We start from the raw sequence: 72,089 nt of genomic DNA, 5'->3' as shown, positions 1-72,089 counted from the left end.
CGACAGGATAAATGATGCAATGGAGCTAGACGCTTCCAGCCTATACGGAAAATGATTTAAAATAAGTTGATATAAGAGAAGAAAGAGCGCATCAAAGCCAGTGTACAAACACATGACTACTGATGCACTAGAATCCAGATAGCACCACAATTTCTGGTCAATCGTTGTAGTAAATTGAAATCACATTTACATTACTGATGTAGAAACGGAAGTGCGTTCAGTATAAAGAATAGTGTTTATCATTGCTATAGAATTAATGTGGAAAATGAAGGTGTTCGCCATTTTCACCTTTAATTGAGTGACTGCAGTGTTTGCCGTCCACTTAACCAAAAACTGTTTCCCGTGTCATTGCTATTGCCTAATTCGAATAACTGATACTGTATTGCCTAATTCGAATAACTGATACTGTGTTGCCTAATTCAAATAACTGATACTATATTGCCTAATTCAAAGAACGGTTACTGTGTTACCTTTAACCAAAACTCAGTTGCTTTATTCAACACTTCTTTACTGTGCATTGTATGGATTGCAGATGCATTCAGCATGAGTCAGTAGCCTACAAGTTTGAAGGGCACGAGGAAACAAAATTAAATATATGTCCAGCACATACCCTATGTTGTGCCCCTATGATTGGGCACTTAACACTGGCTTATACGGTAGAAATTGTTAAGATCCAAGAACTATATAAACATTTAAGACACTTTGACAACTAAAGACACAACTATTCGAGACGTAGTTTTAGGCACTTTTTATTTTGACAGCTTCCATCGCAAACATTAAAACTCAATGGTAACCCGTTAGTAAACACATGCTTTCGCATATCCTCAAAAATATATTGAAAAATATTTTGTTATTAAAGTATTAGGTGCAACATATATTGTGTCATAAAATACAATGGATCCAGCAAAATGATTTGTGTTCTTGATATGTGGATACCATGACAGCCGGAAGAGAAACATAATTTTCTCACCTTAAAAACCACTTCATTCAATGTTGTCACATTGTCAAGAAATGTTCAGTGTGACTTGTTTTAGTTAATGTTGTTTTGTATGCCTCCATAGCAACCAAACATCTTTGACATCAGGGAGATAGAAACGTGCTTAATTAATTTTAAAATCAATAATGGCAATCTAAATCAAACATTAGAAATATATTTAATATATTTTACATCTTGTACTTTTGTTGTCTGTATGGAGAAAAAATAATGTCTGCTAAGGGGGACAAATCATACTTTGGCTGAGAAGAGACTGGGGTGTGTGTCTTGGATTTATTTTCAGATCAGAAATAATTTTTCTCTGTTACCTCAAGATAGTTAATTCTTTTCAACTAACTTGAGACATTATGTTCTTTTTTAGACGAGGAAACCTCTATGTACTTCGAATTTTCTTTAAATGCAGTTTTCATCCTGATTAAAATAAACATGAGCTTAAAATTTAAACAGTTTTTGACATTTCGAATTAAAATGAAAGCAAAGTTAACTTTTTGAAAACTTTAATTGCAGTCTGTCAATCCTATCGTTCACTATTCTTCTGTAAATGTATGCAACCATGACCTATTAGCCTACACATATTTATAAAAAAGTATTGAGACTTTAGACAGAATACAATGCAATGCTCAGGGATCAGGTCAGTCAGTCCCATATTCCTAAAATTCCTTCTATTTTCAGTCTGACTTTCTCTAACCACTATGTGCATGGCCCGCTTTGTTGAATATGTCTGTGTATCATAGCGCGACATAGACGACACTAGAGCTATCCGAATCTGCTATTCAGTGTTGACACCCACTTTTCATGTACACCTGGCGCAACAAAAAAATACATACAGGTAAGTCTGCTCTCTCACTACTCTTCTCCACGTGTATCTAATCATTTCAAAATGCGAGAAGTACACACAGACACATTTGTGACATACACAGATAGATATCTACGATAGGCGTTGGACTGTGGTCTATCGGTTTCTGGTGTCTTCGGAGAAAGCAGATAATAACCAAGTTTGTAATGGATAAACTTAATATCGAGATCCAGTCATTTGTCCGTGCTCGCTCCTTTCTTCTATTTGTACTTTATTATGACAAAAGTGGTAAATATAGAAGTATATTTTCATACATTTGCACACACACACACACACACACACACACATGCACACTGCTCTGTGGGCTTTCACAATAGTTACGAACGAGTGACCTACACAAAGGAGGTTGTCGTTCTTTTTTGGAGAACGGTCACTCTATTGTCCAATTCTTCTCCGACTTGAAGGATTGTTTAGTTGTTATCTTGGACATTTTTATTCTTAAGACAAAAATCATGAGTGAACCTGACAATAATAGGAGAATTCCATGTGCTTTTTATTCGTTCTTTTCTCTTTCTTTTCTTCCGTCATTTGTTTAAAAAATATTTCTGTTTGGAACTGTTCTTAACATCCCTTTGTCATAGAAATTCATCAATATTTCTCACTGAGAGATCTTTTACGTTCTGGTTCACAAAAGTAATGGTCGGCTACTTCTCACCCTCCCCACCCTCTCAAATATTTCTAATGTAAAATGAGCAGCCCCCAAGTATGGAAAAACTGAATCGAAGGATAACGTTATTAAGATTCCCAAAAATTCAGCCATATGCCAAAAATCATATCATTTCAGAGAATATTAGATTCCGGTTCCGGTATTGATACAACAGTTCTATAGTATCTCCAAGACAGCATTGAATTATTCATTGTCTGGAGCACTAAACTGATTTGCGAAATTTAGAACGCACCAACTTTAGTGCTATGCCCTTGAGATAAGAATAGTCGTAAATTTAACCCAATATTTTACGCTCCAGCCTAGTATTTATTTTTTAAATCCCTTGGATTTTGTTTCTTCCTTTTAATCCAGTGGACTCATTTCACCGTTGGAAGGCCTTTGTGTCCATTACATAACAGCGTAAACGTAGGCATGCTTATTCTGTAGTAAGTGCGGTAACTTTGAATGGTAACAGAAACTAATAAGCAGTTACGTGTGTTACGTATTAGACTTTATGTTGCCGACAAAAGTACTGCATATTAAATTAAGAAACAGGTATGCATGACGTGGAAATCGGTTGCGTATAGCAATTGGTGCATAGCATCTATTTATTTATTGCATTGCTGGTAGTAAAATATGTATCGGTTGTCAAGTGCAGGCTATGCTCACGGGGATACGACAGAAACTTGATATTACAATGAGTCAAAATCGTGATAATATTACGTCTCAAGTGAACACCGCTGTTTTAAAATCATTCCAAATCATTGGCCTCGCCGACAGCTGTGTAAAAAATGGTTGTAACTAAAGACGTTACAGTTCTAGGCGTCAATGAATTCGTGGAGTTTGTGTTCACAAATACCATTGTTACTCAAATAATTGTCGTATTAAAACGGAGACATTTTTTTCTTTTCAAACAGCTATCACGCGTATGTATTTTATAACCTGAGAAATGTTACGAGGCAGAAAATGCCAAATGCCGTGCGACTGATAGCTTTATCTTCCTGCATCTCATCCCCATTTTCTCAGGACCATCTGCCTTTCAGATGCATTGTCACAGAAAAGCGGAGATACCAGCATACACTTCTATAAGTATATTGCTAATTTTGACCCTAAAAATATCGTTAACTTGCGTTTTAAAAAGAAGTGCAAGTGTAAGACCACAATTTCTACTCAATTATACAGTTTAGTCGGATTTCCATTTTTTGAAAACTACCCAAGAGCACCTGCCTATGGTAAGATTATAGTTTGGCAAAGTCAACCGGGTGCTGATTCACTGATACCACACTTACATGTAGATCAATCCTGACGTGATGGGCTTCACAGGTGTATTATAATGAAGATGAATGTGTGAAAATGACTGTGTCAAAGTGATTGTGTGAAAGTTGGTGCAACTCTGAGGAGATGCTTGGAATGTTCTTTGAGATGTAAGCTAATGATTACTTTCTTGTGAAAAGTACTGTTGTGATGTTATCCCAGGTCGCAAAAAGATTATCTTTCCATTCATAGACTTTTTAAATATAGTCCCTATATACTTTATTACCAATGGAATTGTCTTTTGCTACGTCTTGCTCAGTTATTCTAATCGATGAATATTGACTCAAACTACAAACACAGACGAGTGTGTTTTTTGTGTGTGTTTTTTTTATTTTTTGACTGAGACCTATTGTTATTGGACACAGAGTTCATTTTAAGAGCACATGTAACATTGGCGGTTGGGGTGGGGTGGGATCGTAGTTCGACAAATATTCACGAAATTAATAGCACTTTTATATCTTTTCGTTTGCGATTCAAGAATGTGAAAGAAGCTGTCTTCAGTGTTTTGGGACCTTGCAAGTCTGCCATCCTCGTGTGGCTGGAGGGAAGAAAGGTTGGGGTAGGGGTAGTTTAATAAGAAGGCTGCTTGGTATATGAACCAAGCAACTCCTTTTATAAGTAATCACGCCTCAGAAGTTCATTTTTTTTATAACTTTAACAGCTATTTAGAGCACGTCAAGGAACATGTGCAATTCTAGTCTTGCGATGCCATAATATTTTAATTTTGGGAATGTTGTTAACATTTTAGTACATGAAGTTATACATGAGAGATGGTACATTTAGTGGCGGAACAACCAGGGAAATATCGATCCAAGGGAAGGTACTCTCAAGCTTTCTCACATGCCAACGTTGGCAGGGACAAGCTGTAACCCATATGGACAGAGTGTGAGTGATATGTCAAGGCGAGCACCTTAGGCTACTCGCCACCTGGCGTCTCTTTTTACCATTGGGGTTAGGTCAGTGTGCAAATGGGGCTATAATTTTATGTCCAAAGAGTGGCGGAAGACCCCATATTTTTAGGCCGATCGGACATTTACGCGTATAGTGAAGATGAACCATCCAAAGCCCCGGTTCGTTCCGGTTTTCCTTTCTGAGTTAAAAGCTATTATCTTTATATTATACGAATCTATGGGCTTAAACTAAGTAATAGAAACGAGTGAAAACAAACACGTTTTGTAAAATTCAAAACATAATTTGGTTACCTAAAATACAAAATTAAAAATTAAAAATTAAGTTACAGTTTCGTGAATTAAATCTTAAATAGTCTCAAAAGCTCCATCACAGTTCATGAAGCATCGATCATTCCAAAGGAGTTCCTGTAGTTTGAAGCGCAAACGTGTGTGCTGATGTGCCAATAGTCTTGATGTATCACAATTATATAATACAAAATGTTTTTAAATGAATTCACAGTAATTCCACAAAAGCTACTAAATATTAAAGTCTGAGCAGTTTGTAATTTCAATTACTAATTGAAATAAATAAATTAAATTGTCTCAACTGAACTGACAACATCTATTTGTTTCCTCTAAGACTGATGTTTACACTAGGGATAAATAATTTTCAGCAAATCATTCATTGTAAAAAATAAAAAACCTAAGGGGCTATTTCAGAAGCAGGATGTATGTCGACCAAACATTTCAAAATCACTCTTTGTCAACAATGTCAAATACTTTAGCAGCTTGCCACTATGGCATTATGTCAGACTGTTTTTCAAAAATACCCATGATGCGAACTCATGTTATCAACATGTTTATATCTACCCAGGAACTATGAGACGTGTTTGATAAACTGACCACATCTTAAAATATTAACTTACAACTATTAAAAACTTAGTATTTAATATGTTATTTACTACAAGACTCTTACAATCTATAATAATTAAAACTGTCATAGGTGAAGTAATGTAAGACCTCACCACTGCTGATGGCTGTTTGGTTCTCGTAATCTGGAAGATGGTCGACCATGGCGTTATTGCACTGAGCGAGTAATTAAAAACATATAATACTGGCTTTAATCACAGAGATATGAGCAGAGATATATAATAGAACAAGAGTCCTCGTATGTAAAATGTAGCAATTTAATAAATTACATAAACAAAATGAAACTGATCATGAGATTTGAGTGATTCACTTTGTTTTAAAAAACAGAGCTACATAATGTATGCAAAATTCAATTAGTCTTTTGTTATTCCAATAGAATAAATTTCATCATATTATCGAGTGACTCATCGAATTCAAATTGCCGGCATGTCAACATCGCCTGGTTGATTCCAATCATTCCAAATCACTGCTGAAAATAGGTTAGTATTACTGTATTTCATTTGTTACTCTCGCTTTTCCCCTACAACCTCTTCGGGTCATCAGACCGGATTGGTTGTAAACTATGCCTTTCCGCAGTGTAGTAAAGATGTGGTTATATTTGTTCTTTAAAGAAATTATAATATCAAACCTAAATACGTGTCAGAGCTTACTTTTCCTGTGATAAAAAAATCTTTCCACTCTTCACCTTAGATATTGTCTTATCGCAATCGACAGAACTAAGCTAATATAGTCAGACTGCTGCCTGAGACACACTCCCTGCCATCATAAATTAATGTCTTGCTAGCGGCTAATCGCCTCCTACTGGAATATGACACAATTAGACCTCTTAGATAACCATTACACCATGTTGTTCCTTTAAAATACTATTTAAACTGTCAGTTCACACACGTTCCTAATACTACCACCATCGATTCTTGGTTTGAAAAGAATTCACAACCTAATTACACAAACGAATTAATGAACTTCACTCCTTTTACAAACTACGTTACTTTGCTAATTATCGATTCATTCACATGTATTTCCATACATAAAAAATCAATTCTCAGCATATGTGATACAAATCATTTAAATCAAACCATTTAATTCTCACAGCTAATACCAAAATAAATTATGAAAAAAAATACGAAAAAGATTCATATTGCAAACAAAACCACTAAATCCGATCGCATTTATACCAAAGAGATATTTTATAACATTCTTACAATACATGTTTCATATCACATCAGATCACATTCTTTCAAAATCAGACTGCGTCAATCTTTGCAAAATACTTTCTCTCTCTCTCTCTCTCTCACACACACACACACACACACACACACGATCGAAACCAATATAATCTAACAGGTTAGAAAGTTATAATGCATTCCATGCTGGAAAGAACCCATGGAGCTATTAACGGTAACTATCGGCTAGTTCTTATGCAACAGAAACCAAACCCGCTCGGCCGTGCACCTCCCCCCAACCCCCACAAAAAATGCGAAATGGACGGAAAAGGGTCCAAGATAAGGACTCGAAATATATGGGTATAAACTAGATAGGAAAACGGATTTTAAAACTTAGCTACATGCAAAGAACCCAAAAGAATTCTATTCAGAAATGAAAACCGTTTATATCAAATTATGATTATAAATTGACAACTATATATTAAAAAGAGGTGTAAGTGCTTATCCCTGGGTTCCACATTGCATGTTTAAATACATGATTTTGTGAAGACATTGTTTTTCATGCTAGCGAAAACTCTTTCGTTCCAAGCGAGAATCGAACCCATGCCGCAAGTATGGCAACGTTGCCTAGCTCTCACCAAGCTCTCGCCTAGCTAAATTTACAAGGAGTTTGGACCCGGAGGAGTTAGACTACCATCTTTTGTGCCTATTGATTTTAGGTACCTCTGCGAGGTATAAAGAATAGGGAAAAATGAAATATATATGGTCCAAACAAAACGTTCAGAACAGAGAATGTAATTTATCTCATCACATGTAAGATCTGTAACCTTCAGTATGTAGGAGAAACTGAAAGGCTACACAAAAGGATCAACCTTCATAGATCTGATTGGATGACAAAGAAGCTGTACAGAAGCCCGGTAACAGAACACTTCTCCTCTACTGGCCACACTTTCAATCATATGACACTTATTACAATTGCCCACAACCCCAAATAGAGTCCCCAAACCAGGAAAGAAAAGAAATCTTGTTATATGCTCATTTTTTTCCCCCCGTTAACTTTCCATTGTCCGAATCGTTCAATATTCCCCGATACTGAACGCGCGCGACAATACACAGATAGCATTCACGTGAATGATGGAACTACTTTCTATTGTAAACAAACAATGACGCAGACACCAGCACTTTTGATTTGTAAACAAATCATATACACTCGCGTAAGAGACTCTTTACGTTTAAATTTGTTTCTGAATGAACTAAAACATGTTTCGTGGACTGCAAAAAAAACCCAGCTGTCTTGACATTTTGCGTTGATACAATGTTACGGATTTAGGCTAGCTACCTTATATAAATGACGGATTAGGTCCTTACAAATAGCAAGGCATATAACTGTTTTCTTTAGCTGGTGATAAGAATGGCAAAATAAAATATACTTACAGTTTTACATCCTGAATTTCCTCAAAATGTTTTTTCTTAATTCTGCATATCCGAATTACACGAGCCATGTCACAGGTTTTCAATGTGGATTACACATTTCGAAAGTGTGCTGTAATTTCGATGATAAGTGCAATTGCATCCTCCTCATTGCACTCAAAATGAAATACACATTAAATTCTATAGCGTCTTTTTGAAAATTGCAATTGAAATACTTCATATTTTTCCCACGTTATGATTTCAAAGATTCAATGACAGAAACAGAAACACATTTGCAGACGTAAACAAGCTTCTCCCGCGCCACTTCAATCCGATGTATTTCATGTATAATTTGCACAGTTGAATCCAGTCCAAAATCACAAACTTTCGTCGAATTGAAACAAAATACCAAGCTATATTCACTTGAGATTAAATGGAAAAGTCGTTGCAATGCGCATTCATTCACAATATGACTGCAAATTTAAATTTTAACTAGACACGCCATTTTCTTTCGAAAGTTCTGTGGACAGCGCGACTAAGTTCAAATTTATCTGGGCGGAGCTATGTGTGCATTCATAATGAAGTCATTTTTTAAATGTCAAATCTGCGCTTGTGTATTTAGTTTGGAATACGGCATTCATTCATTTACGTTGTTTCTTGTAGTGTATTTTGTTTATGTAATTAAACCGTAGGTAGAATTTTAAAAAATGAGCATATGATAAAAAGGTTTCTGCATTTGTATGGGAAAATACGAACTCGTTTTGTCGGAAGGATATACTGCACTCACAAGTTCATTTAGTATCCATCCGAAAACTCGTTCATATTTTCCCATACAAATGCAGTAACCTATAATTACTGAATACGACGCCTTAGTTAGAACATTGAAACCAAGCGGTTTTAACCAAGAAGACTAGAAAAGACCACCATGCACAAACAAAATTATATTTTGCTCCCCGGCATATTTTCTTTTAAATAATTCCATAAATTTGCTTAATAGCCTATGGCTACTATAACAATAAAATATCCGGAATATTATCTGCGCTCACATAAATTTACCTAAAATAACAGATGTCGTTCTGGCTCATCAATTTTTAGGTCGATATAAATATTTTCCAGTGTCATCAACAAGCTGCAATAAAATAGTTGACACATGATAAAGTTAAAAAGTTGGATTCCTGTAGAATCAGCCATGTTAAGTTTCGCAAACAAAGTCGTTTTTCTGTTGTATTTGTTTGTCTTGTCCATGTTTTGTGTTTGCCTTTGAAAAAGACTTATTAAAGATTCGAAATCGCGCAGGATAGCTAGATAACTAGTTGTCGGTTTATTGCATTTATCTTAATCAATTCCTGAAATACGTGATCCCTTTATAGATCCAGTGCACTTGAAAGGATTGTTACTCGCCATTTGATTTGTGTTCTCTCTCTCTCTCTCTCTCTCTCTCTCTCTCTCTCTCTCTGTATATATATATATATATATATATATATATATATATATATATATATATATATATATATATATATATATAATTGTGCTGCCAATTTTAGCGTGACGATGGCGAAATTAGTGTCGGCGACATAAAAGTTAACATTTTGTATCAAAGTTGTTTTTTCATTTGTTACTGCATTCAATTACAGTGTTGCCCATCCAGTTTTGTCAGTATAACCACAAAGACTTGGCATAACTACTTAGCTTGAGTTATTTTATCATTTATTGTTCTGTAGGCAGTGCACTTGTCTCTGTACACTTAAATTATTCTGTATATCCTTTAGCTCTCTCTCTCTCTCTCTCTCTCTCTCTCTCTCTCTCTCTTCACCACATAGTGCATGATAAATGCAACCTATCTGTATACCACCAGTACATCACACCGATTGATTTATAATGTATTTGGACTTCGAAGAGAATCCATTCAATATCTCAGTGATGAGGTCGATGAATCGATTTCTGAAAACGACATGTACTTTCGATTTGACTTTCTTTAGCAAATTTTGCATTGTGCGCTTTTATAAATCATGTGGTCGTGTAATCGAGACTGCACATAACGTGTTTAACTATTTCATCACACATTGGGTGTGTGTGGGTGTGTGACAGAGAGACACAGAGGTGTCAGGCACAAATGCCTTACCCTTTAAACAGCACATTTTCTAAATTTGCACTTATATTATCTAGCAGGAATAGTTATCAACTGCCCGTCACTCTTTATGAGGCCTACCCAACAATGTTTTCCTGAATTTCTTTTTTGTCATTAAGTATATATATCCATCATTCCGTTGGTCAGTCGCTCCAGATTTTTATAAGCAATAAAACCACTAGGCATTATTTTATTTATACATAATTTGGACGACAAAATGCATTGGAATTTTCGATCATAATGTCGGTCACTTTATTTTCGGAAAATGTGTGTACATATTCTTTTTCTTCCTTAAAGCTCTATCAGCAGTGGTCGCGTTTTCTCCCATTGGTCTGTTTACTGTGGCATGATATATCCGGATCTGCACCTATTTAAATATGACATTCCTTTTTTTTTCATATCCAGATTGCCACGAACACTGATTTAGGTAAGAGCTCTCTCTCTTTCTCTCTCTCTCTCTCTTTCTCTCGCTCTCTCAAGCATGGTATTATATTTTCATCTCTTGCTTACTTATATAACGATATTTGGCATGTTGTTTCTGTGTTTTCAGGCATATAGTTGATGTGCTACATCGTTTAGTTTTTAAAGATATGGAATAACGAGCATACCCCTAGCGCTTATCATGATAGTTTGGGTTTATCTGTTGGTGGTAATACAACTAGAACCCTTCCTAGTATGTGTGCAACACTATAACTACACACACACACACACACACACACACACAATGAATCGCCAGATTATGATTTGATAGTCTGTGCATAATTGAATATCGGTTTTAGGATATTGCTATTTAAGTGAATGAAATTAAAGTCAATACACCGTCGGGATGTTTCGGTCACTCTGTCATTATGTCTTCGCTTTATGATTGAACATGTAAAATTTCAAACGTATATTCTTCACACACAGACACACACACACACACACACAAATCTTGTACAAAACCGATAGCTTTGATGATCCCACCTTATTAAAATCAGATCTCCATTGCTCTACGTGAAGATCTGACAGCGACCGCTTAAGGAGGCAGGGGCAAGTTTTTATGCAAAGACCGGCTTTGTATAAACAAAATCATAAAATAGAAAATATACAAGTGAGGTCGAAAAGCTCCATATTTTTGGATACCTATATATTTAAAAACCTTTCCATAAAATATAATACCAAACGTAAATACGTGTCAGGTCTTTTTTTTTCCTGAAATAGCAAATTATTTCCACTCTTCACCTCAGATATTGTCTTATCGCAATCGACTGAATTAAGACCGCTCCAGTGGCCTAGTGGTTAGAGCGTCCGCCTCGGATGAGGGAGTTCGTAGGTTCGATCCCCGGCCGAGTCATACCAAAGACTGGTCGGCCTGGTGTCAGGATAATGTGACTGGGTGGGACATCATGCTACATGTCTGCGGCATGATGCCCCAGTGCTAGACATCACTATAAACTGCCACATTGCAGACATCGTAGCGATATGACTGAAAAATTGTTAAAGCTACGTTAAAAAAATCAAAATCACAAATCACATCACAGAATTAAGCTAATATGGTCAGATCGCTGCCATCATAAATTAATGTCTTGCTAGCGGCTAATCGCCTCCTACTGGAATATGGCATAATTAGACCTCTTAGATAACCATTACACCATGTTGTTTCTATAAAATATTAGTTGCATTGTCAGTCTGCACAGGTTCCGAATGCTACCACCATCGATTCTTGGTTGAAAGGAATTCACAACCTAATTATATAAACGAATTAATGAACTTCACTCCTTTTACAAACTACGTTACATTGCTAATTATCGATTCATTCACATACATTTCCATACATAAAAAAATCAATTCTCAGCATACATGATACAAATCAATTAAGGCACACAATTTACTTCTCACAGTTAACACCAGAAGAAATTATGAAATCACAACGAAAGAAGATTTTTATTACAAACAAAACCACTAAATCCGAACGCATTTATACCAAAGAGATATTTTATAACATTCTTACAATACATGAATTACATCGCATCATATCACATTCTTTCAAAATCAGACTGCATTTACGTCAATCCTTGCAAGATCTCTCTACCTCTCTCTTACACACAATCAATCGGTCGAAACCAATGTAATCTTACAGGTTAGAAACTTATATTGCATTCCATGCTGGAAAGAACCGATGCCGCTGTTAACGGCAACCGTTGGCTAGTTTTTATGCGACAGAAACCAAACCCGCTCGGCCGTGCACCTCCCACGCCAGACCCCCACAATTATTTTTAAAAAAAGACAAGAAAACCCCAAGATAAGGACTCTAAATGTATGGTAACAAACTCGCTAGAAAAACGATTTTAACACTCAGCTATATGCAAAGAACCCAAAGGAATTCTATTTAGAAATGAATAGCATATATATCAAATTGTGATTATAAGTTGACAACTGTATACTAAATGGAGAGGTAAGTTCTTATCCCTGGGTTCCACGTTGCATGTTTAGATACATGATTATGTGAAGACATTGTTTTTCATGCTAGCTAAAACTATTTCGTTCCAAGCGAGAATCGATCGAACCCATTCCGCAAGTACTGCAACGTTGCCTAGCTCTCCTAACTCTCACCAAGCTGAATTTACCAGGAGATTGGACCCGTGTGGGAGTTAGACTACCATATTTTGTGCCTATTGATTTTAAGTACCTCTTTCTTGCGAGGTATCAAGCATAGTTATAGAAACTCAAAGCACATATATCATGTTTATTACGGCAAACTTGACATACAGTAAGTCTTATATTAATATATAATAAATTGTGTTACTAATTTTAAGGTGACGACGGTTAAATTAAAGGCGGCGACATAAACGTTAATACTTTGTATTAAACTTGTTTTTCCATTTTTTGCTGCATTCATTTTAAATACTGCCGTAAAATTACTTCATGCTTAAACGAATGATATGTAAATATTTCCTGTTTTGTCAGAATAACCACAAAGACTTGGCATCATGACTCAGCTTGGGTTATTTTATCATTTATTGTACTGTAGGCGGTGCACTTGTCTTTATACACTTAAATTATTCTGTATATCCCATTGCTCTCTCTCTCTCTCTCTCTCTCTCTCTCACACACACACACACACACACACACAAAATTCACTACAGAATGCTTGATAATTGCAGCCTATCTGTATATCAGTACATCGTACCGATTTATCTCTAATATATTTGAACTTTGGACAGAATCCATTCAGTATTTCAGTGATGAGGTCGATCAGTCGATTTCTGAAAACGAATTGTACTTTCGATGTGACTTTCTGTAAGCAAATTTTGCATTGTGCGCTTTTATAAACCATGTGGTAGTGTAATCTAGAAGAGACTGCACATAACGTGTTTAACTATTTCATCACACATTGGGTGGGTGGGTGACAGAGACGGACAAGACAGAGACACAGACGTGTCAGGCACAAATAGCTTGCTCTTTAAACAGCACATTTGCTAAATTTCCACTTACATTGTCTAGGTGGCATATTTATCAACTGCCCGTCACTCTCTCTAATAAGCCTGCCCAACAATGTTTTCCTGAATGTCTTTTTGTCATTATATATATATATATATATATATATATATATATATATATATATATATATATATATACCCATTATTCCGTTTGTCGGTACCTCGAGATTGTTATGCTCATTAACGACGAGGCATTATTTTATGTACAGCGCATTTAGACCTTGGACAGAATGCATTGGAATTTCCGATTATCAGGTCGGTCACTCTATTTTCAGAAAATTGTATATATATATATATATATATATATATATATATATATATATATATATATGTATGTATATATATATATATATATATTCCCTATGTCTTCCTTTGAGCATTATAAGCAGTGTGCGTTTTCTCCCTTTGATCTATTTACTTTGGCATGATATATACGACTCTGCACCTGTTTAAATATGATATTCCGGGTGTTTGATACCCAGATTGCCACGAACACTGATACAGGTAAGAGCTCTCTCTCTCTCTCTCTCTCTCTCTCTCTCTCATGGTAGGACATTTTCACCCCTTCCATACTCATATAACGATATTTGATATTTTTTGGTGTTTTAGGCATATAGTTGAAGTGATACTTTGTTTTGTTTCGAAGGATATTGAGTAACGAACCTAGACATAGGGCACATCACGGTAGTCAGTATGGGTGTATGTGTTGGAAGTAATACAACTGGAACCCTTCCTGGCACGTGTCCAACGCCATTTTATATATATATATATATATATATATATATATATATATATATATATATATATATATATATATATATATATATATACTCTGAATCGACAGAATATGATTTGATAGGCTGTGCACAATTGAATATCGGTTTCAGGACTCGTTAGAGAAAGTTGATCCTAACTGATGCATCAGATGAGGTACTATGGTGGTGAGTTCGTCCCTAGTTACTAGCACTCAATATGACCGCGATGACAGTCTTGTAAATACTGTTATCTCTATTCCTACCAAGTGGATGGACATATCAGCCTTGTGTTTTCACCAATATAGATTTCTTATGATATATATTTGGCCTTAGTGAATGTGGTATCATTTGTACATCCTATACAGCTGTCATGACAAGTATCTTCAAAATCTCGTTGTCACTACTCCCAAAGAATGGATCATCATTCTGAGAATGGTACCAAATTGACATCGTGTATATTACAGAAGTTAAATTTGAAAATCTTGTTATCGCTAAAGAATATTTGAGATGGTTTCAGCATTCGGCAGTTAAAAGGAAACAACTAGTCTTATCCTGAATTCCTTGCAAACAGTTTTACGAGCTCAACGTCAATCTGTTACAAGGTCTCTTGTTTTGACTTTGCGTTCATTGAAGCGTGGACCAAGAAAGCATTGTGCAAGCTTAAGTATGACGCCTTATTTGAAGAATGTTTTTTTCGGCTCATGTTTCAGTCAATCCATGTCTGCTAATTCTTAATTAACCTAGATATTTTAGATACTATTATTTTAACTTTAAAAAAAAAAAAGATTCTTGGTAAAATAAACCAGAGGGTGCACATAACTATGATATATGCATTATTTGTTTCTCCCTTACGTTTTCACTATTATATAGTTATCAATTAATTTCTTGTTCTTAATGACCAGTCCTGCTTTGGATATTTTTAGCAATATATATATATATATATATATATATATATATATATATATATATATATATATATATATATATATATATGTGTGTGTGTGTGTGTGTGTGTGTGTGTGTGTGCTTATTTCAAATTTTTTATTCTTTTGTCTCTGATATAAAAATTAAAGCTTTTATTTCCCTTCTTTCTATGTTTCTAGTCATTCGAGCCGCTTTCTAAAACTTACTGTTTTAATATTATCGGTCTTTTGACATTCATCCAGATTTTATTGTACGACTAAGGACGAGACGGCATTGAGCTCGACTAGCCTTATTCTGATATCGACTCATTTGATGTCTGAAAATAAAATGCGTTCAAATACAATTCTGTCCTTTTTATTTGCTGATTATTGCCTTCACCGATGACTCTTTGACTGATGCAAACACAACGATGACGACAACTACTACTACATGTACTACTAAAATGACTACTTATAGGATACTTCGAGACTGTCAAAACATTTTGGTTTGAAAGGGGCAAGAACATGTGTGAAAACCTAGGCATGCAATCAAGTAACAACTACATGGACGACGACGGCGATGATAATGAGTAGAAAGAAGAATATTAGAAACGAAAATACTTTAAGAATAGAAACGTTTAGATTAATTATCTTTTTCTTTTCATTTCAGTCCTTTAAAAATGGTCTTACTTGAACATATCACCTGAGTTGTCACTTTACAGTGTGTCCATTAGAATCCATTCACAAAATGGGTATGTAAAGATTACACACACACACACACACACATATCAATCTACCTCTCTATCTCTCTTATTATATATATATATATATATATATATATATATATATATATATATATATATATATATATATATATATATATATATAGCGGTTGATCGATTATTGAATGGTAATGAATAGTTGGGCTTCGTTTCGCAGTTATACAAGATGCCTTTTCATGTAGTTTTTCTTTATTTTATTTTTAAATTGTGCCTTCAAGGAAAGTTTATTCTGTCTGGTTCCATTTCCAATTTAAATAAAAGCTGTATGGACTTTAAGCATACGCAGTACAGCTTACTTTCCTCCTAAAAGTGGAATCTGTCCTTATGGATGGAAAAGCTCTCCGTATGGATGGAAAAGCTGTCCTTATGGATGGAAGATGGAAAAGCTGTCCGTAGGGATGGAAAAGCTGTCCGTATGGATGGAAAAGCTGTCCGTATGGATAGAAGATGGAAAAGCTGTCTGCATGGATGGAAAAGCTGTCCGTAGGGATGGAAAAGCTGGGTTAAAATATCAGCTGAAGATTTGCTGTAATTCGTAGAGAAATGTTGAACGTGTTTCGGGAAGGAAGTCAAAGTCTGTGAACACAAATAAAACGAAGAGGTGTAAACTATAATGGACAAATGGAAATGTGGACATGTAGTCTGACTATGCATTTAGTTTCTGACGCTATTATGCATTCGAGAAAGACCCCCATTTACTTAATCGGTGTGAATTTTGTCTTTGTACGATATATATATATATATATATATATATATATATATATATATATATATATATATATATATATAGAGAGAGAGAGAGAGAGAGAGAGAGAGAGAGAGAGAGAGAAGCGAAGAACTGTGGTTGACGATACTTCCTAATTTCGGTAAGCACACAGCTTCAACGAATCTGAATGATCTTCGCCCTTTTAATTGCTTTTATTGCTCATCATCGATTGAATTTTGTTTGTATTGACTTAATTATCAATTAATGGATGTTGGTACGATGATTGTACCGACTATATCTCAACGTGGACCAGGTTACTATGAAACTGGTAGTCTTTTTTATTATTAGCTGTTTACAAATTACGGCTATTGATTTTTTATGTACCGGAAACTTGTTGGTTGGAATGAGGATGTTTACTGGATTTGTCGCAACAAAACCAAGTAGGAGTCTAACCTGTGCCTTAAGTAATTACACTTGCCATCTTACTTTCTTGTGTCCACACAACCATGTGGGGACCCTGGGGTGGAAGGGGGAGTGATGTTGAATGGTCTTAGGCACTCGATTTTATTGATCGCTGCCATATCACTTATTTCCGCGTGGGTTCGAGTCTAAGGCTCGACCAATATTGATATGTGAAAAAGCCTGTCAGTAGCTTCTCGTGGTTAAGTGGTTCTTTCTGGGGTTTTCTTGTGTTTATCCTCCGCCAGATATACTGGCCGCCATGTGTAACCTATTATGTTCTGACAAATGTTGTTAAGTCTACAAACGACAACAATCTACAGACCATTGTCTAAATAATGATGGAATTAGGTCAGATAAAATTGTTTGATGTGTACGGAAACCAACTCATAATTCAAAACTGACACATCTCCACTGGATTTCTATTTAAAAATGATAGATGTAAACATGGAACTAATTTCACAACTCGGGTGTATGAACAAATTAGAGAATAATTGAATGCTTACACTTTGCATAGTCGAGTGAAATAAACCGCTGATGCATGAGATGTTAGTGATATTAAACATTAAAGGTGGCAAGGATTTGATTCCTGGTTTGAATATATTAAATCACTCTAACCTGCAGGAATAATTTTGTGTCATTCTGCGTAAGTCTCTTTCATAAAATCATATATCCATGCTAGATGAGGTAGAATCCAGGGATTAACTAATGACTGTGTGTTCTAATACGTGAAAAGGAGCATGGAAAGGAAATAAACTCACGCGGAACTCCACTAATATTATACCAAAAATAAGCGCATAATTGTGTGCAAAATAAAAGTATGATTTAAGACGTTTGCTTTTCCGTTCTAACACTTAATTGTGTCTCTTAATAGGGGCATAGTATGACTACGTGTATATACATGTGCCCCGTTCGAAGTTTCTGATTTTTTTTTATCAGTTAGTTATACTATCAACTATACTTACGTGGTATGATGTTATATTTATTTCTTAAGCAAATTATATTGATGAAACAATATTATGACGTTAAAATTCCATATGACGAATCGTCAACGAATAATCAGTCTTCCAAAACAAACATGCATGTAGGCTTAATGCTATAATTATGGTCTCACTGCATCTGCATTATGCTTTGCTCTTCATCGTTGTAGGTTGTTCAAAGACCATTAGCATGCCAGAAGCTCTTGTTAAGCTTCAGTTTACTCGGCATGATTTTGTGTCTTTCTTAGACTATTTACAGATCGCATGCCGTGATTTGGTTTTGGTTCTTATGATGTTCATTGTAATGTCAAATGGAAATAAGGGAGCGAATTTTGAGAGTAAACGAGTTTTGGTGTACTGAGTTGAAGATTGTTGTAATGTCAAAATGACATAAGGGAGCGAATTTTGAGAGTAAATGAGTTTTGGTGTACTGAGTTGAAGTTCGTTGCAATGTCAAATTGACATAAGGGAGTGAATTTTGAGAGTAAACGAGTTTTGGTGTACTGAGTTGAAGTTCGTTGTAATGTCAAATTGACATAAGGGAGCGAAGTTTGAGAGTAAACTAGAGTTGAAGTTCGTTGTAATGTCAAATTGACATAAGGGAGCGAAGTTTGAGAGTAAACTAGAGTTGAAGTTCGTTGTAATGTCAAATTGACATAAGGGAGCGAAGTTTGAGAGTAAACGAGTTTGGGTGTACTAAGATGAAGTTCATTGTAATAAAAGAAGAAAAACTTCAGGTCCAGAACTGTAATTCAATCTAAAGAAAATTTTATTTAAAATAAAGATCTTATAATCACACAGGTCTACAGTAACTGGTTGTTATCCGCAATTGCAGGGTGTTCTGTTTCAGGATTGAAACAAGCATAGAAATAATGAAGGATAAAATAGGGTTACTAAAATTTTCAATCGATGTAGCGCGGTGATCTAAGTATAGGGGTGGCTGTTATGGGAGCTTTTGGTCGGTTTGATTGCCCGTACTGTATCATTTAACAGCATGTGTGGAGTAACTGCACCGTTTGCATTTATGTAACATTATTTCGTTCTTTCATTTGCCATTATGCAACCATTTACTAATTGAAAAGTTAAAAATGAAACGTAGTCTAGATACAGAACTGAACGAAACCTCACAGCCAATCGCAGCTTGTTTTACGTACTGGTTTGCTTTCAACAGAACATTGATAAACCCGCAAAGTTATTTTAGTACATCTAGGGATTCACGGTTAAGTTATGGTTTCAGGGTCTTCAAATTGCAAATCTTAACACCCCTTAGTGCTTGGAGTAGATCATGACTATTTTCCTGACAAAAGTCAAGTCAATTTTATTTATTTTATTCAGAATTGCATTTGACAAATGGCATTTTCTTTTTTTTTTATATTAAAAGTATCTTGTCTGACTCAACCCCCCACCCCCCGTACTTCACATCCTTCTCAATATGACGTAATCTTGTGTTTGTAAATGTGAGCGATTGTATCTCCGTGGATATGCACCATAGAAAAGTCTACATGTCAGTTATTAAATGAAAGGGAGGTAATCCAAACAAGCATATACTTGTAGCTACTGTGTTAGTTACCTTCGTAGCTTTAATTTTATCTCTATGTCGTTCGATGCTTAGTTTTTTACACTCATTGATACATAGGTTATAAATAATGTCCATGGATCAAAGGTTTTAAAGAAATTACAATTAATGGATAGATCTGTTCAACACATCACAACGAAAAGATACAAACCCATTTGTTATCTTCTATCAATAAAAGCGCATTATTTGTCATTGAATTTCACTGCTGTAATCTACCTCAACTCTGCTGTACATTCGTTAGTTTCTATCCATCTGAAGTTACCGTTTCATTGTCAAATGAACACTTAATGATATACAAAAAGGGGAAACGTAATACTATGTGCACAAGTCTTATGTTTTAAGGTACCGTTATTGCTAACTTGCCTCAAATATCTACCAACAGGGAAGCAAAGATGCCAACATAGACGATTATAGTGAATAATTAAAGATTGTACGAAATAAAACGTACACTTTTTAATTAACCATAAAAATGAATAATAACAATAATGTTAAACGTATTATCCAACTCTCTCTCTCTCTCTCTCTCTCTCTGTGTTTGTGTGTGTGTGTGCTCGAATAGACATATAACTATACAATGTCAATACAGAGCTTATAAACACGTAGTAATAAATAGCTGGAAAGATGTAGACTAAATAAATGTTCATTTTAATCTTTGTCAAAAACATAAATGAAGACCATTTTCTCTTCTGAAATTACATTAAGAATGATTTCTTTTCAGATGATAAGGATTCTGACTCCGACATTGAGGAGTTTTCCTCCATGGAACAACCTCCTCTGATAAAGCAACTTAAGACCATTCTAGCGGAGTACCCGGATGATGGGCAGATCATAAAAGTACCTATTTCTTGATCGACTGACAATGCATACACGCACTCAAGTACACATATAGAGTTTAGCCAGCTCAACACATTTGCACACATTTCTCCTATTGCTCCTTTTGTCTAAAAAGGGAAGGTTTAGTTTGCTCATGTTAAAAACATCCAGTCTGCGTCTGTATTTTTCTCAGTACGATGTTAATTGTTATCTATCTTGTGTTTTTAAACGTGGGCCATGATTTCCTTTTGGACATGTATTGTAGGAAATTAGGAGTTAGAAGTAGGAATAAATATTTGTAATCAGTGGAAAACTGTCCATATCAGTGCTTATACACTGAATATTGTGCTTGGATAACTATGTACACTGGGATCAATGTAGAAGTTAAATAAGCAATCCGTTTGCATTTGATCTGATGCTCCGGCGTGTCTAATAAATGTGCTTAGTTATACCTTAAAATGGTTTTCACAGAACAAAAGAACTAACAGCAGGAAAACAAAATACTTTCTATGAAGTCTTTAAAGTGCCTTTTTGATATTGAAGAAAATAATGTTTGCCCCCATTATTTTCTACTTTATACTCTCATAAAGGGTCAAAATTTCGTTGTTATAGCTGTTTTATTCCAGACTGTATTCTCTGCATGATGAGTAATGTTTACAATGGCTGTTTTAGGATATTAAAAGCTTTGAAAAACTGAGGTATGCAGTCACTGATTACACTTTTTGAAATTTTCTCATATAACGTCTAACAAGAAAGAGCTGCATCAATGTACAGTATACAGTGGACTGGATTAAATATAAATCAGTCACATAAAAAACTAAATTAAAAATAAAATGTGCAGAATTCATAACCTGTATCTTTGTAGTGTAGGAGACTGAATATTGTTAAGAATCACTGTCATTCTCTTTCCCCATCTCCATCTCCCTGTTGTGAACTGGGAAATGATGTTCAGACTCGGTATACCTTCCTACATGTCATAGGAGGTGACTAATGGAAGTACACCATGCGTGGAGTCCCAGGACGATAATGCTTCAGAGAAAGTCTTGGATTTCGGAAAGTGTGCGAGCCTCAGTTATATTTAGAAAGTACAAAACACCTTGTATTTGAATTTCAAGAATTTATCCATTTTTGCATTTATCAAATACGCATATATGACCAAAGGGATTTTAGTGTGGGAAAAAGTAAAATATACAGAAGTTCCATTATCAGGTTTCTAACTAGTAATATGTGGGGGTGGGGGGTGAATATGGAAATTTCAGAGACAGATGTGAGGGAAGCAATGATAAATCTGGGTAGCTAGATGAGCATCATGACATATCTGGATAACTGGGTCATATTCCTGCTGTTTCAGCACCACTTATTTATGGTATGATCAGGGGAAGGGAGCTGTCATTCATCTGGTAATGGTTAGCCAATCATATTCTGTATGTGGGGAAAGGGTGTGGGATTACAATATGTGTCTACAGAAAGATGCAAGATATAGGGTGGGGTAAAAAGCAGAAGGCAGAGGGGCACAAAGAGAAAAGAAAAGCAGAAACAGGGCAGAGGAAGAAAACGTGACACATTAATTAACTGATATCACTGTATGACAAAGTAAAAAGTTGCTGATAGGACATTGACACTTGAAAATACAAATTTCCTGATGGAACAAAACATTTTAAAATAGAAACTTTCTGGTAGAGCAAGAAACAGCATAGAAACCCGCTGGTAGGACAATATTTTAACATAGAATATTGCTAATGCAACAATAACACTTAAAAATAAAAACTGCTGATAGGACAATATTTTAACATAGAATATTGCTAATGCAACAATAACACTTAAAAATAAAAACTGCTGATAGGACAATATTTTAACATAGAATATTGCTAATGCAACAATAACACTTAAAAATAAAAACTGCTGATAGGACAATATTTTAACATAGAATATTGCTAATGCAACAATAACACTTAAAAATAAAAACTGCTGATAGGACAATATTTTAACATAGAATATTGCTAATGCAAAAATAACACTTAAAAATAAAAACTTGCCGATATGGAAATCACAGTTTGAAATAAAGATGTATGCAGGGCACTAACCTACTAATTAGTAAGCTGTCAAAATGGAAAGATCATGATCTTATGCTATAGAGCAGAGGTGGGCAAACTTTCCAGTGCAAGTGCCATACACAAATTTACACCTTTTCGCGGGCCACATAGTTCATTAAGTAAAATAATTAATATTTGAAATGGCAAAGACAAAAGGTTTTTCTAAATAACATAAAATTGTTAATATGTTGTTAATATTTGAAAACTTAAACTTGAAAAGAAGCACATTTATTTGATAAACAGAGTAACAAAAACAGAGTCAGTGCGAATGATGACTTGTTCCTAGGCCGCATGAAAGCCCTTGGCGGGTCGCATGAAAGCCCTTGGCGGACTAGTTTGCCCACCCCTTCTTTAGAGGAAATGTAGTTCTTTTAAGTGCTTATTTGTTGCATTCTTTTCTCAAGCTTTATCATTTAGTTATATGTGTTTACCTGCTTCTTAATGGGAGCATTATTAAAGCTAAACCTTTACATATTACTTAATGTGATATTATTTTAAGTTGATGGACGAAGCAAAATCATGCTTTGAAACATCATGTTACATCTGTATGCAAATACTTTCAAACACGCTAGATAATTTGATGAGAGATATACCAGTCTTTACAGATTTTGCATGCGCAGTTATATTCAAAGTGTACATTGATAATGAATATTCCTATGTAAACAGAAGTGTTGATAATTGAGATTAATTTGATCTGATCTGTATATATATACAGTATATACATTGAATAAAATCCATTTACATATTATTCACTTGAAAACTTGTTGTAAACAGGTAAAAATAGAAACATATCGATAGGGTATTGACACTTAAAACATTAAATTTGCTGATTGAACAATAACACCTAAAAATCTTAATGGCTGGTCAGTAACAGAAACTTGACGATAGGGAATAACACTTAAATTAAGGAACTATTGATTGGGCAATACCACTTAAAACATGAATTTCCTGATAGGACAGTATCATGGCAAAATAGAAAATTGCTGACAGGGCACGTTGAATTAGAAACTTACTGATATGAGAATAACACTTTAAAATAGAAATTTGCTGAAACAACAAAAACACTTTAAAATAGAAACTTCAGGATTTGACAGTAACACTTCAGCATAGAACCTTGCTGACAGAGCAATGACACTTTAAAAGAGAAATTCGCTGATTGGAAACTCGTACTTTAAAATAGAAACTTGCTAATAGGACAATATAAATTTGCCAATACGATTAGGAACAATTTCTGCAAAGATGGAACACTTGAGAAAACAAACTTGATGATGTGACAACAGCACTTTAAGATGGAAAGATGCTGATGAGACACAGACACTTTATAATTGAAACTTGCCGATAGTAACAGACAAACCTCGAAACATGCTGATAGAGCACATTAAGATGGAAATTAACTGATATCACAGTATGACAGTAAAGTAGAAACTTGCTGATAGGACATTAACACTTGAAAATACAAATTTCCTGATGGAACAAAACATTTTAAAATAGAAACTTGCTGATAGAGCAAGAAACATCAGCATAGAAACTTGCTGATAGGACAACATTTTAACATAGAAATTTGCTGATGCGACAATAACACTTAAAAATAGAAACTTGCTGATATGGAAATCGCAGTTTGGAATAAAGTCATGCTGGCAGGGCACTAACGCGTTAATTAGTAAGCTGTCAAAATGGAAAGTTCATGATTTTATACTTTAGAGGAAATGCAGTCATTTTAAGTGGTTATTTGTTGCATTCTTTACTCATGCTTCATCATTTAGTTATATATGTTTACCTCCTTTTTAATGGAAGCATTATTAAAGCTATACCTTCACATATTACTTAATGTCATGTTATTTTAAGCTGATAGACGAAGCAAAACCATGCTACGATACATCATGTTACATCTGTATGCAAATACTTTCAAACACGCTAGCTAGTTTGATAAGAGTCTTTACAGATTTTGCATGTGCAATTATTTATATTCAAAGTGTACATTGATAAAGAATATTCAGATGTAAACAGAAGTGTTGATAATTGGGATTAATTTGATCTGAAATTGAAGACAAGGATCACAATAGTTCTAACGTTTCAAATCAGTTGTAGTCTAAGTCAGTGGCTACTCCATAATGGATGCAATGCATTGTAGCAATTGTAACTGTAACAGTTATATATATATATATATATATATATATATATATATATATATATATATATGCTATCATTTTCCTCCTTTCAGGAACTGATTCAGAATGCAGAGGATGCTGGAGCAAGTGAGGTCAAGATCCTCTATGATGACAGATGTATCAATGCACAAGAGGACAATAAAAACAGATATCGGAAGTTTCTAAGGGTCAGTTGTAGATACTTTACTCAGTATTTTAAACCTCATTTTACAGCCGTTTCATACAAAGGGCAATAACTTGTGCCTATTATCTCCCCTTGCCAACGCTAGGTGCAGCTAACATTAAAGCTGATTTTCCTACAGCAACATCATGCCTAGCACCTGAAATAAATTGAAAGTCAAATTTGTGTTATATGTGAAACATCCATATACGATTTTGGATTTGTTTGGTTTAAAATTAATTCCTACACAGGTAGCTAGTACATTTTGGGGTTTTGAAAATATTTTACAACTTTTCAGATTTCGCAGTTTTTATACTGTATGGTACAAACAAGCTATCATTGAAGCATTGCTGTTTGTTATCCATGCTTTTGCGCATACTGTATACTGCTCGTACACTCAGTTTGTAACAGGTATTATTTTGAACTCATATTAACAGGTTGCAACTTATATTTACACATTTTTGTTGTAGTTTGTTTTAAATCGTGGTCTCAATGAAACTTGTCTATGTAATAAATGCAACAAATTCAAGGCTAGGAAGACATGCACGATTTGTGCCTTGAGTGTACAATATGTACTTCATCAGCACCATGCAGAGTATATAGTATTTGTTAGTTTATAAAAAAAAATTTGTTTCGTTTTATCTCGTTTAAATGAAACTTGTCAATGAAGGGTAAAAAATACAAGTTCAAGGCTTAGAAAGACATGCATATGTTGTACTTTGCATGTACAGAAATGTACTTCATCTGTACTATGCATCGTGAACATTATAAAATATTAGTTAATTTATACATTATTGTTGTGTTTTGTTTTATCTTGTTAATCCATTGAAATCTGTCGATGAAGTCTAAAAAAAAGGCAACAAGTTCAAGGGATAAGGAATACCTCACACAAGCATCGTGTACAGATGTACTTTGTCAGTACCATACAGTGTGTATGTTATAAGATATATGAGTGTACCCCCCCCCTATTTATAGGCAGCCCAGATGGCATAACTCTCCCTCCCCCGCAGATGCATGGAGTTTTTGCTGGATGCATTGGATTCAACACTGGCTGTCTTTGCCAACCAGAGCCATCTTTACCATCCAGCCGTTTGACCGGTCCAACTGACTACTTTCCACGGGGATCTGTGTAATAGATCAGTCCGTCTTTCTGCACATTTGGTGACATTGCTTTATTATGGTGGGGTTTTACTGAAAAATCCTTCCATTCAGCCGATTTGGATACTTGATTGCTAGACTGGCCATGGGTAACTTAGTAGTAGATTTATCCATCTTGCCACACATTTGGCAACATTTCCTTATTATGATGGGGAATGCACTGAAAAATCTGTCCATCCAGCCAATCCTTTGGTGATGCTGGTGAAGACTGGTCCGGATTTTATACAGCCTTCTTTCATTCCAGTTCTTCATTAGGCAAACCAGTCATCCATCAAGACATTCGGCCAGCAGACCCCATGTTCATGGAGTATCCTCAACTATACTCTTATCCTGCCATGTAAAGTACCAAGTTTTGTTTTCAGGTGGCCATCAAAGTGATTTATAAAATGTTGCTCGCTTCATAATGCACCCCCCTCCCCCCGCCACACTGAACTGTAAAGTTAACATGTCAGTTAACAATTTTGACAATGAGGAAGAAACACAACTTTTTGGGAAACTTCCTCAATCTACCAAGATACAGGGGATTAATAGCCATTTCTCTGCTTGCATTTGTGATCTGTTTAATTCCAAGGCTTTACAGCAAGCCAGCTACCAGCAACGTTTTCATACCGCTAGTACATGACACATTCAGATGCCTGCTGTACAAACATCTCAGCGCTAGATAATAATGTACTTACTGCCACTTCCAAGATAGTATAGCATTGTATGCCAGAAATAACATGAGTTTAGTGGAGCCACAATCAAAAAGTGATACGAGAATATATAAGGCAGACTCTAGATATAGATGAATGGAAATTGAACAATTGCACCATCTATATTTGAGACAAGGACTGCAATCGTTAACTTTTCACATGTTAACCCTTTACCTCATAGAGCATAGTGACAAAGTGCAGCACGCTATAAATAGAACACCTGTTACCTAGCAGACCGCATCCGCATAGGCATGCCTGTGAATTGTTAAGCAATGTAGTGGTGTTACGTTTAACAGCAGTTTTAACCATTTTACATTTAAGGTAGACATCTATTATATATGGAAAAATTGAAGAGTAAAGTCCGATTGTTATAGCTGTGTAATTATTTTTCACAGAAGAATATTTAATGTGCTTTAAAATCGAGAGAGAACTCATTCACCGTCATGTCAGTGAGGCCGCATGACCGACCGTAGCTGCCATTTCCCATTCTCGAAATTTACACGTTTTTCGTCTGCGTCTACATCACTAAGTCATCTGAATTTGATAATCAATAAAAACTAATTGCTGCTTACATAAATATCGTAGCCTTTACCAAAGTTATTGAATCTTTCGTGGTTGAGATTCTACTCGTGAAAACTTCGTAAGTACTGAATGAAATCCTGCCTGTGAACTGTTAAGCAATTTAGTGTATGTTACGTTTAACAACAATTTTAAGCATTTTACATTTTTGGTACACATATATTATATGTGGAAAAAGTTAAGAGTAATGTCCGATTGTTATAGCTGTGTAATTATTTTCCACAGAAGAATTTTTTTATGTGCTTCGAAATCTTGAGAGAACTCGTTCACCGTCATATCAGTGAGGCCGCGTGACTAACCGTAGCTGCCATTTCCGATACTCGAAATTTACAAGGTTTTCGTGTGCGTCTATATCACTAAGTCATCTGAATTTGATAATTTATAAAAACTAATTGCTGCCTACATTAATATCAGAGCCTTTACCTAATTTATTGAATCTTTCGTGGTTGTTATTCTAATCGTGAAAACTTCGTACGTACTGAATGAAATCCGCAGCTGCCATTTTGTCGAGTGGAGATTACGACCCAGTTACTTTAAATAGCAGATATTGACCAGTGCATGAATAGTGACCACGTGATCTGACGTAATTTTCATTCGCAGAAATGAATGTAGTATGTAATAGGGGGGTTTTCCCCAAAGGTGGCGCTACGAAAACTATCTCAAAATGGCTGATGTTTACAGCAGGCGTCAAAAGGCGCTTCTATGTGAATCTTGCAGAGGCATCAAAAGGCGCTTCCATGCGAATGGAGTAGAGGCGTCCAAAGACGCTTGTATGAGGTAAAGGGTTAAGAATAAGGCAGCAGTTTTTAAAAAATACAGAGAAATGACAAAGACAGCTAGGAACATGGCACAGGTGGAAGAGAGAGAAGTTCAAGCAACTTTAACTGGCAGTGAATATTGAAATGTTCCAAGATAGATGAACCAGATATCTGTGTTGCAGAAGAATTCCTATTAAATTTATGCTGGGAACAAATCTCTATTCTTTTCTTCAACCAGGGATGGCTAGGCAGCTTTGATGAAATTTCACAGACGTATTATTGGACTTGTTATGAATAAAACTGAATAGGCATTTGATGAGGCAATGCAGGATACTTTACATATAAACAACAGATGTCTCGTCAAGGCTCATTTTCTCCTGTGGTATGTGATATGCAGAAGAATATTACAGTTAAGCTCTATATCTGGAATACTTCAGGTTTGATAAGAAAATTAACTGGTAAACAGTCAAATTTGGATTGCTTTGATTTGGTTTATTTTATGCAAAAAATGTATATTGGCAAATCATCACATCCTTGATGCAGTAAATAACTTGGCCTTACCATGCATCATAGAATGGGGCCCCTAGTGGCCGAGTGGTCTAAAGCGCTCTCCGTTCGGATCACTGCCATCTCACCTCTGTCTGCATGGGTTCGAGTCCAAGGCTCGGCTAGCGTCGGTACGTGGGAAAGCCTGCCAGTAGCTTCTCGTGGGTCGGTGGTTCTTCCCTGGGTTTTCTAGGGTTCTTCCTCCACCAGTTATACTGGCCGCCATGTATAGCCCATCTTGTGCTGAAAAATGGCGTTAAACCCTAGAACAACAACAACAGCATCATAGAATTGTGTACAAAAGCATAACAAGGTATAAACACAACCTATACAAAACAAAGTTAACAAGGCATAAATTGTGAATTTGTAGAAAATCTCATTAGTGATACCCTCTACATCAGAATGTGAATGATTGTTCAGCCTCATGATCAGTATCAGTGACCATTTAATCTTTTGTGAGGTGAGGGATGTGCCTAAATAACAGTAAAAACCATGGCTTTTTCGAGCAAATGTATGTTAAGTAATTGCAGCTACCGCTTTGAAGCCATTTTCTCTTGGCCGGTGTCTGAATAAAAATTTGAACCATAAATGTAACACAAATTACACGAGTTCTGCAACCTTAAGCAGGGGATTGGTTATAGTATTATTATCCTCCATAATGTTGATCTGCATTGTGCAAATGCTTTAAAAGTTGGCAGATACGTCTTAGTCTTAGAATTGTATGTTCATGTTTGTAATGTTTGTAGCTTAGATGGTTGTATATATTCCAAAACTTATTATTATTATTATTATTATTATTAGAGGTAGTAGTAGCAGTAGTATTAAACAGTTGAAATAATTATTATTTCAGGGACCAGCTCTAGCCTTTTTTAATGATGCCACCTTCACAGAATCAGACTGGAAGGGAATAAAAATGATATACAGCAGTGTCAAGGAAGAGGATCCTCTCAAGGTCGGGCGATTCGGACTGGGATTCAAATCTGTTTTCCATATCACAGGTAATGTAGTTTTAACAGGATTCCTGTGCAGGTCTGAAATTCTTGAAACAGTCTTACATTTGAAAGTTGCTTTTCTACGCCTTAAAAAGGTTAGGAAAAATTAACATTTAATTATTAAAATGTCTGGAAATTCTCTTAAATTTTCGTTATTCCTTTTCACATGATGTCATTAACACTTTTTCCCTTCACTAAGTTTAATTGTCACATTGAGTTCTGGACAAGACATTCTGTTGTTGTTCGAACCATGCATCGAGGAAGTTTTACAAATGCATGTTTAAAATGCAGGCTACTAAGACAATTCTAAAGGCCGAATCCTAGCAAGGTTCATATGAATGGTACAGTTTGGAAAATAGAACTATCGGCTGATGATAGTGATGGCAGTTTATTTTAATGCTATGAATTATATCAGATTATGGAGCTAGATAAATGTTTAAGAGAGAAAATTATGGCTGATGTAGCTTTACTGAAATTGAGCTTTGAACTAACTTGGTCACATGTAATCAGAACCGGAACTGATGTCATTTTGAATGCTGGAAAATATATTACACTGCAGATGGGATGTATGTCAAATTTTTGACTGAAATGGGCACACCATATAAAAAGTTCATAATTTTGTGAACACTAGTTGGTAATTTTAATAGGTCTAATTGCCAATATAAGAAGTGTAAACTTCTGGACAATTCATTTCACGATTGTTAGAATTTTTTGCTTGAATTTATAAACTTCATCTTATTCTTGATGAGTGTTTTACTCTATTGCCTGGATATTTTATTTACTACTGAGTGTTTTAATCTATTGCCTGGATATTTTATTTACTAGAGTGTTTTAATCTATTGCCTGGATATTTTATTTACTAGAGTGTTTTACTCTATTGCCTGGATATTTTATTTACTAGAGTGTTTTAATCTATTGCCTGGATATTTTATTTACTAGAGTGTTTTAATCTATTGCCTGGATATTTAATTTACTAGAGTGTTTTAATCTATTGCCTGGATATTTTATTTACTACTGAGTGTTTTAATCTATTGCCTGGATATTTTATTTACTACCGAGTGTTTTAATCTATTGCCTGGATATTTTATTTACTAGAGTGTTTTAATCTATTGCCTGGATATTTTATTTACTAGAGTGTTTTAATCTATTGCCTGGATATTTTATTTACTACTGAGTGTTTTAATCTATTGCCTGGATATTTTATTTACTAGAGTGTTTTAATCTATTGCCTGGATATTTTATTTACTGGAGTGTTTTAATCTATTGCCTGGATATTTTATTTACTACCGAGTGTTTTAATCTATTGCCTGGATATTTTATTTACTAGAGTGTTTTAATCCATTGCCTGGATATTTTATTTACTACCGAGTCAAGTGTTTTACTATATTGCCTGGATATTTTATTTACTAGAGTGTTTTAATCTATTGCCTGGATATTTTATTTACTAGAGTGTTTTAATCTATTGCCTGGATATTTTATTTACTACTGAGTTTACAGGTAGAAGAACAAGTGCAAAGTAAACAACAAATAGTAACACAGATTTATATTCTTTAGTTCACATGGATTATATTTTTTCAGGGTAAGTCAATGCAAGGTGAATTCTGATGTACATTTGGGGACAATTTACTGCAAATTATCCTAGATAGGGATAACATGGGGATAGATGTTTTCAATGTCTTCTGAATTCACATGAAGAAATGTAGGGATATCACAGATTTATTTAATTTAGGGTACTGTAAGAAGTGTTTATATTTTTAACATGTTTTCAAATTCCCAAAGTCCGGAAAATGGTGGTTTCAGATTTTAATCAGCTTTAGGCTATAGCAGGGGCATCTCAGCACAGAATAATATTCATATGCTGGTGAGGAAAAGATTAAGCTCCAAACAATCAACAGATTAACTCATATACAACTAGAGGTAACATCTTTTAAAGATTTTGATTTCACTAGGACTCAGAGCGTAGCTGGAAGAAAGATGGATGGATGTTCTAGTGTTAGGTATATAGTGAACTATAGCCATTTCCTCCTCTCCCTCCTTTGTGTTTAACCCCACACCTTATTTTCGTAAGAAATGGGTACCCTTCGCCCTAGTAGATAAAGTCCTAGCAGCATATCTTAAGTGAAAGAACTGGAGTGGCAACTGGGGAAGAAAATTTAGAAGCTAAAGGGCAATGGATAACATCTGGGTTACAATGACTTTCTTTTTAAATATCATTTCTCTTTCATATTACATTTATGTATCTCCATATTGTTTTTTTATTTGTTTCTTGTATTTAAATAAGTAACTGAAGCACTTGATACCGTGACTAGTCACTGAAAACTGGTCATTGAAAAGTCATTTAATTTCAGCTCTCCTGATCTGTATGAATCCTGTTTTATGTATTATTTCATTAATTTAAGTTTTGTGTTGTGCTAGTGGCTATTCATTTTAATTTTGTTGAATTCTATTTGATTTGACATTCTTGGACCGATGTTTGTATGTGACTGTGTGGATCTGATATTTAAAGAATACCTGGACATTGTGTTTATAACCCTTGGTGGAAAAAAGCTGATGACTTCAAAGCCTGGATAGGGCCTTCCAAATTTAAGACTAAAGCATAATGTCGGCTATGCAGGTCATTAAACGTGTCACATTATTAGGTCTGGAAAATTTTATTTTTGGTAAAAGGTTTATGAAACCTTTTTCTAAATTTGTGGCAGGAACACTGTTTTAATGCTGCTAAATTTAAACATCCTAATCAAGTACCTTAATTTCATCCCTGACTCATTATCCTGTTCTTGTATAACATATTTTATTCCCCTACCATGCCTCTTAAGATACACTACCATTTGAAAAATATTGTACTCTGTTTATGATGTTCAGGAGGAGAAATCTTTCGTAGTCTAAACTCGTGCAATGCCATGTTACGTAACAATACATTATGACTTAGTCTCAGGTAACAAACAATACAGACCAGAACAAATTACCATGGTTACAAAAACCACCAAGGATTAACACTGAAGCTACCAAATTAGGCAATAAAGAAGGACAAGAAAACTTACTAAAACCTGTACTGGTGAATGAAATCAACCAAAAATACCCGGACTATGTTAAAATATATACCAATGGATCAAAAACAAACAACCCACCAAGAACAGCAGCAGCAATAGTCATCCCTGAATTCAAAATACAAACGGGATCCAGATTACCTGACTATTGCTCCATTTACACCACTGAATTCTGGGCTATACTTGAATCACTACAATGGATCAAAGACAACCAAATACCTAAAGCAGTCATTATAAGCAATTCCCTAAGCGTTATCAAATTAATCCAAAATCGCAATACACACTCTAGGAAACAATTCCTCGACAGAGCATGCCAATTAATCGACAATATCACCACAGCACATCAATTAGTCGAGCTCATGTGGATACCGTCACACACTGGAATCTCTGGCAACAAAACAGCAGACAAAGTTGCAAAAACCAAACTGGGAGATCAAAACTCTATCAAGCTTAACTATGGCTGCTCTACAGAAGCAATAAGCTTCGCACAAACATATATAGACCAAACATGGCAAGATTTTTGGAACTCCTCCACAAAATGTAAAAAGCACCATGAAACCCTAAAAAACATAGATAGGAACATACAGCTACCTAAGGGTACCTATTTAGAACAGAAAACCATAAACAGGATAATAACTGGAAAAACTAAACTAGCAAGCAGTTTTGGAAGGTTTATAGGACCCAAACCAGCAACCATTAACTGCTTTAACTGCCACACCACCGAAGATCTACACCACATATTCAATATATGCCCAAAATATCAACCCGCTCGGAAAATATTTATCAAAAACCAAAAAGAGATTGGATCACCACACACATACCCAGAGTTACTTATGGACTTTAATAAAAATAAACAATCAGCATATAAAAATATAAATCAATTCATAGACTCAGAAGGACTTAGGAACAAAATATAATTACTATCCCTACAAAACCAAAAGACCCAGTAACTAGCTAAATAAATTTAGAAGCCACCACATAAAAACCCATAACATATCATTCAATTTTATAAAAGTATTAATAAATAATTCACTTATGAAGCACCTATAAAAAACTAAGGAAACTGCAAAATCGGATGTCCTTAACGAACCAAGTAATCAGCTAGGATTCCGGTCCTAGATGTCCTTAACAATCCGTGTAATCGGCTAGGACTCCGATCTCTTGCTAAATAAAGTATAAATAACATTCAATCTCTAAAACCATTAATTAACAAATAACTTAAAGAGGTAATATCTAAAAACTTATAAATAACATAACGTAGGAAACACACCCTAAACACCTCGACTAGTAATACCAAAATAACCTTGAAAATCTCTCTTCATACATGATTTCTACTAAGAACCTCTATAAACAGCATAGAACATCCCCCCCCCTCCTTTTAGAACATTTTGAAGAAGAAAAAAAAAATCAAACAAAAAAAATTCAAAAAAAATTCGCAAGAAACACCAGGCAAATGCAACAAGAAACCAGCGATGTAAAGCAAGCAGGACCGTTCCTGAACTCTCCTTCCCACTAATGACAGCCAACCATTCAACTGTAGGGACCTTTATGGACCCACAGACTGAGGCCAAACTATCAGGGTTCCTTGAATCCATAAAAGCCTGGGGGAGGTGGCACCATCCCCTTCCCCAGGAACAACTAGCAGACTGCGGTGCAGTCAGGAAAAAGTGGCACATGCACAATTGTGCGCACGCCACTATAATTAAACTCAACAACAACAAACTAAGTCTCTTTGAACAGTAACAGTAATGTATTCTAGAGTTACGTGTGTCACTGCTCTTTGTGTTATAAAAGGAGCCTACAGCATTAGGGGTATCAGTCAGCTCCATGTCTAGATTTGTCTTGCAATTTTTTGTGTGTGCAACTTTCCCACATCTTTCTGTGCATCGTCTTGAATCCTGGCAGATTTTATAGATTTGGAATCAAGCTGGTCATACAATTCTGTCAACAGGCTCTTTCAAGTTATTTGATCCCATTTGAAGCAAAAGGTATATACTATACATGATTCTGTGTGTCAAATTTGCCTTGAATGTTAAAATCATGGCAGATATTAGTGAAAATAGGCTAACGTGCGCATCATCGTTATGTTGACTCCCTCTGATTTATTTCTTCAGCATTATCTACTAATATATATATATATATATATATATATATATATATATATATATATATATATATATATTGTGTGCAACTCGTTGCACAGCTGTTTTATTAATTTTTCTAAAACTTGACAGATAATGGACATTGGTGACATGAGGCCAATGTGACTTGGCATTATGATATTTTACTCAGAAGCTTTTTTGGTACCAACTGTATTATATGTGTATATGATATTCTTGTGTGTGCATCTATTCTAACAGCTTTCAATGTTTAGCACAGAAACCTGGAATGGTATATTGGCATCATTGCTAGTCCGTGTTTGTTTATGTTGTATCCCTTTTCGGTGTTAAAGTTATAAAGAATAATTTCGCCTTATATAACATGCATATTTCATTCTGTGGTCGCAGTGTAGTACATGATTAATTTATGCCCCTTTCTAGTTTTAATTTAGATGATAACTCTTTCAAGACTTATCAAGACTGAATTTACATTTGGCAGACACTACTGATATCAAATATTTTACATTCGTGCTTTAATAAATATTCTTGAGTTATGCTTGATTTTTTTAATCTATTAAAGTGTGTCTTTATATGTATGTTCATGCATACATTATAATAAAGCATGTTTGCATTCTTCCAGCTTCATTGACCTTTTCTGTTTATTATTGATTAGAAGTTTTCAAATGATTGACAGTGTACTAAATATTCAAATGATTGACAGTGTACTAAATATTCTAATGATAGTGTACTAAATATTCAAATGATTGACAGTGTACTAAATATTGCAGCCTGTTAACAAAATAAAAGACGCTTCAGTTAATTTTTTGGGTATTGTTTCATGCTGTGTTGCTTTTGGTCTGTCCATTTGTTTTTCTGCACCGCTACTTTATTTCTCATTCAAATATCTTGGTCAAACTTTGTTTGTTACGCTTGCACATAATTGGAAAACAAATACGCCCATTGTAGTAACAGGTCAAGGTAAGTGTGACTAAAAAGAAGTGATTTCTAAACAAAAACATAAATGTTTAACTAAATTCTTGACCCAAAGACACCTATTGAGCTTTGGAGCTGAAAGATAAAGGTGAAGATTAGGGTATGCCAAATAAGAAGTGACTGGTTTTAATAATGTGTGCTAGTTCTAGTCCACATGCCCTGATTAAACTATGGGTATGACTTGCACAAGGAACAAGAAAGAATACTTGTGCAGCAAGAATAATTTAATGTCAAGGTCATTGTTTCACAAATATGAGGAATGTTTCCAGAAAATGGCACACTAGATAATGGCACTGTAACACCTGGATTTTGGATTTATAACAGAACACTTTTGATGATGATACAAATACAATGTTTAATGACAAATGACTTGAAAGGAAAAAGAATTATGATTAATACATGCATGTATAAGATTCAAATAATTGGATTAATTGACACAATTCGCATGAACCTAATAATGTAACCTAAATAAATACAAGTAAATGACCTTACACAGTACAAGGTCAAATGTTAATGATATACAGGAAATTCACACAATGAAAATAATGACGTACTTTATTCAATTAGTAAAATGATAAAACGATGGGTTAGATATCTTACAGAATATCTTTACACTCCCAAAACAATACAATTCCATGACAGGCACAGAATGCTGAGGAGGATTTTTTGACAGTGGACAGAAATATGCTACACATGTTGGATTAGATGAGTTTCACAATGATACAAATGAAGAAGAGTTGGTTTTCTACATCATATTTTAGCAAATTTCACCAGATTGCATTTTGAGCCAGTATGGATGGCGACTGTAGAGTTAAAAGTTCAAGATTAATGTCACTGTGACCCACTCTTGACCAGGGTCATCCAGCAATATTTACATTAGAATGCCAGATTATTAAATACAGGGCAGGTTTACATTGTACCGTTCACAGTTCTCTTGCCAACAAATATGTCTGTCTTGTTTCAGATCATCCCGTAGTGTTGAGTGGTGATAGGATTTTGTTCATGGATCCTCACAGAAATCCTGACTGCGTATGTCTAACTATTCAACTGTCCAGACTTCAGAAATGGAAGAAGTTGAACATCGAAGATTTATTTGTGGCTCTTGATGGAACGTTCGGTGTTTCCAGGGAGATTTTAAAGACGGGGTACTATAATGGGACTTTATTATGGTTTCCTTTGAGATCAAAGGCTTCGAGTCTGTCAGATACAGTGTACAATAAAGAGAAGGTGATGGATCTTTTTGCTTCGTTCAGATCGGAAGCATCAAGCATTTTGGTCTTCCTGAAGCATCTAATGAAAGTGTCATTGCATGAGAGAAAGGGTAATACAAACATGATCAATCTTCAGTTTACTGTTGAAATTGTGAACAATATTGATGAAGTAAGAGAATTAAGAGAAGCATTTCTGAAAAAGATCAGAAATTTAAATAAATCCATCCCAAATAATTCTTTTGACTGTAGATATCATCTGTCCTTCTGTACAAAATCTTTTGATGGAGACCGTGTTGTGGAGGAAAACAAAAATGCCTGGAAGGTGATAAATTACTACAAGGGAGGAAGTATGTCTGAAGAACTTCGGGTACTTATTCAGGATAATTCACTGGGATACAGCCCTTTTGTTGGTGTGGCTACCCCCATTGGTCAAAATCACGCCGAGTTCAAAGGTCATGTATATTGCTTCTTACCACTTCCACAGAGAGTTAAAAGCATGACGGGATTACCGGTGCATGTCAATGGATTCTTTGCCCTGAGCCAGAACAGACGCCACATTAAATGGCCTTCAGCTGAGCAGGCTGCAATGCACTTACATAAGGACAAGTCATTGATGTGGAATGAAAAACTGCTGAAAGAAGTATTGCCGGATGCATATGAAAGTTTAATAACTGAGCTGATAGCTCACTCTGTGAAAAACGGAAATCCAGATGACATTGTTCGGTGTGTGTATGCAGCTATTCCAAGACTTGATCAGGTTGTAGAGGAATGGAATGCATTACTTCCTAGTCTTTATGGGAAAATAATTTCAAGACCTACCTTAATGACTGTGAACATATCTGGACAGAAAAGCTGGATAAGCTGCTCAGAAGCTTTTTTCGCCACATTTCGTCAGTATGCTAACTTAGCACCAACGATAAAGCCCACAGTGGTTAAAGTTCTACAGATGTATGACAAAAGATATGTAGATGTGCCATTACATCTGTTTGAGTCCTTCTCCAAATTCAACAGCCATCTCACGGATATGAGTCCACACAGTTTTGCTGCTGTGCTGAAAGAGGGTCCAAAGTACAAGTCCTTGTCAAGGGAAGAAAAGTTATCTGTTCTTGAATTCCTTACCTTGGACTGTCGTTATGAAATCTTGGAGGGTTTGGAGCTCCTTCCCCTACAAGACGGCTCCTTCACAACGTTTGTTTCCAGGCACATAACATCCGACCGGGTTTCGCTTTGCAGCAAGGAGGAAATTGGACTCTTCCCAGGGTTAGAGAAAACGTTTGTGTATCATGCAGACCAAAACCACTGGATTATGAAGCATATGCAAACTATTGTCCAACGAGGTAAGGATATCGATCTTGTTTACTAAATGTCTTTTAATTTATGTCGTTATCGTTGTCGGTGAATTTTGTATTCTTTCTGAAATGTAATCCAAAATTTCCAGCTAAGAGCAATTAACATAATTAATGTAATGTTTAAAATGGAAACCTTCAGCTTCATGTTCAAATCTTGTCATTTTCCACATGGCTAAACAGGTATTATCTCACTTGTTTGTAAATAAAGATTAATAACTATCATATCATGTCATCATCATTAAGAATGTTTAATAAAGTACTTTTAAGATGGAGTATATTACGTAATGATGTCATGACCAGTCCGTAACATTTTAGTGGTTAGAATGATTTTTCTAAAACTTTGCAGAAGCATATATCACAGCGAGATCACTACGTTGCATAGCATATCTGCGCATCCTGCTTAAAGTGCAACATCATGGCAAGGGAATATGCATTTCTGTGGCTTCACTTTTTTTCTATGGACCATGATTTTTGAATTTGTAATGCGTCTGTACCCAAATATATATTATGCCTATGCTGTGTCACTTTCGTATGTTAGAGAAAGGTGAATATGGGAAGATACGATTCTGCGACTTGCATCCTTATCTGTTGTAGAACATTTTAACCAATTAAAATATTTGACTGATAATTTGCTAAAGTAAATATCATGACTCATAGGAATCCTGCTATCACAGTCTCACTCCCTGCTTCAATAGAAAGATAATTAGAAAAGATAATGGAATTCATTGATTTATATCTTTGACCGTTGTATGAATTCGTAAAGTGTAAATTGTTTTTAATAAACTTAGCCAGTAAATTGTTTTTGCAGTTGGAGTGTCTCATTCAATTGCTTCGTTTTCAACATGTAGGTCAAGGACATGGAAAGGGAGAATATAACTTTGATATTTCAATAACGCCAGGTACAGTGGCATTAATATAAGAAAATATTTTGAGAAAGTAATTACATTCATTTCGCATCAGAAGGAAATAGTTGGCATAATCCACTAGGCATCAGAATACATTTGCTTGCAATTTTTCCATTTATAACCCTTTTGTCTTGCATACATATTTATATTTTAGTATTGATATTAGAATATTCAAATGTTTTATTTCAACTTGCCAAAGAAATACGATAAAAAATTATACATACCTACATTTTTTTTCTAGGTTTCTTCCAGATACAATTGATGGATTCTGTAACATTCCGTGCTTTGCTGGAGAGAACAATTCAAATGCACCTTGGTCCTACCAGTCCACCGACAGTAAGGCATTTTAATAAATTGAGTGGCACCTGGATTCAAAAGGTATGGGAACATATTTTCTCACACAACTATGGTGTTGAATACGTTTCACACATGCCACTGATTCCTTTGCTTAAAAGTGGCTCGTGGTCTAATCCTACTGAAATGGAATTGTACCAACTTACAAACTTTCTAATTGTAAAACAGATACAGAATGTATCTAGCTTGAATGATGGTGTCTACAGATGCTTGGAACTGCTATCCATTAATGTTCTGCCTTCCCTTCCTGTGTGGCTTCAGGTGCCACAGATATTACAGCACATCCCTTATTCCACAGTCAGTGGAGTACTTCAGCTGTTAGACAAACTGAACACCTCTGTTCAAAGGGAAAATATAATTTCATGTTTCAATAGATCATGTGAAGAGGGAGCAAAGAAAGAATTTGTCTCGATTCTTGCTGGATATACATCATGGTCATCAAATAGCAAAAACTTTGTTAGACGTCTGAAGTTATTTATGGAAAAAGGATCAGTTAGTCGTCCTGTATCTATTCAAGAGAATACAACTGTGACCAGAGTTGCAAACTTTCCAGTAAAGTTTCCTCGACCATTAATCACTGGAAGTTATGACGAATGTCGCTTAGCTTTTGCATTAGGGGCAACAGAACTCGATGTAAAACATTTGGTCATGGAGACTTTACAAATGATGCAAGGCACAACCTACAGTTTTTCGGAGAAGCAAACGTTTATGCATTACTTGATGCAAAATATCAGAGAGTTTGAGCATGATAGTAACATTCTGAATATGACAAGTGCAGTTTATTTTCTCGAGTCAAACATAATGCATGCTATATGTAGACCAGCGGATCTCTTCGACCCATTGGATACTCGGTTGGGCGAACTGTTTTATGGTGAAGACCGCTTTCCAGCAGAAAACAGGTTCCGAACAAGTATGGATATTGAGACATTAAAGAAGCTTGGTTTAAAAACATACAACAACCTTTCAGCTATAGAGCTATATGATGTAGCTCATCATATCGAAAGCTGGTCCGAAAGTGAAAGAGAGAGAAATCAAATGATCACGAAGGTAAATCGTTTTATTGAGGTTTTGAAGGAGAAACCTCTTCTCCTAAATGCTTATATCCACAGACATACTATGAATGTACATTTGATGAATATGAAGTGTATGATGCATGAAAAAAAGAAAGATCGACGATTTCCAAGTGTATTGCCATGGTTTCAACAACAACATATGCTGAATAAACCTTCTGAATTACGACTTATAAAATTCTCTACACTGGTTGGGTCAACAATGCCTCTGATTGACTGCCAGAGCAAGGAATTGGCAGAAGCATTTGGATGGAACCAGGACCCACCCCAAAATAAAGTTGTGGAACAATTACGATTACTGATTAACATTTACGAGAGTAGTTACAAACCGGAATTACTCCCAGTTATGAAAGAAATATATCAGGAACTCGGTAAATACAGCATCTACAACTTATTGGCTGATGCAAAATTTCAAACTCTCCTTCAAAAAGGATGTATTTGGCGAGGTGACGGATTTTCCTCCCCACACAGTATCTTTCTTGAATCCAAAGGAAACGATCTTGACCTTAGTCCTTATTTATTCAAACTTCCAGAGGAGTTTAAAAGTCTGCATCCTTTTTTTCTAGGGCTCGGTTGCAACAAGGAACAGAATGCTGATGTTTTTTTAAAGACACAAGTTACAATCAAAGAAAAGTATACATCAGGGAAACATTCTGATGTTGATGTAAAGAGAGATCTGTCAATTTTGATTAGTATTCTAAACAGGCTGAGACAGGAAAAGAACAAGCTTCAGGACCGGTTGCATGAGATTCTCTTCCCTATTCACTGTAGCGACGAGTCAGTCCTAGTGCTGAAATCGGGATCAGAGTGTACATATTGTGATGCACAATGGCTCCGAGAAATGGCATCCGAAGAAACAGATGAAGAAAATATATATTATGTTCATGAGGATGTATCAAATATGACAGCGGAAGAATTGGGTGTCAAGTCTCTAACACAACAGCTTCTATCAGACACTGAGGAACTTGTCATGGAGGAATGGGGTCAGGAAGAACCGCTCACAACAAGATTGCACCGTCTGCTAAAGGAGGGATACCAGGATGGTTTTTCAGTTCCCAAAGAGATAGTGCAAAATGCTGATGATGCAGGAGCAAAGCGTGTATATTTCCTTTATGATGAGAGACAAAATGAGGATGCAAAAGTTAACCTGTTGGATGAAGGTATGGCAGAATGTCAAGGTCCAGCCTTCTGGGCATACAATGATGCCAGATTCCAAGAGAAAGACTTCAAAAATATCATTAAGCTGAATGGAGCAACAAAGGAAGCTGAACTGGAAAAAATTGGAAAGTTTGGTTTAGGATTTTGTTCTGTTTATAATCTGACTGATGTACCCAGCTTTATCAGTGGCAGTAATATAGTTATTTTGGATCCACACAAATCTCACCTTGGAAAAGCCTTACCTGGCTCAAGTCCAGGTATGAAAATAGACTTTGCAAAGATGAAAAATCTTAGAATGATGAAGCGACTTAAAAACCAATTTAAGCCATTTCAGAATGTCTTCAGATGCAATATATCCTGCGATTTTCAGGGTACTCTCTTTCGGTTCCCACTTCGAACTGCATCCCAGTCTCAAAAGAGTGAAATATGCAACAAGTTCTATTCGAAGAGAGAATGTCTGGATCTGCTGGATATGACAATAAAAGCTGCTGGTAATTTGTTGCTGTTCACACAGCACATACAGGAGATAAAAATCTTTCATCTTCCTGCAGATTGCAATAATCCAGAAGAAGCTAAAGTGATTTATTCGATGACCAAGGAGCACATTCAAGGACAAACACAAGGCTTAAATCAAGAGACTGTACTTTCACAAGTCTCGAAATTGAAATCTGCTGGAGAGTTGCGGTCTCGTCCACTTAAAAGGTTGCAGAAAATTATTATAAAGGAAAACATAGATCAATATGCTACATCTATTCTACCATCACTTGTGAAAGAAGCTGGTATGTCGGTAAACTCTTCGTGGCTTATTGCCTGGGCTACAGGAACGGATGAGACACTTAAAAATACGTTCCAAGATGTTGTAGGGGCACTTCCTCTATGTGCTGTTGCTGTGCCATTTAAAATGGAAAACAATTACTTCTGTCCAGTGCAGCTGGAGGATTCGCCATTTGGCTTTTATAAAGGTGGTCATTTGTTCTGCTTTTTACCTCTTCCCATTTCGTGTGGTTTACCAGTGCACATTAATGGGTGTTTTGCTGTTACATCAGATCGTCGACAATTAATGAGATCGACGGAAGATGACAAGAAGGCTCAATGCAGCAACTGGAATGAGGCTTTGATTCAAGATGCATTAGTTAATGCATATATTTATTTGTTGGAAGAAATCAGAGAAAATAGTCCATCCCTGGAGTATGAATACTATGCTTTGTGGCCTTTAAACTGCCCAGAAACTGTACTTCCTATCAGAAAATATTTCTTCAGGAAATTAGTGCAACTGGAATCAAGACTGTTTCACCGGGATGTATTTTGGCAGAGCTTTGACAAGTGCATATTCCTAGATCCAACTCTCCGAAAGGACAAAGACATAGGAAACATTGCATTTGAAACTTTGCTGACTTTTCATTCTGCAGGAAACTCAGTCGTTATGGAACTGCCTGATCCTGTAATGAAAAGTCTCGAAACATATTACCCAAATGAACTGAAGAATAAAATTATATCAAAAGAACAGTTTGTCCTTGATATCGTTATCCCTAACATAGAAAATAATTTCTGGATCCAATCAGAGACAAACATTCACAAGAGAGACAAACTTGTACTGTATGCACTCGAGTTTGAGTACGATGCAGTAAAATCATCTCTTTCCAAAACAAAATGCATTCCATCTGAACCAAATGGTGCTCTGAAACGTCCCACAGAACTGGTTAACCCTCTTGGTACCTTGAGTGATATGTTTAGTGACAATGATGAGGTATTTCCACGAGGAAAAGAAACCTTTAGGCAGAAAAAGATCATCGAATGTCTCTTGAATTTAGGCATGATGAATAATTATATGCCATTCAGCTTCCTGAATGACAGGTGCCTGTCAGTTAAAAAGATTGCAGAGGTTTGTGGACAGTGTGCAATTGAACGTTGCTCTAAGGTAGTGAAATACCTTAGTGGAAATGATGTTCAAGAAAAGCTTGAGAAGATCCCAGATGATCTTCAGAAACTTAGAAATCTAGCGTTTTTGCCAGTTCTTCAGAAACCGTCCCATTGGTTCTTTTCATGGAAAGGAAATAAAGAAGAACACACAATAGCAAAGATTTGTCAAAATAATCATTCTCCTAATACAGTCAGACTAGACACACCTGAAAATTTGTTTCGACAGTGTACTGTAAACCTGGTGGGCTGTGTTGAGTTAGTCTTGGATGAAACATCAATCACAGCCTTTGAGTCTAGTATCCGATATGTTAATGTCTGCAAACTCTTAAGACTGAAAGGATCAAAGACATACGAAGTACCATATGAAAAAGTGGTTAGACAATTAAAGATCATTGCACGAGAATACAAAATTAAACAATTAAACAATACAACCAACAACTGCAAGGTTATCATGGATGAGATATATTCATTCCTGGATAGGCAGTGTATGGAATCAGATGAAATCAAAAAAGCATGCTTCCAGGATCTTTCAAATGAAGAGATAATTTTACTTGGAGAGCAAATGTTGGATGCCTCAAGGGTTGCCTTTAATTTGAGGCATAGCTGTTCACCAGTCCTTTTCAGTCTTCACAATACTGATTTGGAAAAATATAAATACTTTTTAGAAGCCATCGGCATAAAAGATAATTTTGATATTTGTAGAATTGTAAGAGTCCTTGAAGACAAACAGATGCAATGTGGGCTGAACCCACTATCAATAGAGGACATTGACCTTGTTCATGGACTTTTGTCCGTGTTACAAGATGTCATGAGAATTGATGGTGTTCAATATACAGGTTTAGATGAAGATCTACGGAGAAAGGTTGTTGCTCCAGATACAAATAGGATATTGAGAGAAACAAGTTCTTTGTGTCTTGATGACAGTGAATTTGAGACTGGTCCAGGTATTAAAACTATTCATGCCAAATTTTCTCAAGAGTTGTCACAAGCTTTGGGAGTGAAAACAAAGCGAAGAAAATGTTTTGATAAACTTTCTTTTCTCCTACCAGGTGGTCAGAAGGAAAAACTAGTCACTCGACTCAGAGGAATTCTCTCTGCCTATCCATGTGATGATGGAATAATGAGGGAGCTGTTACAAAATGCTGATGATGCACGGGCATCTGAGATACATTTTATCAAGGACTACCGCACACATTCATGTGAGAAGATATTTGATGAGAAGTATGCACCTCTTCAAGGTCCGGCTCTCTGTGTATTTAATAATAGTGCCTTCACTAAAGCAGACATTGAAGGCATACATGATTTAGGCCTCGGAAGCAAGCGTGAGGATGCATTGAAAACTGGTCAGTATGGAGTTGGGTTCAATGCCGTATACCACCTGACTGATGTCCCTTCTTTTCTTGCAAAAGGTCCAGAACTTGAAAATGGTGAAATGTTATGCATTTTTGATCCAACTTGTCAATACATACCTTCAGTAACGGAACAGAATCCAGGTGTGCGATGTTTAGTGGGCGAGATAAGAAAGTATTACCCCGATGTATTGAAAGGGTATCTCGAGGAAGGATTATTCAAATCAGATGTTGGTACAATGTTCCGACTTCCACTCCGAAATGAAAATACACCAAAGGAAATGTCCATATCATCAAAGCAGGTTGATGAAGAATTAGTCAATATTACCTTACAGAAGTTTTGTGATGAGAGTTTTGAAGCTCTTCTTTTTGTGAAACATGTCACAAAAATAATTGTGTCAAATATGACATCTGGGGAATTGAAAGAAGAATATAAAGTGGAAACAAAATTGTCAGAGGAGGACAGCAGGAAAAGAGATGAGTTCTTTCAATTTGTCAAACAAGTGTCTAATCAATACAAGCTAGACCGAACAAGTATTATATCAATGCCTTCAAGAGAAGTTGCCTACACAATGACTGTTTCAGATAGCAGAGGGGCATCTGAATCCTTTTATGTAGTGCAAAGAATAGCGTTTGAGGATGGATTCAGTATACCAGAAACTGTTGTGCATGCATTGAAAGATAATAATTTAGGACAGCTTCCCATAGGTGGCGTTGCATTCATCATCCCAAAAAATCAGAAGCTCGTTGAAGTCAAGGAACGCAGAAATTACATAAATGTCAGGGAAGAGAAATGTGTTATTGAACAGCAAAAAGAAAGTGGAAGAGCATTTTGTTTTCTTCCTTTACCTCTCAGAACTGGATTGCCATGTCACATCAATGGACATTTTGTGTTAGACCACGAGGCCCGTCGTTCACTATGGAAAGAAGATAAGGGCTATCGTCATGACTGGAATTATTGTATCTTTGAAAGCATTGTATCACCAGCTTATATCACTGCACTGAAGTATTTAAAGAAAACTTTATTTGATGATCTCTCCAAGACTTCTGAAGTCATCATTCTTCGACTGCTTGATCGATTTCTATCATATTTTCCTTTGAGGAATTTGGCTAAAGAAGACGACTGGAAAGCAATAGTCAGTTTTGTGTACAACAGTTTGTACTCAAAGGAGGTACAAGTTTTTCCAATTATGCAAACGGCAGAAGTTATTAGGGCTGAGAATACCAGCGTTGTTGATGCGTGCATAGAATGGACAGCTTTACAAATGTCAGGACACATATTTCAATCATATTTTGATCACCCAGATCACCATGTCTCTCGAATCCTCAAACGTCTGGGGATGAAGATTATTGAAATCCCAGCAATAATCAGGAAATCAATAGAAGAATCAGGCATACAAACCACAATTGTGAATCCTTCTGCAGTATTGACTTTTATCAAGTCATTTAATATGTCAGGACTTGGCATATGTAATTTGAAAGTTAATGTCCCCCTTACTGAAACAACATTTGCGAGCATCAGCAATGTCCGCTCTGTTGTAGAGTACATCACTAATTTGGATACGTTGGAGACAGAGATCGAGAACAGCCCTCTTCTTGTCACAAATGATGGTGTTTTAAGGACATATTCAAACAACAGGCGTATTATTTGTTCGTCATTTTTGGATCTGTTGCCCAGTTCATCAGAAAAGTTTGTGCATGCTGAGTTACAATCATGTCAATCTCAAAATATTTGGAAAAGTGGAATATTGTTGAAATTGGATGTGCATAACTTTCTGGATTTGTTACCATCAACACTACCTGCTCAAGTGTTTCGGATTGGTCAGGATGTGGCTTGTCCAAAGTCAGCAAACCAGATCCCAAACAAAACTTGGATTCTCCGTTTCTGGCAATTTATATGTGACTTGTCTGTCAAGTCAACTCAGTTTGGAATAAAAACGTTTGATCAAGAAGCCATCAAGAGAAATATAGGAATTTTTAATGAATGGAGCCTTTTGCCAGTTCAAGACAAAGATGAAATTTTTGTTTTGAGGCCTATGAACAAAGCATATACAATCATTGATCTTTGGTCATTTGACCTGGCATCAGAACTAAGAAAGGCGCTAGAAAAACTAACTCTTCCAAAACTTGATACGGTTTTATTCACCAAAGAAGACCATTCAGAAATACTAAAAATGGTGCGTATTTTGGTCGCGACAAAATCAGAACCATTGGAGATCTTGAATTGTCTCTACTACCACAGAAACAAAATCAGAAATTCAAGGTTGTTAGAAGAAGAATGTAATGCTATCCTAATGTTTTTCTCTAAAAATGTGACTAAACTCAAAGAAGATGCAGATGAATCATGGATTAGGGATCGTATAAAGGTATTGCCATTACATATCACACAGCAGGGTACATCAACAAGTCTCGATGAAAATGAAAAGGTGTTTGTTTTGCCTATAGGTATCCCTGCAATGGGACTTGATGAATGGGCAGCTAATACTGGACACATTCTCCTCAAACAAAACAAGGATCTTGAAGACCTGCACAGTTTACTTCAGTGTACCCTTGCAAATACAACAGATGTATATTGTTCCATGATTTTACCTAGATTCAATGCGCTGCCAAAATGCTATCATCTGCAACATCTGTCGTACATCAAAGAAACACTGCTTCATGTACCTTATCCTCAAACGACTTTTAACCAGAGTCAGCAACAATTAATTCACGTTCTTCAATCAACACCTTTTATCTCAGCAGGTGATCGAATGAAACTTGCATCTGAATTCTATGATCCGTTTCATGAGGTTTTAGCTTGCATGTGCAACATAAATGATTTTCCTCCCAGCCCATTTAATAATCGTTGCTGGAACGAGTTCATGAAACTTGCTGGATTGAAGAAAGAAGTGTCTGAAAGTATGTTTCTGGAATTTGCAGAAACACTTGCCCGGGAGGGGGCATATCACATCTCTGAAAATGTTCATGAAAAATCAAGAATTCTGGTAAGTTTTCTTTGGGAAACATCCCCAACCTCGTGGGAGAGCAAGACAATTGAGAGATTGGCAAGAGTAAAGTTTATCACACCTCATTATGTAACTAGCGTATTTTCATCACTTTGCAAGCAATATACAGAAAGTACGAGTCTAATATGCTTTTCTCAGTCGACATCTGCTGAATTTGAATTAATATGCTGGACAAGTATGAACTTACTTCCAATGTCGGCATGTCCAGCCACTGATAAATGGAAGCAGATAATGCTAGGACTAGGATTTCATCTTAGACCACCTGTTGATCGGGTAGTTTTACACTGTCAAAATATATGTGATGCTCATCACAAGATCTTCTCAGGCAAAGATAATCCAAAATCTGACATTAGTTTGTTTTCGCACCTTCTGGACTGCATATACATATACCTCTCTGAGCATAGGGACGAAGATCCCAGGATGAAAGAAAAGCTTGCAAATAGCCCAGTTGTGTTTCTGCCCAAGAATCGGTTGCTTCTGCCTGCCAAAAACATTGTTGTTGATCTAAACAAAGAGCAAACTATTGAGCCATATCTGTGTAAGGCACCTGACTTCTATGGTAGATACAATGACTTCTTTATTTTTCTAGGTGCCTCCCAACAAGTGTCATTGAATCACTATTGCCTTGTGTTACGATTAGTATATCAGATGCAAAGTGGTCATGATGAAAAACTTCTTCCTCCTGAGATGAGAATTGTTGCAAATGCTATCAGAAATATCGTGAAGTTGTTAGTGAAAAAACCAGACAAAAAAGTAGAGTGCGATGAGAAGATCTTATATCTACCTGATCGATCGCAGAGACTTATGGATGCACGATGTTTGATTGTAGTAGACTATGAATATCTTGAACGCAGACTCAGTGATTGCAATTTAACCTATTTTATTGGTTTTAATCAGCTAGAGGTAGAAGTGAAAGATGTATGGCTGGTTATAAAAACATTACCTGATTGCTACCGCCCAAAACTACTCTCTGAAGCGGTTAAAGAAGAAGTTGATACGACACAAATGAACGAAATGGAGAGCGCTGAGGCTGAACATCTTGAACGGTTTCTCCATTCAGCTGACTTTGCTCAGGGTATTCTAAGGTTGGTAAAAGATGAGAAAAATAAACATACCGAGACATTCACATCTGAGGATGAGGATAAGATTTTTGCCCAAATACAGGGATTGAAGATAAAAGAGGTTCAAGGTTTATATACATACTTGAAGATCAATGGGGAGAGAATTGAAAGCTCAAAGAGAATTGAAACAAGTTTTATTACTGAGACAATGAACGAAAACATACTATGTTTTACATTGTATTTCCAGATTGAGGAAGGAAGAGAAAGATATATTCAAAAAGACCTCATGGCAAAACGGAACGGCATCATTGACTTAATAAAACGATGTACAGGCAATTCCATTCGACACCGATCTGATATTTTGTATGCTATTCTGGATTGTAAGCATGAAAGTTATGAAATTAACAACATCTTAGATAGGCTAGGTATAGATCCGTATGACTCGCAACAAACCATTTCCCGTTCCATATTCCCACGGCCTGGAACATACGTTCCTAAAGAATTCCATGCTTTCCTTCAGCAAGGATTTTCAGAGTTCCAAGAACATGAGTATGACTCTGTGGCTTATGAACTTGAGGATGATGCAGATGGTTCAGACACTGATGACTCTGTTTACATATACGTACACATCAAACGTCTAGTGAAATCCAAGCAACCGTGTACATCTGGAATTACGAATCAGTATGACATAGATATTGGAGATCGTGATAAGGGCTATGTAACGGTCTACGCGTACAAGTTATTCAAATTTGAGCGAAAGCCTCCTTCGTCATCTCAAGATCTCTTACCATCAGATTGCTTGCCGGTAGGTTCTCTCCCTTTTGACGATATCAGCAACCAGATCAGGAATATTCTACAAGAAGCATGGACTTTACCAAAGGAAGAACGTCGACGAATCTTGAAACGCCTTCTGCTGAGATGGCATCCAGACAAAAATATAGGACAAGAAGACTATTGCAATCAGATATTTAATTATATCCAAGCAGTTGTATCAAGGTTAGATAGCGGACAATCATTAGATGATGAGAACATCAGTCATACGAATGGTGATGGGAGGGGCGTTTTTACTGGTACTGACTATGAGAATCTAGGCAGAAGAGTAAATAGAACAAGCGCACAATACAGAATGCAACACGATCTGTATGAAGATACTTACTACCAGGCCCACAGCAGAAGCTATGCTAGTCAGTCATCAAGAACTGATTTTCACGTCACTGACCAATCTAATGCTCTGCGCTGGCTACGACAGGCGAAAAAAGATCTTTCATCAGCGAAAGAGTTCCTTCCTCCAGCCAGCACTGTTCCAGCCTTCAACTGGATTTGCTACCATTGCCATCAGGTAAGTGTTTTATCTGTTGGCATTTTTGTTGCAAGTTGCATTTTACAGGGTCGGGCTGCTAGCCCCATGCCTAATCCTAAGGCTGAACTTATCTTTCTATGTTGATACTGTTGTTCTTAAAAGAGGAATATACATACTGCTAGAACAGAGATGGACAAACTTTCCAGTGCAAGTGCCGCATACACAAATTTACACCTTGTCATGAGCCGCATAGTTCATTAAGTAAAATAATTAATATTTGAAATAGCAAAAACAAAAGGTTTTCTAAATAACATCTAATTGATTTTCAGTTGTTAATATATTGTTAATATTTGAAAACTTAAACTTAAACTTCAAAAGAAGCACATTTATTTGATAAACAGAGTAACATAAACAGAGTCAGTGCGAATGATGACTTGTTCCTAGGCCGCATAAAACCCTTGGCGGGCCTCTTGCGGCCCATGGGCCGTAGTTTGCCCACCCCTGTGCTAGAACTTAGCTGCTACAAATGAACCTGAATTTATTTTCAACAGATAAGTATTGTACTGTATTGCCTTAACCTAAATCAAATAGTCCAGTACTTATGCACTTAAGGTAAATTTATTACAAGGTTCTAATTTTAATCCTAAACTACTAGATAATAAAATGATAAGACTTGTGCATCTTTAATGCATCTTCCACATATCAGCAGTCTCATCTTCGCAACCAAGTGCAATTGAAATCAAAACAAGGGTTTAAATGCATAGAAACCATATTAAAACATGTAAAACTAAGTTCACTGTAATACACAATTTATGTGCCTTGAAAAGCTTATTTTATTGCAGTGATGATGTACCTAACCCTGAAAGTACACACATATTTTTATATGTCAGGTGTACATAATAAAATTCAAACACCTAATCCTGACACAAGTTTAGACAGTGTATATTTCTTGATTTCATTACCTAAGTGTATCACTGGATTGACTAATAATAAAAATAAGTGATAAACTTCCCTCGTAATTTACAATCTCATAACCCATCAAAAAGCGCATTGTCTTTCACTTCTTAGAAATAGCAGTAAATGTGAATTAAAGTTACAGTGGCTTTGTATTCTTGTTTTGATTTGTTTTTGCTTATTTGTATTTTGTTGTTGTCTGTTCTTTTGGTTTTTCATTTCTTACATGCAAATACATATATGAAGAAACAACTTTTTTATATCTAGGTCACATGTTAGCAATAAAATCAAACCTATCTCATATCTAAAACAGGCGACCGAGAAAGCTCTGAAAGCCGCTGTGTATGCTACAGATGCAAATAAGGTGGATCTGAGAGGTCATCAGCTCACCTACATTGCAAGTCATGGTAGTCTGGGTCCGGATCTTGTAAATCTGGCCACGAGTATGGAAGCTTCTTTGGGACACCACACCAGGATGAGGTACCCCGACTCCATAGACAGGACACAGATTCCAGCAGAAGTGTATACAGATACACAGGCTAGAACTGCCGTTGAAATAGCAGAGAAAGTTATTCAGTTGGTAGATGAAAATTATCTCAACTAAAAGTGGACCCAGTTGAGGTAGGCATAACGTTTTTGTAATAAAATATCAGGTCAGAATTGGTTAGGCACAATTCTGTATAAATATTCTCTGTTCATTCAACCTTTGAGATTTGTCCTGCACTTGTTTGACACAATAACTGTTGCTTATGGGCATGATTATAATTGATTCCTCTGAATCAAATCTGGATTATATTATGTATGTGAATACCAGCTTCACTGGTACATAAGCACAAGTGTGTGTGTGTGTATATATATATATATATATATATATATATATATATATATATATATATATATATTTATATATATATTGTTACATGTTTAGGCTCGAATAAACAATAACACAAGAAAGTGAAAACGACAAGCTTTGAAAAATATTATAATGACTGACACTGGTATATAATCCTTGAAATGTTGTAATAAAAGAACGACTCTTCAATTTCACGTGTTTTATTGAGAACTCTGAATGCATCATTGCCAGTACCGATAGGAAAAATCCATAATGTTTAAATATGATTTGACAGTAGTGATAGCAAAGACCCATATAGTACAAGTAAGATTTGACAGTAGCGATAGCAAAGACCCATACAGTATAAGTAAGATTTGACAATAGTGATAGCAAAGACCCATACAGTATAAGTAAGATTTGACAGTAGCAATAGCAAAGACCCATATAGTACAAGTAAGATTTGACAATAATATAGCAAAGACCCATATAGTACAAGTAAGATTTGATAGTAGCGATAGCAAAGACCCATACAGTATAAGTAAGGTTTGACAGTACTATAGCAAAGACCCATACAGTATTAATAAGATTTGACAGTACTATAGCAAAGACCCATATAGTACAAGTAAGATTTGACAGTACTATTGCAAAAACCCATACAGTATAAGTAAGATTTGACAGTAGCGATAGCAAAGACCCATAAAGTACAAGTAAGGTTTTACAGTAGCGATAGCAAAGACCCATGCAGTATAAGAATAGTATGTAAAAGTGTCATTCACAATTTCTTACACACTATTAAAAATACTACATATCCATCAGCAATAACAGATAATGTTTTACCTTTTTTTTTTGACAGATTTATGATCAACTGCCCCTCCTTCCCAAATCATGCAACTATATACAGAAACTGACAATGTGGATTCTTCTTCTACATAAAGCTTCAGCTTGGGACCATCAGACTATACTGTATATTCCGATGATATTAAGAATCAATACAATGGAAGAAGGTAGGATCCAATAGAGGAAATGAAACCTTAATTACAATTGATGATTTGTTAATGTTGTTCTAGATAGAAAGCTTTATATAAATTGTGTACAAGAATGTCCCACATCATTTCTTTAGATTGTTGTTTTTCATACTGTACATGTTATATGATACATTCATTAGAACTGATACATATTTTACTATGCAAATTGCCACAACAAACTTGAATTCAGAAATGAGTTAATTTGCACAACCATTTTTATCATACATAAGCAATATTATCACATAATCGATACTTTGCCTATAATGTGTGTACTTTAACATTTTTGTTATTATAACATGTGAATATATCACTTTATTGTTTGTAAATACTATTTAGTTGTTTAATTTTGACATAAAGAGAATGTCTGATTGTAGATACTTTATTATTTTCTAAATTTGATGGAAAGGAGATGTTTGATTGTAAATACTTTATCATTTTCTAATTTTGACAACATATCATTTTTAAACCTTTTTGTAGCAGGTGCATTGGAAAACTGGAATTGATAAGGATTTTATTGTCAACATATAGGTTTCTTAAGCATATCTAAGCTTTGTGACCTTTAGATTTATTGCAGTATCATAGGTGTCACAGTGTAATCCCCTATGAAGCAATTCAAATAATTTTATACATCCTTATATTTCATACATATTTTTATTCTTTTGAGACTTGTAAATAAAATAATATGGATAAACATTGGTTCTGAAAATCTGACATAGTAAAATGTAAATCACGCATAGAAGATACAATTAAATTTGCTGATACCAGAATGGCTACTTAGTATTTAAATCTAGTTAGCAAAATGTGTCAAGTGATAAATTTGCAGTCAATCAAGCACAGAGTATAAATCCCAGTGTTGTCAGTCATGTAAATAAGACACTTGATACATTTAATGTTATTCACTTTGAAAATTGTATTTTATTATAGACATCCAGACAATTAGCACAACACAAATTGGCATAATATGCTTATTTATGTTTATTCCCTGAGATGCACATGTAAATAGCAAACACTTTTGACATAACGTTGTACATAACACTTTTGACATACCAATGTGCATATAACTGGCGGAGGAAGAACCCGGTAAAATTCCAATAAGAATAACTGACCCTCAGGAAGCTACAGTAAACTTTATCACATACCCACATTGGCTGAACCCTTACTCGAACCCACATGAACACAAGTGAGATGGCGGTGGTAGGCCACCATGAGCTTGTGTTGACATCAAATGATTAATAAAGCATGTTCACAGGTCATTTAGATTTACAGATGACAGAAGAATGTAACCGTCTTCCACTGCATAGAAATGTAAACAATTACGGACATAATTTACATGTACACTTTCATCAACTTTGTGTTTTCAGAAAGTTTGTATTATGGGAATTCGTGTTAAAAATGTCAGGCACATATGCAGTGTCTTTTCCGAGGGTACTAAAAGTTATGTGCATCAGTTAATATATTACATTCCACAAAAGAATTTAAATTGGTGTAATACATACTATTAAGAGAGATCTGCCAGAATGTTTTTCTCCATATTGACTTGGTCGGTCTGTTCCTTACAAGGGGCCCCGAGTGGCCGAATGGTCTAAAGTGCTCACCATTACGGATCACTGCCATCTCACCTCTGCGTGAGTTTGAGTCTCAGGCTCGGCTAACGTTGGTATGTGAGAAAGCCTGCCAGTAGTTCTCATGGGTCGGTGGTTCCTCTCAGGGTTATTCCTCCACCAGTTATACTGGCCACTATGTATAGCCTATCTTGTGCTGAAAAATGGTGTTAAACCCTACAAACAACAACTGTTCCTTACACAAAAGCAAAATATGCATATTTTCTTACAATTGATGAAACATAGAAAGAAAAGTATGCAGTCTGCTTGTACATCGTTTTTTACATAAATTGCATTTTTATTTCTTACATTTCGACTGGATTGGTTATCATGGTGTGTCTTTTTGGTAAAGAACTTCATTCCAATTGCCTCAACACTAACATACTTGTGTTGTATGCTGTAAAACACCATACCAGCTAAAAATAGGTTAATTTCTGTTGATTGTTTATATTAAAATTAGTAAATAGGCAAGATTTGCATACCAGACACATCTACATTTTTCATCATCCATAAAAGACCTAATAATGTTTCCTACCTTAAATATTCTCAGCATGTTCTTTAGTTATTTTCTAATTTCATGGTGTTTGTTTTTGTAATCTTATCATTATATGTTTTTTATCTTATAGGTGTTGTCTAATATTGTAAAGTGCTTAAAGCTTCTAAAGATTAGGCGCTATACAAAGTCCTCATTATTATTATTATTATTATTATACGCAGTAATGCTCCATGTAATGTAAATAGCCAAGTGTACATGTATTTTTCCAATTGTTTTCTATTATGATTGCTACTTATGTTTGCTAAGAAATCTATATCGTTTGGCAAATAAATTAGCAGTTGTTTTAATTGGACTTTATTTTTTCGCATCAATAAATTATAAATTTACAGAATTATATTCCATGGACACATGTTCATGGTAATATTTCTTGTCCCTTACCCAATAGTTCATTTTTGTTAGGTTCCTCAGTACATGTTTTTGATAACAAGGACCTTTGCCAGTATTTGAATTCACTAATTGAAGTAGATGGCTCTAATGTTTTTGCTGATTGATTATCAATGTTAATTGGGCTTTGTACATTTTTGATAGTGGCAGTCCTGAACCCCACCAAATGTCACAGTAATCAGTTTAAAATGTCACAGTAATCAGTTTAAAAAGCCAATATAAAAATAGAGAGTCAGATATCTTTCTACATTACTGATTGTTTTAACCATTGTATGCCTTGTCACATTTTCTGCTGACTAACGAGAAATAGTGTCAGATTTGTGTCCATGACCTTTTCACATTTTTTAAGACAGAAAGGAGCACCTGGTTTATAATAAGAAATGTCTTGATTCTTTTGTATTACAAAGACATTAATGACAAGATTGTTAAAAATGTAAACATTAATGACAAGTTTGTTAAATGGCCTGATTCTTTCGTATTATAAGGACTATGACAAGTTTGTTAAAAATGTTAACTCTTTTGTCTGAGAAAGTTTGATTTTATGATGAAGTGCTTAATTATTTATGATGAAGTGCTTAATTATTTAGAGTCAAAAGTTTACCAGGAAAACTTCACTTGTTTTATGTATTTTTATTTAATTTGTTGCTTATAAATAGGTTTGAATATGAATTTCATGTTTTCTGTACTTGTATAATTTAGAATTTTGTATGTGTTGTTGCACAAATCGGTTAAAATCAAGATGACTTTCACATTAATCAAACTGCTGTGCTCAATCACAGATATTTTTCTTTTGTTTTGTTTTTAGTTTAGTTGCAAGTTGTTTTATTCCATATTCACCTTGAATTTTGCATATTAGATGAATAATGCAGTATGCAATGTACTACGCCTGGGTTTATATTCATTTAATTTTACCCATATTTTTATATAAATGTCAGTAGCCAAATGCATACACCTTAATGATCCATAAAATGTCAATAGCCAAATGTATACACCTTAATGATCCATAAAATGTCAATAGCCAAATGTATACACCTTAATGATCTATAAAATGTCAATAGCCATATGCATACACCTTAATAACCCATAAAATGTCAATAGGCAAATTCATACACCTTAATGATCCATAAAATGTCAATAGCCATATGCATACACCTTAATGACCCATAAAATGTCAATAGTCAAATGCATACACCTTAATGATCCATAAAATGTAAATAGCCAAATGCATACACCTTAATGATCCATAAAATGTCAATAGCCAAATGCATAAACCTTCATTATCCATAAAATGTAAATAGCCAAATTCATATACCTTAATGATCCATAAAATGTCAATAGCCAAACGCATACACCTTATTGATCCATAAAATGTCAATAGCCGAATGCATACACTTTAATTATCCATAAAATGTCAATAGCCAAATGTGTACACCTTAATGATCCATAAAATGTCAATAGCCAAATGCATAAACCTTCATTATCCATAAAATGTAAATAGCCAAATGCATAGACCTTAATGATCCATAAAATGTAAATAGCCAAATCCATACACCTTAATGATCCATAAAATGTCAATAGCCAAATGCTTCCACCTTAATAATCCATAAAATGTAAATAGCCAAATTCATACACCTTAATTATCCATAAAATGTCAATAGCCATATGCATACACCTTAATGATCCATAAAATGTCAATAGCGAAATGCATAAACCTTCATTATCCATAAAATGTAAATAGCCAAATGCATACACCTTAATGATCCATAAAATGTAAATAGCCAAATGTATACACCTTAATGATCCATAAAATGTCAATAGCCATATGTATACACCTTAATGACCCATAAAATGTAAATAGCCAAATGCATACACCTTAATGATCCATAAAATGTCAATAGCCAAATGCATAAACCTTCATTATCCATAAAATGTCAATAGCCAAATGCATACACCTTAATGATCCATAAAATGTCAATAGCCATATGCATACACCTTAATGATCCATAAAATGTAAATAGCCAAATGTATACACCTTAATGATCCATAAAATGTCAATGGCCATATGTATACACCTTAATGACCCATAAAATGTCAATAGTCAAATGCATACACCTTAATGATCCATAAAATGTAAATAGCCAAATGCATACACCTTAATGATCCATAAAATGTCAATAGCCAAATGCATAAACCTTCATTATCCATAATGTAAATAGCCAAATGCATACACCTTAATGATCCATAAAATGTCAATAGCCATATGCATACACCTTAATGTTCCATAAAATGTAAATAGCCAAATGTATACACCTTAATGATCCATAAAATGTAAATAGTCAAATATATATGCATTAATGCTCAATACAATGAAAACAGCCAATATACATGCATTAATTTACATTTTAAGAGGTATTTCTTCAAAGGATGTAGATTTATTTATGTAAAGGAAAATCAATGTGACTTATTCATAGGAACAAATATTGTTGTACCTCCCTTCTATATATATATATATATATAGAGAGAGAGAGAGAGAGGGAGCAGCAATTAGAGTTCAATATTCTTTACCAATATAATGTCAATGAAAATATTGTTCTATCCATTCTCTAATTTTATTAGTATTATGGTGCTGTGAAAGAGAAATGTTTTGGATGAAAATGATGAACATTTGGTTCGGTTAAATCTGTGTATATTGGTCACTCTGGGATTGGGCAAAATAGGCATTTATATGTATGTTGCTTTATTTAAATAAACGTATGTAACTGTCCTTACCTGAAGTTAACATACACAAATCCTATGTATTTGAGACCAATAACAGTGACCACTAACTGATACAATATGTGGAGGATGATTACAAAGCAAAACTTGATTGAACTGATTAAATCTGGTCATTGTCAACAGGTGTCCTTTCTCTAGAGGTAACCGCCAAGATAGGTAAGACTTGTATATAGGTGACCACTAACATGTATGATTTCATATAGGTGTGTCAGCTAACGTGAGTATTGCCATGTTTTAGAAGTCCGCTAATATATGTACAACTTTGTATGTCCACTGACAGATACGAGTTTGTATGGAGGTGACCGCTAACATATGTGTCACTTCACATGGGTTTGACCGCCAACGTGAGTATAACTTTCTATTGAGCAGACCGCTGCTTTTTGTACAATTGTGTATGGCCATGAACATGGGTCTGGGTTTGTATGTAGCTGCATGCTAATATCAAAATGACATTTTATTGAATTGACCCCTAATATAGGATGACTGTGTGTTCCACAGATCAAATGTTGTCCTTTGCAATTTGATTTGTTTATATATCACATAAAAATCTTCTTCTGTAATTCAATATAAAACATCAAGTTAGTAAATTTAAGGTACATAAGATACATAAATTCATACATGAGTGCCCATAGGAATGTTACTGGTACATGGGGAAATGCCAAAGGGTGAAGGGGCAAAAGGCTTACAGATATACGATAAATTCACACCACATAGAATTAATTTTTTTAAACCACGGCCTCCACATGCCCACCTCTAATGATGCCCATGTATGCATAGAACAACATGTATTATATATGATGCATAGAACAACATGTATTATATGTGATGCATAGAACAACATGTATTATATATGATGCATAGAACAACATGTATTATATATGATGCATAGAACAACATGTATTATATATGATGCATAGAACAACGTGTATTATATATGATGCATAGAACAACATGTATTATATATGATGCATAGAACAACATGTATTATATATGATGCATAGAACAACATGTACTATATATGATGCATAGAACAATATGTATTATATATGATGCATAGAACAACATGTATTATATATGATGCATAGAACAACATGTATTATATATGATGCATAGAACAATATGTATTATATATGATGCATAGAACAACATGTATTATATATGATGCATAGAACAACATGCATTATATATGATACATTTACTTAAATTTATATATGCTATTATGGCATTTGTACCCCTATTTTTGTAAATGTCATTATATTTTTCTGTATAAGAAATAGTTTTTCTTGTTCAAAACCAATATATTTTGCTAATGTGTTTAATATTATATTTAACTATTGATGTTACAGATGTCAATACTTTGCAGTATTCACATCTTTGAATGTTATGTACTTTGTCTTATATTATTGTACAGGTTCATTTCAATCTTTGATGGCTTTTGTAGAATTGGATATCATTTGCCATTGGATGTCAGTAATTAATCAAGGATAATTGGTTAAGTATAACCAGTATCCTGTACTGCACTTTAACTTAATCAGTAAATTATGTTAGCATAAACCGATGCTTGATTAGATGAAGTTTTTGTCATTTATGTATTATCGGATTTTTAAATTTTCATTGCAGACAAATGTCAGAAGTATTCAATAGAAGAAAAAAATCACATGGCAGAATTTACATCGGGGTACAGTGAAGCAATTCAACATATATGAGATAGCCCAATTTAATGCTCAGAATTTCAGGTGTTTGAGAAATATAAATAAAATATTACTGAAAGATTGGAAATTAATGTGGGGATAGTTTAAGTAAATAAACTTTGTATTATATTTCAAAAATCGTTGTACACCAACCGGGAAAGGCTGTCCTAACACCACATTGAATTAGACATTCTTGTAATGGCAGGCAAGAAGCAATCTCTTATTGTGTCAGTAAACCCTGCCTAACTGATTATGCATTACATGCTCCATACCAGCATGCTTTTGATTGACTTTGTCCATAAAGTTTGTCGTAATTAAGTAAAAATGATTATCCAACCTGATCACAAATTTGTGAAAAGGAGCAAACATTAATTGCTTCAGAATCTAATATTTATATGTGTAGATTTATCAAGTACAATCATTCCATATGATGAACCTCACTATTTTGAAATTTCGGATACAGTGACCACTAATTTTAGACGAAGAAAAGAAAACCAGACTCGTGGGTCTACAATGGCAGAGACTGGAAAATGAAGAGAGATAACTCTTATCAGGTTCAAGTCTGACCTGAGCCGCCATGGAGGAAGGCCATGATAACACTTGTATTTGGCTTACTGATTTATGTTACTATATGCTTTAGTGGTTGACACGTGTAACTTGTCACCAAAAAATATTAATTGACCTCGGGACGGGGCTATTTCAGATACACCATCGTGCGCCTCAAGGCCGAGCCACATTTGATATGGGTGCATGAGTTAAGAATGAACGCTCAATCTCAAGCCGTATGTTATAAAATTCTACACTCAATTTCTAATAGTACCGGTCGCTTTAGACGTTTCATATTTAATTCTACGGAAAATATCTTCATTCCGGACAAATGGTGTGTGTCCGAAATTATTGATACAGTGTGGAAATGGTGTGTCCGAAATTATTGATACATTGTGGAAATGGTGTGTGTCCGAAATTATTGATACAGTGTGGAAATGGTGTGCGTAATATTAGGATAATATGTTAATGAATTTTTATTTTCTTTATTTAGATGCAAAATGTATACTAAGATATATAGCAGTAAATATGTCTACAGGTACATTGCTTGTATGTCGCAGGCGGAGGCACTCCCACTCGGGGAAAAAACACCACAAAATCTTCAAATGGTGCCACCTCCCTGCCTCTCTTTGTGGGTGTGTGCATGGCGGCGGCTGTCGTCAGTATCACACGTCCCGTACAAGGGCCGCTGGTGAAGGCTGTATGGGGGTGGGTGCGCAAAGACTGTCATAATATTCCGTAAACCCCGGCAAACTAATATATAATAAATATATTACCTATCAGATCTGTTTAAACATAATGCTAGCTCCTTTAGGGGCAAAGGTTTCAATGTTGACCGTGCAGACGATTGATTTAAACGGTGCACAAGTTTTAGCAGTTATTTCCCTTGGGCCAACAACAACATAAATGGGCAAGTCTAACGCCTCACGAATCAGCATTCTTCAATTAAATATGTTTTTTTTCATTTTGTGGATAATTTCCACTGATGATAAACTATCCATTAACACATTCCTCAACATCATAAAGTACTTACATATATTTGGACTATAAATAGATATTTGTATTTTTGTTTTTGGAAGTGGCGGTTGTCTGCTTTTTGTTTTACCCATTTGTGTATTGTCATTCGTTTTGTGACTCAATTATACACCTCATGCAAGTCACATGATCTGATATTTATTATCCTGTCTTACACCTGTTGGAGTACTTACACATGTTGGAGTACTTACACCTCGCAGAGTATCGACATAATACTGGATCCTCTTTCTCGACAATCGATCCATTTTATTCCGAGAATGAGTTGATAATTTAAGTTACATCCTGATTTAAAGATAACTATTTATTTTCTTAATTTTGACATTATTTTGACTTGAAACAATCGAAGTAGCTTAGTGTGGTTTTTTATTGTTGTTATTGTTTATTGTTTTTTTTGGGGGGGGGTTGGAGTGTGTTTATGTGTGTGCGTGTTCTTTTTAATTGTTTTTTTTTTATTTAGAGCTACGTTATATCATACACCTTTTAGGTGGGATGATGGGCTTTGGTGGGATCTTTCAAGCTGGTGGGATGATGGGCTTTGGTGGGATCTTTCAAGCTGGTGGGATGATGGGCTTTGGTGGGATCTTTCAAGTTGGTGGGATGATGGGCTTTGGTGGGATCTTTCAAGTTGGTGGAATGATGGGCTTTGGTGGGATCTTTCAAGTTGGTGGGATGATGAGCTTTGGTGGGATCTTTCAAGTTGGTGGGATGATGGGCTTTGGTGGGATCTTTCAAGTTGGTGGGATGATGGGCTTTGGTGGGATCTTTCAAGCTGGTGGGATGATGGGCTTTGGTGGGATCTTTCAAGTTGGTGGGATGATGGGCTTTGGTGGGATCTTTCAAGCTGGTGGGATGATGGGCTTTGGTGGGATCTTTCAAGCTGGTGGGATGATGGGCTTTGGTGGGATCTTTCAAGTTGGTGGGATGATGGGCTTTGGTGGGATCTTTCAAGTTGGTGGGATGATGAGCTTTGGTGGGATCTTTCAAGTTGGTGGGATGATGGGCTTTGGTGGGATCTTTCAAGCTGCTAAATATGACGTTAGTTCTAAACAACATCGAATTTAGAGAATAATGTTTCCCAAGTGGAACTGTTACCGGTTTACTGGTATATTTCGATATTTACACATTTGAACATGTCTTTAATGGTTCCTAGAAGGAATACTCCGTGGATCGCTTACCTGTATGTTTGTATATTCAGGTGATTACACGTTACCTGTATGTTTGTATATTCAAGTGTTTACACGTTACCTGTATGCTTGTATATTCAAGTGTTTACACGTTACCTGTATGCTTGTATATTCAAGTGTTTACACGTTACCTGTATGTTTGTATATTTGGGTGTTTACACGTTACCTGTATGTTTGCATGTCCAGGTGATTACACGTTGGAGCTTGTTTATGAATTACTCTTACAGCAACATCAAAAAGCTTTTTTCCTGTAGACAAGTGTGCCTTGTATCAATGTTAAATATGTTACCATGAAATTAGCAATAAAGATTTACAACCTTTTTTCAGTCTACCCATATTACTGTATTAAATTATGTCCAGTTAGACAGACTTCCTTATATCAACATTTTTGCGCATTTTGATCCTTATTGTAAAAATTGCCTATAAAGGCCACAAAATGGACTACAACATTTGTCCATTGAGGAAGGCGTCCTTTATACAGAAATAACTAATGTATGTAAAAATGAATGTATATTCTATACTTAATGTGTCAACTAATGCTGGTTCCTCATATGATCCTATAAGTTTTAATTGTTTTAATTTGTATAAATCAGATTTTACATTATATCAGTGTATTGATGTACCTTCATGACATTTAAACACTACAAATTTATTTTTGTATACATGTCTGCTATATAGATGTAGGAAAGTTGTTGATATCTCGGCGTAAAAAAATGACATCAAATTGTTTATTTATAAAAATATTGTAAAGGAATGATGTATTCACCTAAAGAGCATCCATAAAGATAATTCGAACGCACTTGAAAGAATCAAGCATGGATATTTTTCTGATATATATATATATATATATATATATATATATATATATATATATATATATATATATATGCAGGTACGTCAATGAAACATACCAGGTTATTTTTTACATTATTTTTATTTTTTTTATTTTACATGCTTCGTGTAGAAACTATAGCGAACTCAACACGAATTTATACACGTTTGTATTTTTTAAATGTGATTATACACTGCAGGCATGGTTTGGCCGAATCATGTGGTGGGGATGCTTTCTTATCTGAATATTATGTTATATCAAGTGTCGTCCGTCAGTGGTCCATCAAGAACATGTTTTACTAATGACCTGTAAAGCTGTTGTTACGTCGCCTAATATGACGTGTGACAATGTAAATAGTAAAACCTTTAAACGAAAAGTTTTCAACAAATGGCTCAGCAGAAGTGGACTAAATTTTGCACGAATTGACATAATATAAAGGTCTTTCAAGTTTTTTTTATATATTTCTTTTAATTTAATTTTGTTACAAATTATTTTAATCTGCCTTCATATATGGCAGCTATTACTAAAAGAAGAATTATACACATTTTGAAATGCACATTTAAACGCCCAACCGAAATTGACCACAATTTGATGGAAAGCGATCTACATAAAATGCATTAAGACTGGTTCAGAAAATTTGATCCAGTTTATTGCGACAAGCAACTTGGCAGTGAAGCCTTGTAAGTCTGTACAAATAAGGACGCTCTCCAATCAGATTGGTATTTATTACTCAGTATAAACCTACATTACTAATTCTAAAAAATGCCCATATCAGAATTTTACCATATGTTATATTAAAAATCCTGGAGTGACCCTTTGAAGTTTGCACAAAGAATGCTGATCGAATATTGAATATTACCCATATTACTGAAAATAGAAAACCTTTATAAAGTTAAAAACACCTGTAATCCGAATTTGACCATTTTAACAGAACACATCCTGGGATAAGGCCTTTCTACATGCACAAAGAATGATACTGTTCTTTCCAAGATGGCTGTCATTGCTAAAAATAATATGAACGCCTTTATTTGTAAAATAGCGTAATGATAACCATGATTGGTTTAGCACCTGCCCTTGCCTTTTGGTTTTAAGTACTTGTCAGCCAGATGGGTGACATCATGCCCATACAGGCATACTGTCATTATTCATTACTATTATTAATTTTAGTAGTAGTATTAGACGACATTCAAACTATTGTTTCCAGCATTAGTATTTGAACATCTTCATAATTCTCAGTTGCATTCCATCGGCATGGTAACTGATATTCTAATTGTTTTTCTTTTGAACATAATGATTGAAATGTGGTCTATTCCAAGCTACCTATTTCCTAAAAGCCTGTAAGCATTATGTCCATCAAAACCGGCTGGACGTTGCATAAAAATCTTTTGATAACATTAAAATGACCAATATATGAATTTATTATGTCGCGCTTGACAAAATTAGTTCTAAATATAGTTAGTTCTAAATATAGTTTCAGAAGTGGATGGGCTATCATTACATTCAGTATAAGTGGTTTCTTTTCTTCGCGCGAGGAATTTGAGTTTATCACTATATGGTCTTGGATAAAACTATCTAACATTCGAGATTAAATGGAAATTATCACGAGATATAATAACATTTTAAAAAATACCATGCTGGAAATTTGCCGTTTGCGTGTATTTTCATTAAAAAACAACTGAGTTGCAAATAAAAGACACAAAATTTTATTAAAAGGAATTTATTAAAGGAATTTTGTTCTTCGTTCCTTGTTTTCTGTCATTCTTGTCTCGGATATTACGTACTCTATTGTATTCTTTGTTGTTTCCGATTCCTTTAATCTACATATGTTTCTCTCTAAATCAGTGAATGAAGATGTCTGTCAATTTATCAGTTAGTCTGTGTCCGTTTATCTATCTACCGATCTGTCTGTATTTCTGTACATATTTTTGTTTCTTTAATCTCTGATTGGGATGATCATATATTCGTTATATAAAGTATATGTATATTGTCAATTAAAGATAATATATATATATATATATATATATATATATATATAATGAGTGAATGAATATATCAATCTATACAATTATCCCTACCGTTATATATCGATCAATATATAGATATATCCATCCAGCCATCCAATTATCTGTCCCTATGTCTGGATGGCTATCCGTCCGTCCGTCCGTCCTTCCATGCATTCATCAATCCATCTGTCCATCCCTCTCTCTCTTTATGAAACAAAAACAATTTCTCGTGCATGTGGCTATAATCGAGCCATAAATTTTTCTAATTGCAATAATTGTCATAGTTGGAAAAACGATGGAAGGTTACACAATTATAAGGACTATTCCCAATCCGGATAATTATTAGGAGTATTCCCAATTCGGATAATTATAAGGACTGTTCCCAATTCGGATAATTATAAAGACTATTCCCAGTTCGGATAATTATAAGGACTATTCCCAATTCGGATAATTATAAGGACTGTCCCAATTCGGATAATTATGAGGACTGTTCCCAATTCGGATAATTATGAGGACTATTCCCAATTCGGATAATTATAAGGGCTATTCCCAATTCGGATAATTATAAGGACTGTTCCCAATTCGGATAATTATAAGGACTGTTCCCAATTCGGATAATTATAAGGACTATTCCCAATTCGGATAATTATGAGGACTATTCCCAATTCGGATAATTATAAGGACTGTTCCCAATTTGGATAATTATAAGGACTATTCCCAATTCGGATAATTATAAGGACTATCCCCAATTCGGATAATTATAAGGACTATTCCCAATTCGGATAATTATAAGGACTATTCCCAATTCGGGTAATTATAAGGACTGTTCTCAGTTCGGATAATTATAAGGACTGTTCCCAATTCGGATAATTATAAGGACTATTCCCAATTCGGATAATAAAGAAATAATACACGGCACATTATGAGCTGGTCTATAAACAAAAAGCAAAAACCGTAAAACGTAAAATAACATGCTACACGGATAATTGCACAGGGGCTCGTCACAGTGAAAATTTGGAGAATCCGTCCTTGAATCAAGGGATGGGGGTTCTAACCTGTAACAATATAACACCCATGTCCCTTGATTCGAGGACGGATACTCCAACTTTTATTTGTAACGAGCCCCTGTGGATAATTAGGCACACAGAAAATACGTCGTTTTGACATTTTTACTGCAGAACACTCCAGGATACCACATTTGTTGCATATTTATACATATCGTGATTTCGAAAATGGATCATTTTTTATATTTTTATATGAACTTTGTTGTCTTTGCAGTAAATACGAACTCTCGCCTTCTTCTGTAATGTAGAAACTTTCCTCCAGAATAATTCCTTCATTTACTGGTGGCGGCTGTGCCTGTTCCTTCCGCGCATGCACCAAGGCTGCGGAAAGGATGTACATAATCACTGGAATGTGCATTAGAACGATACCCAAACCTACTTTCGACTTCCTGTGTGCGCCTTTTACCTCGATTTGAAATACTGTCAAGCCAATGAAAGCCAGCATACCTGAGAAATAAAACAATGGATATATATATATATATATATATATATATATATATATATATATATATATATATATATATATATATATATATTTATACATACATTTCTGTGTGTGTGATTTTGATTTTTAAAGTAGCTTTAAAAATGTTTCAGTCATATCGCTACGATGTCTGCAGTGTGGCAGTTTAGTGATGTCTAGCACTGTGGCATCATACCGCAGACACGTAGCATGATGTCCCACCCGGTCACATTATGCTGACACCAGACCAAACAGTCCTAACACTAACCTCTTAATGCTGAACGCCAAGCGAGGCAACTGTTAGTTTGTAAGTCTTTGGTATGACTCGGCCGGGGATCGAACCCACGACTTCCCACATCCAAGGCGGACGGTCTAGCCATCTAACCACTAGGCCACCGGAGCGGTTAAAAAAAAAAAAAATATATATATATATATATATATATATATATATATAATGTACGCTGTATCAATGATATACCACGAGATGTATAAATTTTTCATTACAAGGTAACGAGGCTTGCCTTTTAATGAAAAGTGTATACGAGTATAAATATATAAACATACCGTTACAACGAACCAGATTACTGTAGGTTACTTGGTACTAGTTTACTTTTATTAATGTTTTCGACCAGCGCATTGTGTTTTTCTCTCTCATTCCAGAATTTCGCTGATTTTGTCCCTTACGCACGAGATGGGAGAGGGGAATGGATTAAAAAAAAGGATTCGGATGAAATTGTGTACCATTTTAATTTCATTTAAAAAATATGGACTAGTAATAATTGTATTCGTATGTCAATTATGATTAATGAATGAGTAGAAATTCATCATTGATCTATAGGTCTGAGGTTGAAACAATAATTATATATTCATATTATTGCGCCATTGGCGGATCACATTTTGCATATACCAATAGTATTGGTATATCAATTTGCTTTATACCAACACTTAAAGTGCCATGTTATTTTTAATGTGATATATATATATATATATATATATATATATATATATATATATATATATATATATATATATATATATATATATATATATATATATGCACATATATATAGTCTAACAAAGAAATAGAGAGAATAGGGAGCAAAAAATTACCAAACTGAATATGTACCAAGATGATACTGAACTAATTAAATTTTATCGCTTATAATGATAGTCGTCTTGACGCAAGCACGTAGTTTATAGTGGTCCAAACAAACAAAATGCGTCATGTCCGGTTTGATACGTTTTTGATGTTTTATTTATTTACTGGGAATTTATGCAATAATGCCTCTGCTAAAGAATGCATATTTAAAGAAAGAAGAACCATGGAAGGCAACGACCTCTAGTTTACACACTAAAAACTCTTCATAATTTAAAATATTGTTTAGGTATTGTCCGTGAAATTAGTATTCTATTCAACGTATTAATACTACCTCGTTATAGAGTAAGAATGCCAGTTTGCCCTAAAGACTTCACGAGACTGTTGCTGTCTTCTTGGATGCTTGCTTTGTTTGATAACCGCTAAGTCAGTGCACATATCTAATAAAAGTTATGTATGCGCTGCTATTGAACAGTTAAAAATGGACATTACTGGTCCAGTCACGCATTTAAAATAGCATAGATTGCATCCATATAGGTCTAATATACAGTGCGCATGATACTGGCCCAGTCATGCATTTAAAATAGCATAGATTGCATACTTATATGTCGAATATTCAGTGCACATAATATGGGTCCAGTCATGCATTTAAAATAGCATAGATTGCATCCTTATATGTCGAAAGTAGTGAATGGGGGCACTTTAGCCTCAATGGGAATTAGCATTAAAAACACCCCTGGGTCACTTTAGCCTCAATGGGAAATTTAACATTACGAAAACACCTGGGTCACTTTAGCCTCAAGGGAATTTAACACTGGAAAAATTTTGGGGTCTGTTGAGCCTCAAGGGGAATTTAACATGGGAAAATTTTTTGGGTCTGTTGAGCCTCAAGGGGAATTGAACACGGAAAATAATCTTGGGTCTGTTGAGCCTCAAGGGGAATTGAACATAGGGAATAAATCGTGGGACTGTCTAGGGACAAGGGGAATTGAACAGGGGATTTTTTTTTTGTTTAAAAAAAAATGGGTAGGCAATTGAAAGTCTATCTCTTTTCGAGAGGTGTGGGTCGCCCTGAAAAGGGCCTTTGGGTTTCTTCTTCTAATTTCTTCTATTTCTCCACCAGATTCTTATTTTCTGTCCTACACTTTTTCTCTTCTTTTCTTTCTTTTCTTCCTCTTTTTTCTCTTCTTTCTGCTTCTCCTCCTCTTCTTTCATCCTCTTCTCATTTTCTTCTTCTTTTTCAATTTTTTCGTTCCATTCTCTCATCCTTATCCTTTCCTCTTCATCCTCCTTCTCCTCCTTTATTTCTTTCATCAGAGCACTGATCATGTCCTTTACTTTTCTTAAATTGTTGATCTCCATCTTCACTCGATGGGGACTATACGAATAGTGATCCTCGTTTAGCCTCACTAACATTTGCTCCATCATACCCAAATTGTCCATGACGTCTTGCAATGTTTTCATTTTATCAAGTTGGTTTGAAGCCATCTTCTTTTTATTCTCTGTAGAATGGTTTGAACGACGAATACTGAGTTCTTATACGAAAAGCGCGGACGTGATGGAAAACATCCCTCTAAGACAAAATTTATATTACCTAGATCATAAGCAAACAACGCGCGTACGTGAAGGAAAACATCCCCCTACCTTTCTCATTTCATATGATCTACTATTCACATACGTGAAGCAGCAATAAACAAACCCCAAATCTACTATCCACACACGCAAAGCATTAAAATGAAACCCCAAATCTACTATCCACACAAACGTACGTGAGCGCTTACAAACACACACACACACACACACACACACACACACACACACACACACAAGGAAAAAAGAGTCAGTGTTTATATTCACACTACTCTACCTACACACATTGGCAAATCGATTACTATTTCTTTTCTAAAGGTTTGGTTAGCCCTGAAAAGGGCTGTTCTTTTTAACTCCATGGCACCTGGTTAATGATGGCACCATCCAGGCCTGGCACCATACACACATCTTCTTCCCCAGTCTCTTTTCACTCTTTTTTGGGGGACAGCAGAGGCGGGATAAGTGGCTTCAGAATCCCAATTTTCTGTCTCTGGGATTCTGAAATTTTCTTCATGTGGTTGTGGTACAGCCATTCCTCTCTCCTTTTCCTCCTCTTCTTTTTTTCTTCTCTCCTCCTCTTCTTTGTTTCTTCTCTCCTCCTCTTTCATCCTTCCATCTTCTACAATGGCTTCCGCGGCCAGTTCCTTTAGTATGTGCCTGGCATATTCCAGGTGCACATGAAGTTCCAACAGTTTTGCTAGCCTTCTGCTCATTCTCAAGTGTTGATCAATCAACAAGTGTAGCTAGAGTGCCGAGCGATTTTTAATTTATACTAAAAGCGCGGACGTGATGGAAAACATCCCCCTAAAACAAACTTGATCTTACCTAGATCACAACCAAACAACACGCGGACCTAAAAGAAACACTCACTTTTTTATACTTCCCATCACTATTCTAAAAATTTTATTAAACCAATAATATACTATCCACATACTCAAAGCAATCCAATCAAACCCCAAATCTATTCTCCCCACACGTCAAACAAACAGAAAAACATGATATTAATCTACTATCCACACAAAAGTACGTGAGCACTTACAAACACAATCATATATACAAACACATACACTCACGCCACAAAAGAGTCAGTGTTTATATTCACACTACTCTACATACACACATTGGCAAATGGATTACTATTTATTTTCTAGAGTATTGGGTAGCCCTGAAAAGGGCTGCTTTTTTGCTTGTGTGAAGTTGAAGCTAGGGCGATCTTTTAGTTTCTAAGAATGCGATGATAAACTTTCTGACGATAGGTCTGCTTCTTCGGAAAGAGAAGAAGAACTCTTTGGTGTCGATACGACAATCGACAAAGCCTCTGTCAGGTTCAGGTTTCTGTTGCTGCTGTTGTTGCTGCTGTTGCTGCTCTCTCTGCTGTTTCTGAAGTCTGTACTTCTCTGTCCATTCTTCTTTCTCCCTGTTCACTTCTTCTCTGATGAGCTCTTCTATCAGGTCTTCAGTGACTTTTAAGATTCTCACATTCTCTATCTCTTCTGGCTTCGGTATCAGACTGTTTCTGACTCTATCCAAATTCACGTAGGCTTCGTTAAGCTAAGCTAGTTTGGAGCACATTTTCGTAGGAGGATGAGTCGACAATGGATGGTTAGACTGGAGGCTTCCACGGATTTAAAGTCAAAGCGCGGACGTGAAGGAAAACATCCCTCCACGGTTTTCCAGCCGCAACGTTCAATGAGTGCCATGAGAGGGA

The 72,089-nt window shown here is 35.3% G+C and overlaps 1 protein-coding gene across 1 annotated transcript; it reads left to right on the top strand.

Annotated features, from left to right (window-relative positions):
- The first annotated feature begins 15,892 nt into the window (after positions 1-15,892).
- LOC149772043 (sacsin-like) lies at positions 15,893-65,905 on the top strand. The gene is made up of 8 exons (XM_089947991.1): positions 15,893-16,219; positions 20,689-20,804; positions 25,098-25,211; positions 29,788-29,935; positions 37,033-38,616; positions 39,775-50,789; positions 52,018-52,325; positions 53,390-65,905. Exons 1-7 carry the CDS (start codon positions 16,216-16,218, stop codon positions 52,306-52,308), a joined length of 13,272 nt encoding a protein of 4,423 aa, XP_089804117.1. The 5' UTR covers positions 15,893-16,215; the 3' UTR covers positions 52,309-52,325; positions 53,390-65,905.
- Positions 65,906-72,089: the final 6,184 nt, after the last annotated feature.

The sequence above is a fragment of the Sinohyriopsis cumingii genome, unplaced genomic scaffold, assembly GCF_028554795.1.
Source record: "Sinohyriopsis cumingii isolate HCF-2022 unplaced genomic scaffold, ASM2855479v2 utg001527l, whole genome shotgun sequence".
Taxonomy (NCBI): domain Eukaryota; kingdom Metazoa; phylum Mollusca; class Bivalvia; order Unionida; family Unionidae; genus Sinohyriopsis; species Sinohyriopsis cumingii.
The sequence above is the reverse complement of the archived record's forward strand: the minus strand, read 5'-3'. Positions and strand labels throughout refer to the sequence as shown.

Coding starts and splice junctions, on each gene's coding strand:
- LOC149772043 (XM_089947991.1), top strand. Junction 25,212..29,787: donor GATATCGGAAGTTTCTAAGG/GTCAGTTGTAGA, acceptor TTATTATTTCAG/GGACCAGCTCTAGCCTTTTT. Junction 50,790..52,017: donor TTTGCTACCATTGCCATCAG/GTAAGTGTTTTA, acceptor TATCTAAAACAG/GCGACCGAGAAAGCTCTGAA.